This window comes from Vicugna pacos, chromosome X (genome assembly GCF_048564905.1).
Source record: "Vicugna pacos chromosome X, VicPac4, whole genome shotgun sequence".
NCBI lineage: Eukaryota > Metazoa > Chordata > Mammalia > Artiodactyla > Camelidae > Vicugna > Vicugna pacos.
The window spans coordinates 36,718,127-36,790,215 of NC_133023.1; the positions used below are offsets into that span (position 1 = coordinate 36,718,127).

Below are 72,089 nucleotides of genomic sequence, written 5' to 3' on the forward strand. Positions count from 1 at the left end.
TTTTTTTAAATGGCAAAGGATTTCAATACACATTCCTCCAAAGAAAACGTAAAGTGGCCAATAAGCACATGAAGATACACAACATCATTAGCCATTAGAGAAATACAAATCAAACCCAAAGTGAGATAACATGTCACACCCACTAGGTTGGCTCTAACAAAAAAGACAGATAATAATGAGTGTTAGTGAGGATGCGGAGCAATTGGAACCCTCATTTATTGTTAGTATGAATGTAAAATGGGGCAGCTGCTATGGAAAAGTCTGGCAATTCCTCTAAAGGCTAAACAGAGTTACCACAAGATCCAGTAATTCCACTCCTAGGAATATATCCAAGAGAAATGAAAACATATGTCCACAGAAAACTTGTACATACATGTTCATAGCATCATTATTCATAATAGCCCCAAAGTGGAAATAATCCATATGCCTATCAACTGATGAAGAGATAAGTAAAATGTGGTATAATCATACAATAGAATAACATTTGGCAATAAAAATGAAAGAAATACTGATACATGCTACAGTATGGATCAACTCTGAAAACATTATGCTAAGTGAAAGAAGCCAGTCACAAAAGACTACATATTGTATGATTCTATTTATACGAAATGTCCAGAATAGGCAAATATATAGAGGCATAAAATAGATTAGTGACTTCCTAAGTCTAGATGGGGGTGGGGGAGATGCCTGCTAAGGGGTTTTGCTGAGGGAAGATGAAAGTGTTCTAAAATTGATCGTGGTAGTGTTCACACAATTCTGTAAATATACTATAAACTATTATATTGTACACTTTAAATAGTGATTTATATGGTATAGCAATTATATTTCAATAAAATTTTCATTTAAAAAAGCATCTTACCCCAGGAAGTTATGTGGAAGGAGGATCAAGAAAAAAATGGTGAAGGTTCCCATGATTTCTTAGGAAAGTTCATGGACAGATCCATTTAATCTTCACAACCCTATGAGAGTAAAACTATTATTATCCCCACTTACAAATGAAAATCTGAAGAATTTATTTTTAAAATTTTATTTAAGCAACTTTCTCACCCACAGGCAAGTAGGTTTAGTAAAATAACCAAAAAAGTACATCCTATATATTTGGAAATTAAGAACGCAATATAAATAACTAATCAGTAAAGAAAAAAATCATAAGAAAAATGATAAAGTTCTTAATCTGAGTAACATGAAAATGTTACATATTAACAATTACTGAATGGAGACTTCTAGTCCTGAACAAAAGAGTAGACATACTTCCTCTTATTTCTCTCACAAATTATAGCTAAAAACCTTGGATACTATACATAAAACAAACATAAAACTTTGAAAGGGGGAGAAGAGAAGGCAGACCAGTTAGGAACCTCGGAACCCAAGGAGTGAGTTCCTTGGATATTCTTTCTGCCGTATACGTCTCAGACTGGGTGCTAGAAAAGCTGCCAACCCAGAAATGCCAGCAGGTATGAAAAAAAAAGCCCCTAAAAAAGCTTGCTGTTTCTACCCAAAGGATCAAGAAAGGGGCAACCTAGCAAGGCAGAGAACTTTTGGACAATAACCACTGTATTCCAGCCAAACATCATGGAAATAACTGTGGCACACATCAGCAAATGCCAAAGGGAGAAAGCAGACTTCCACCTTTACCAGGCTATAACAAGGCACCCCAAGCCCCCGGCCAGGGTGATGTAATGGAAGATCAACTGGGGAGGTAAGACTTTCAACTCAGTCAGATAATAATGAAATGTCCCTCCATGCAGCTGGCGGAAATCACATGGGGAAACAGGACTTCCATTCCCATCTGATGGTAAAAGGGAACCCTTCCTTCTCCCTGCTGGCATGGTGTCAGAGGTCTTGTGGAGAGTCATGACTTTCACCACCATCTAGTGGTAACAAAGTGCCACTTTCAACCCCCGGGTGTTAACAGAGGCTGGACTTCCACCCCTAACCTGGCAGGAAAGAGGTTGTATCCATATTCCCCTGAAAGCATGGTGTCAGAGGAAGACCACTAGAACAGAAGAATTAAGTAAGACCCAGTGTATCATAACACAATACCAAAAATGTCCAGGATACAATCTAAAATCACTCATCATATCAAGAGCCAGGAAAATGTCAACTTAAATAAGAAAAGACAATCAGACATCAACAATGAGGTGTCAACAGATAGTGGAATCATCTAACAAGGATTTTAAAAACAGCCATCACAAAAATGCTTCAAGGAGCGATTACAACACAATAAAAACTAATGAAAAAATAGAAAGTGTCAGTAAAGAAACCGAAGATAAAAAGAAGAACCAAATGGAAACTGAAACTGAAAAATACAATAACCTAAGTAAAATATCTCACTTGATAGGCTAAACATCAGAATGAAGAAGACAGAAGAGCAAATGAGTGAACACGAAGATAGAACAATAGGAATTATTTAGTCTAAATAACAGAGAGAAAAAAACTGTAAAAAAATTAATAATAATAAACAAAGCCTCAGGGACCTGTACAAATAGAGCAAAAGATCTAACATTCATGTCTTTGGAGTCATGAGGAGAGAGAAGAAAGAGTGTGGGATTGAAAAAGTATTTGAAAAAATAATGGGTAAAATGTCCCCAAATTTGGCAAAAGCATAAGCCTACAGACTCAAGAAGCTGAGCAAACACAAAATAGAGGGTCAAAGAAATCCATGCCATAGTACATGATAATAAAACTTCTGAAAATGAATGACAAAGAAAAATCTTGAAATCAGTAAGAGAAAAATTACACCGTACCTATAGGGAAAACAATTCAAATGGAAGTGGAATTCTCATCAGAAACCACGCAGGCCATAAGAAAGTGACACAAAATTTTTCAAGTGTTAAAAGAATGGTCAACTTAGAATTCGATATCCAGTTAAAATGCTCTTTAGGAATGAAGAGGAAATTAAGACATTCTCAGATAAAGGAAACCTAAAAGAATCTGTCACCAGCAGACCTATCCTAGAAGGATTTCCTCCAGGAAATTCTTGAAAAAGAAAAGAAATGATAAAAGAAGGAAACTGAAAATATCAGCAAGAAATAAAAATAAGGGAAAGAGTAAAAATATACATAAAGAAAGGAGACTTTCCTTCTTTTGAGTTTTTTTAATTTTGACTTTTAAGAGGAGGGTAGCTAGATTACTTATATATTATTATTTTTTTGTTTGTCTAACAGAGGTACTAGGGATCCAACCCATGACCTCATGCATACTAAGCATGCGCTATACCACTGAGCTATACCATCCCCCCTAAATCTTGACTTTTGAAGCAAGAAAAGAGATAACATATGATATGGGTCTCAACATATGTAGAGGAAATATTTAAGATCATTATAAACAGGGGAGAGGAAAAGATTTAACAGGGAGATAAGATTTCTACAGTTCACTCAAACTGGTAAAATGTAGACAGTAGTAGACTGTGATTATTTATGTATGTACAATTAGTACTTAGGTCAACCACTAAAAATCCATACAAAGAGATATACTAATAAATACTATAGAATCTGAGGAGTAGGGTTGAAGATGCTACTGGTACCTAGTGGTAGAGGCCAGAGATACTGCTAAGCATCCTACAATACATGGTATGGTTCCCCACAACAAAAATTATGTCAGTAGTGCTAAGGTTGAGAAACCCTGGCCTACATGCTTACCAGTGTTGTATATTGTCATTCTTTTAAATAACATTAAAGAATGTTTATATTTATGTTCTCCCGATACCTTCTCTCTACGTAGCCAGTGATAACTGGTTTTCTACTATGACCACCACCTTGTCATTCTTCAAATCTTTCCAATCCGGTAGCTTGAAATACAATACTTTATTTTATTTTGTACCTCTTCAGAAGAATGGAATTTTATTTCTTGCTTTATAGATTATTTGAATTTGTTATAAAAAACACGTATTATTTTTATAATTTTTAAAGCTATTAAATTTTTTTTAAAAATACTACAAAGAAATCAAAATGAGATTGTAACCCACAGGAGTGCAGGTAAAAGAAACAGAAACAAACAAAAAACACAGAAAACAAAAGTTAAAATGGCAAATGTAAGCCTTAACATATCATTATTTACATTAATGTAAACAGTCTAATTATACCAATTAAATGACAGAGATAGATAGAGTAGACTAAAACACATAACCCAACTATGAAACTCACTTCAAATATGATATAGGTAGGTTGAAAGTAAAAGAATAGGAAAATATATACTATGCAAACATCAATCAGAAGAATGCAGGAGTGGCTGTGTTATTATCTGCTAAAATAGTCTTTAGAACAAATATATTACTTCGGGCAGAGCAGAATTTTAGATAATGATAAAAGGGTCAATCTACCAAAAAGACATAGCAATCTTAAGTGCGTATACATTAACCAACAGAGCTGCAGAATACATAAAGCAAAAATTAATTAATACAACTGAAAAGGAAAAATAGAAAATTCACAAATACATATGGTGACTTCAACACTCTTCTATAAACAACTGATAAAAACTTCTAGGCAGACAATCACCAAGAATATATGAGAACTCAACACCTCATCAGGCAACAGGATCTAATCAACATTTATAGAACATTCCACCCAATAACAGCAGAGTACACATTTTTTAAGTGTCTATGGCCCAAAGATGATGCTGAAAGTGAAGAAGGAAGCCTCTGCCCCTCCCAAAGCTGAAGCAAAAGCAAAGGCTTTGGGGGCCAAGAAAGCAGTGCTGAAAGGCATCCACAGCCATAAAGAAAAATAAAAAAGAAGATCCGCATATCACCCACCTTCCAGGGACCTCAGACACCACAGCTCTGAAGGCAGCCCAAATAGCCTCTGAAGAGCACCCCCAGGAGAAACAAACTTGACCACTAGCCATCATCAAGTTCCCCCTGGCCACTGAGTCAGCCATTAGAAAACAGAAGACAACAACACACTGTTTGTTGCGGATGTCAAGGCCAACAAGCACCAGGTCAAACAGGCTGTGAAGAAGCTCTATGACATTGGTGTGGCTAAGGTCAACATCCTGATCGGACCTGATGACGAGACGAAAGCATATGTTCGATGGTGACAGAGGTTAACTAGACTGACTGTGGTGATCACTTCACAATATATACAAATATCAAATCATTATTTTGTATGCCTGAAACTAATATAAGGTTGTATGTCAGTTATACCTCAATAAAAACAAAAACAAAAATCAAAAAGCAAGGCTACACACAGAAGATCTGGGTAGTGATGGAATAATTCCGTATTTTGAATGTGATGGTGATTATACAAATCAGGACATATGATAAAACAGCATAAAACTATACACATATGCTGTACCAATGGAATTTTCCTGATTTTGATGTTGTACTATGGTTCCCCAAGATGTAATAATTGGGAGAAACTGGGTAAAGGATACAGAGGATCTCTCTGTAGTATTTTTGCAAATTTCTGTGAATCTACAATTATTTCAAAATAGAAAGTTTTTTTAAATTGTGAAATAAGATGAAATGAAAAGTAATAGGCCAAGCACTGAACTTAAGAAGTTAGTCAAAGAAAAATAGGATGAACTCAAAGAAAATAGAAAAGAGGAAATAAAACATGTAAGTAATAAAATAGAAGACAAACAACAGAGAGGATCAATAAAGTCAAGAGTTGGTTTATTGAAAAGATAATACTATGAAAAAATTAATGCCAATAAACTTATAACTTATACAAAATGACAAAACTCCTAGAAAATATAACCAACCCAACCTGATTCAGGGAAAAATAGAAATTTGGGGTAGTCCTACAAGCACTGAGGAAATGAAATCAATATATTAAAACACCAGGCCCAGATGGTTTTGTGGTCAAGTTCTGCCAAGTATTCAAGGAAGATCCCTTTCCAATATTATGAATATTCTTCCAGGGAATAGAAATAGAAAGGAAACTCCCACTATATTCAATATCTTGTAGTAACCTATAATGAAAAAGAATATGAAAGGGAATATATGTATATATATGTATGACTGAAACATGATGCTGTACACCAGAAACTGACACAACATTGTAAACTGACTATACTTTGAAAAAAACCAATGAATAAATAAATAAATCTAATTAAGCCCCCTGAAAAAAAATAAAAACAACAACAAAAAACCCACAAGAGAATATCCAAAGATCTTAAGAATCTTAATACTTATCAACAAGAAGAGAGTTAAATAAATAAATAGTCATATACAAAAAATATTTGTGGACACTGTGGGGTACTTCCAAGTTATCCCTTTAAGGAAGGACTTATGGCTTCAACTGCTGGAAATGCTGTTGGCAGAATGTCTTCAGCTGTCAAACTTCAGGGACAGCGTTAGCTGTAGAGAACTGCCTCGTCCAAGGTCACCCCCCTCGCTGGGGTGACCACATCCAATGACTGATTGGTCCAACTCAGGACAACCATGAATGTTCTGAAGAGCCATTCTAGTTTCATTTTATTTGTTTATGATACCGTGAATCTGGAATCTGATTTGGGCTTAGCTGGCCAGTGCTGCTCCACAGAACATCGGCGGGCATTATTCACTCATCTGCTTTTGGTTTGGGACTAGATAGAACTAGAAAGTACCATAAGGCTTCATTCACATCTGGCATCTAGATGCTCCTCTGAATGGCCTCTGTCTCACCATATTGTTAGCTAGGACTTCCTCACAACATTGTGGTCTCACAACAATCAGATTTCTTACATGCAGGGAGTATTACAAGCAGCAAAGGCAGAAGCAATAGATGTCTTAATTCCTAGCCTTGGAGCCCAGCATCACTTCTGCTACATTCTATTACTGATTGGTTGGGAGGGTATAGCTCAGTGGTAGAGCACATGCTTAGCATGCACGAGGTCCTGGGTTCAATCCCCAGTACCTCCATTAAAAAAGTAACTAATAAACCTAATTACCTCCCCCTCAACCCACCACCCAAAAAAAGAAAAGAACTCAGAGGGCCAGCGCAGATCCAAGGGGAGGGGAAACAGATTTCTCTTCTTGATGGGGGCATGACGAGGTCACATTGCAAAAGAGCCGATGGGATGGGAGAGGTTTTAGTGGCCATCTTTGGAAATACAATCTACTGTAGTGGAATAGATTGTGCGACTTACAGGTGAATAATTTTTCCTAGATCTATTCAAACACATAGGAGAATGCTTCTAAAACTTTTAAGCAGTCTTTTTTTAGATATTCTTTTATACTGAAGTATAATTGATTTACAATGTTGTGTTAACAGTGTAAGGTGTACAGCAAAATGATTCTGATATATATAGAGATATATATATTTTTTCAGATTCTTTTCCATTATAGGTTATTACAAGAAATTGAATATAGTTTCCTGTGCTACACAGTAGGTCCTTGTTGTTTATCTATCTTATATCTAGTAGTGTATATCTATCTGTTAATCCCAGACTCCTGATTTATTCCTCCCCTCCTTTCTCCTTTGATAATCATAGTTTGTTTTCTATGTTTGTGAGTCTGTTTCTGGTTTGTAAGTAAATTTAAGCAGTCTTGAGTAAACAATGGTTGAAGTAGACAGTTATTGTGGCCTGCCTCCCAGTTTCCTTTCTTCTAGAAATAGCTTTCCACATTTAAAATAAACTACTCCTTGGGGGAGGGTATAGCTCAGTGATAGAGTGTGTGCTTAGCATGCATGAGGTCCTGGGTTCAATACCCAGTACCTTCATTAAAAAGAAAAATAACACAGAATTAACTCCCTACCCACCAAAAAAAAAAAAAGATCTCTGTAAAACATTTTTAAAAAATAAACTGTATCTACTCCTCCCAGGTGCTCTCACTGGGGCAACCAGCCATACTTGTGACCATGTGACACCTTATGACTTCACAGCCCTCATTTCCCCATTAAATTGGAGCAGTTCTTCTCAAAGAGCAAACCAGGTCCAAGCCCCTATCATTTTGCACCTGGATTATTGCAGTAGGCAAATGGTCTCCCTACTTCTGCCCTTGTCTCTCTACGGTTCATTCTCAACAGAGAAGCCAGAGCCAAAGGCATATCAGATAATGTTACCCTTCCTAGCAAAACCCTCTAGTGGTTTCCCATCTCATACTCTAAGAGTCTTTACTATGACCCACAAAGCCCCATGTAACCTGCCTTACTTCCCCAGCCTCATCTCCCACTACCATTCCCCTTGCTCACCCCAGTTCAGTCTCAGTGGCTTTGCTCATGTTCCTCACACACGCCAGGTACATGCCCACCTCACGTCCTCTGCACTTGCCATTCTCTCCAACTCCAGTGACCTGCATGACTCACCCCCTTTTCCCCACATCCTTGCTCAAATGTCATCTCCCTCATAAGTCCTTCCCTGACGGCTCTATTTAAATGGCCACATCCACCCCTTCCCCCAGCAGTCCCTATCCCTCTTCTATGCTTGAATTTTTCCTTCCATAGCACTGGTCACTTTCAAATATACTATAAAATGTTCCTCTTTACTTTTCTTTACTGTCTCAATTTCCTCCCCTAGAATATAAGAAATTCTTGTCTTTCTTCCACCTGCTAGTCCAGCATCAGAACAATGGCTGGCATGTAATAGGTGCCCCATGGATATTTCTTTTATGAATTGGAATGAAATCTGGGATGATGAAAGCTGGCAGCTGCTGGCATCCACGGTCCAGTCTTCTGGAAATATCTGTCTAAGAGTAGAAAGCTGACACTGGGAAATCAGCACTGTCCACCCTAGTCGGGGACTAGCCTCTATCACTGTACTCCCAGAAGACGGCTGCTTCTCTGCCTTTACCAGGGTTTTCTACAGGAGCCAACAGATCCTCCTTTTTGCCTAAGGTGGTTCCGGGTGAGTTTCTGTCATTTGCAACCACAAGAGTCCTAATATGTGAGCATTCTTGACACAGACATATATGGAGCAAATTTTCCCTCAGTTCATGCTCCACTTCAGTTTCCATCCTCAGCTCATCTTGACTTGGCAGTGGTACCTGATTCTGCATCAGGAAGCTTCTGTGGTAACATCATTTGCAATCATTCGAAACCTTATGGTCACCAACCTTGTGCAAAGCAGGATATAGAGACAAGGCAGGGTGTGCTGCCTCCTACCTCCTGCTCCATTCCATCCAGCACTTTGCTGATCTAGCTCTGTAATCACCCACACCCCAAACATCCGAGCCCTAGACGTTCACATATTTGCCCATCTTGTCCCACCTCCTCTGTCTACCACATTACCCCTCATCCCACCCGGCCAATCAGAAATTGGTATCAAAGAATGAGGAAACCAAGGGAATTGTGACACCTCAAGAACATCTTCGCCACCCATCAAAGTGTCCCAACCTGCTGGTTGGGAAACAGCAGCTCAGCAAAGCACCACTGGCGGTATTCATTTTGCAAAGCAGCCAGCCAGCCAAATGAAAAAAAGATTCAGAGGATTTCAGAGAATGTTTATCACAAGTGTAAAAGTCTGAATAAACAAACATGACGTTGTAACTGATCTACTTTGTAATTTCTTAGCCAACAGGACTACACACTCACATACCAGTGCTGTTAACAAGCCCCATCATTCTTCTACCCAATCATACATTTAATGAACATAAACAGGGGCTCCCTATCTGGAACGAGAGACAGAAACACAAGCAGACCCACAACAATAGCGTGGGAAAGAAGCCTGAGGTGCAAGATATTTTGCAAGCGCGATGGAAAAGCATCTTATCTGGTTCTGAGGAGTCCAGAAAAACATCTTAGAGGAAATGATGCCCAGAGGTTAATCCAGAAACTAACACGACATTGTAAATCAACTATCGTTCAATAAAAAATTTTAAAAAGAATGAGTGGAAGGTAGCTCAACAGAGGAGAGGAGGAACATTCTAAGAAAAGAGGCAGTATGAACAAAGGCATGGTGCCCTCAAGCACTTTAGTGCTGCTGGGGTGTAAAGGGACAAGGATGGCAGAAGGTGGGGGGACAGGGACAGGGATAGGGTATAACGAGCTGTGAACATGGAGCTACACCTCCAAGCCCCCCCACCCAAGGAAGGACTTGATACCCCAGCTGTGCCAGTGCAGGGAACAGACTCTAGCCCTCTCAGCCCCTCAGGGTCTGCTCAGCTACAGAGAACCACCTCACCCAAAATCACACCACTCTGGGAACAACCCACATACAGTGACTGATTGAGGCAGGGGTATAAATGCCTGATCATCTTAGCCCAACATGGGACAGCTTTGAAGGGCCACCTAGCTCTAGAGAACCCCCTAGGGTTGGCCAAATATGTCCCTGAACCTGTGTTGCAGCACGACATTTCCCTCTGCCCTGTCCTGCTTCTGTTGCCTCCTTTCCACAGGGGTTGATCTCAATAAACACCCTGCACGCTAATTGTAGTCTCCGCCCTCAGTCTGCTTCTGGAGGGAACTCAACCAGCGACACGGGCCATTAATGCCTATTAAGAAACTTGGACTTAAAGCTAGGCTGGGGTTTTTAATAAAGTTCACTTCCAACACTACAGCATTATCACCAGATGTGTCCACGGTCAGAAACAGTGCTGTCAGACACAAGAGTCTTTCATTTACCCCAGCGACCAGGGCTAAGAGTGGCTGCATCAGAGAGGAGTCCCACTCTGCCCTTCGGTTTTCCCTGAAGGGGACCTGAGGGCATCTGACAAGATCCCTTCTACAGAACTTCACCCATGGCCCAGCCACAGCCATCCATCTGTTAGGCAGTTAGAGAGGAATGAGCACCAGGCAAGGGGAGAGGAAGGGGGGAAGGAGCAACCCAGAAAATAACAGTATGCCTTCACTCAGGATAAGGGGCCCCAAAAACGTTTACTTTCTCTAAATGAAGGCCAGTGAAGAAGCTGGTTGGAATCGAATGCTGCAGCTGCATGGTAGAGAGAAGGACCCTGCTTAACTTGACCCAATGCTCATTATAATGTAATTAACATTACAGCTTGAGACACCCTCCCGTAGATTTCTCTGTGTGCATCATGGGTAGAAATATGCGTAAAAGAGATGGGCGTGCCTGAGCACAAGGAATGTGAGCTGTCAATCAGCCTGAGCACCCAAAGAACCTGAGCCTGAATCACTCAATCAATCACAAAAATGTCCCTAAGCCAGGATATAAGAACAGGGAAAACAAAGGATCTGCGCCATCTTTCCTCTCTTGGATTAGCCTGCCCCCAATTCTCAGGGGGGTACTGTATTTTACCACCTTTTTACTTCACTAACAAAATCTTCTGTTTATATCACCCTTTCTGTCTCCTGTTAGAAATTCATTTTTTCAGATGACAAAGAACCGAGTTAACTTTTATTGCCCTCTTCCTGGTAGCACATCTATTCATTTCTTCATTCAAGAAACATGTTCTGAACAGTTGCTAAGTGCTGTGTTAACTTGGTCACTTCTTGCCCTGGAGCTAATCTTAAAGATTATTTTGGAATTCTCAACTATGGTCATAAACTTTTTGATTAAAAGAAACTTTAGTCACAATGAGACAGGAGGGAAGGGGACAGGGCACAACCACTGAAGGAATGACACAACAACTGAGGACAGGACAAACTGGTTAGAAAAAAGATGGTGGAAGATTTGACTTCCAGTAGACCTTGAGCCTCATGGCACACCTACAGGCGCCATGACATTTCACAGGCTGACCATAAAAAGTCAAAAAGTGGGCAGGGCCCAATTTCTGGGAATCCCCGTCCCTCCCCAACATAGTTGGAACAATCGTCCTACTCCGTAGCATATGAAATTACCAAGCCCATAAAAACTAACTCCAGACCTTGTGGTCGCTCTCTCTCTTGCCTTCTGAGATGGCCCGCACTCTGTCTACGGAGTATGTATCTACTTTTTTTTCAAACTAAACACCCCCACACCTCTCGGTGCTCTCTCTCTCCTTTTCAGTTGGACTGCACTCTATGGAGTATGTATCTCTCGAAATAAACTTGCTTTTACTTTATCATGCCTCACTCTTGAATCTTTTCCTGCACAAGGCAAAAACCTATTCTCTGGCAATAACAGGACCACTGATGTGTATGGTTTGCCTTGAAATTCCTTAGCTCTTATCTGAGTCCAGACTCTCTAAGGGCATCTTTCCTTTTCAGTTGGTGCTTGCAGGGAGAGACAGGGCCAGCCAAAAGGCTGTTAGAACTCTCTGCAGCTACAGTTCCTCTGGAGAACCCATCAACAGACATTCTGGACTCCCTTATTTGTGTGATAAATTTATGGATTATGGGATATAACATGGAAATTCTTGGTTCTGAAAACAAACTGGAACTGTTTGCCCAGAAATGAGACAACAGCTATTAAGCTCTTTGCACTAAGTCCTGTGTGACTATAAAGATAGGCTAAGGCACATTCCAGCCCCTACCAAGCCCAGAGGCAGATGAGACAAGTACACAAAGCACCGGCATAATCAGTAAAGATACAAGATATGATAAAGGGAAGAAGAAAGGAGGGCATGAGAGGATCTCTTGCTTGGGCACTGAAACCAAGCAGGACCCTGTGGGGTCCTCCAGGGTACAAAGCTTTTCTGTGTCCCCCACTTCTTGCTTGTAGGAAATGGGATTCATTCTGCTTCCTAGACCTTCCCTGAGTTCCAAAGGGCAGATTTAAGTAGTTTCTAATCAGGGAAGGGAGGGAATGCAGAAATAAGGGAGGAACAGTCAAGAAACAATAGTGCAGCCTTGGGGCAGGGTCCTGGTTCCTCTCCAGTACTATACATAACAATATCATTGAGTTCTGCTCAGGAGCTATGGCTCCACCCAGGTGGAGGATGGTAACTTCAGGCTGAGCACAAGATTCCTGGAGCACCGCCCAGTAACCTCCCCACCAACCAATCAGAAGAAAGTCACACATCCCGCTGGCCTCACCCCAAATTTTGTCTATAAAACCTTTCCCCTGACGGGAAACTATCAGGGAGTTCAGGTTTTTCAAGCATGAGCCACCTGTCCTCCTTGCTCGGCCCTCCCATACACCTTTCTCTGCTCCAAACTCTGACATTTTGGTTTGTTTGGCCTCACTGTGCCTCAGGCACACTAACCTGTGTTCCGTAACAACACCTCCTCTGCCCCCAGGTACTTTATCTGTGTTATTGCATGTAATGCGAACAACAATTTTATGCGCTAGTCTTTTTCTGTTCTTATTTTATTGATGAGAAAAACGGAGGCGTCCGTGGTCACACGGCTAGTAAGGAGAGGAGTCCCAGCCTGCTTGAGTTCAAAGTCCAAGCTCTTTTCTTACAACTTGTCAGCTCCCACAGCACCGCAACAGAAGTATGAAAACAACATTGCTGCTGGGGCTTCCAAGGGAGAGCAAGGGCTTCTGGGTTAAAAAGTCAGGAAAAACTATATGGACTAGGTGGTGATCGGGGGAGGTCATAAAGTATGGGTGGAATTTTAACTAGGTGAGGATTATAGCTCCGGTGTTCTGGGTGGAGAGAACAGCATGATTGAAGGTTTCAAAGTACGGGAAAGGCCCAAGGACATACAAGGTATGATTGATGTCAGTTTCCCCAGGAAGCAGACTCTGGGATGGAGTTTAGCATTCAGAAAATGTATTAGCAAGTATCCTTGGGGTCAACCCTGTGAAGGACTCAAGGAAGTAGGATCAGGCAAAGGAAAGTGTTGGGCTGCAATATAGTCACACGCGAAAAAGGGCCTTCACCAATCTCATGAATGGTTCTGAAGCTGGAATGACTTTTCAGAGTGGCCTTGACTTGAGACAGGGGAAGGGGTCTTTATAGCACCCCCTCGCCCCCCGCCACTTTTGACCAGTCATTGGATGTAGGCTGTCCCTGGGAAGGGAATGTCAACCTGGGGTGAGGTGGATCTCTTCATTTGAGAGCAACCCCCAGAGAGGGATTCACATGGAAGCCATCACACACCAACACTCCCAGCAGCTGGGGGAGTGACTGCCTCATTCCTGCAGGGGAAATTCTGACCAGCTAATCACAAAATTCACTAGAGGATGTGTGCCCTGGGCAGTAAGCAGGCGGCTCTGGCAAAACATGAGAGTGCAGGACTAAGGAAAGAATGAAGTTGGAAAGTTGAGAGGTGATGGACATTGAAGGCCAGTCTTGGTGTTTTGTAAAGAAGGGAAAAGTGCAGGTTACTGAGTTTTGCATGAGGCAAGATCATGGCTAGAAACTGCACCTGTCCTAATACATGGGACATCTGAGCGTGGGGAGAACCTAGAGGAGAGCCAATGGGTTCTCCCATAGTCAAGGTCAAAGGTGAAGAGGGAAGAACCGACCAGGTGGCAGTAGTGATGGAGAGGTGGGGATGGAGGTACCAGAAGCATTGAGGATGCACAGATATTGCCTGCAAGGCACTTTCTACAAAAGGACTGTAAGACTGAAAAAGAGACCATACTTGACCATGGTTCAACAATTCCATGGAATATGAGCCAGCTTTTCATGTAAATTTCATGTAGGCAGGGATTTTTGTTGTTTTCCTAGCGTCTAGAGCAATGCCTGGCACATAGCAAGTATTTGTATCAGTCAGCTTTTGCTGTGATCGTGCTTAGTTACAGAAATTCCAAAAGCTCAACGGCTTACAGCAACAAATGTTTCTTTATGGCTCACGGTTCTATAGTCAACTATAGTAACTCTGTTCCCGGCCGTGGGTTGAGTTCAGGTCTGCTCCATGCATCTTCACGTGCCAGGGACCAGACTGAAGAACATGGGGGACATACTACTCTTCGAGTAGAGGGCAGGGGTTCAAGAAAGCTAGCAGAACTTGCAAAATGCCTCTAAAAGCTTCTGCTGGGATCTGGCACATGGTCACTTCCAACATCCACATTCCATCAACCTAAGCAAGTCACAGGCGGAAGCTCTATATCCGTAGGGCGGGGAAATGGACTCCTCCCCCGAGGAGCTGGGGAAAGGGGAGTGAGTATTTGCTGAACAACAATAAAACCCATAGCAGTGTTCCATAGACGTTTATTGAATGATGGTATGAATAAATCCATGTGTACTGATATGAAAAGACCCCTAACATAGTCCATTAAATGAAAAAGGCAAGTTGCTGGATGGACCTGAAGATTGTCATTTTAAGTGATGTGGGCTGGAAAGAGAAAGAAAAATGACGCATAACATCATTTATATGAAGAATCTAAAAAATTATAGCAATAATAATAAGAACACAAATGAACTACTTATTATTTATAACTAAGACGACTGATTTCTTGAATATGTGTAAGCACATTTGACTGTCCTTTATGATTGGGTTACTGCATTTTGTTGATTCTTATTGCGTGGTTGGCTTTATTCCTTTGATAACTAATTAAGTTTAAAAAGCTAAAGCTCTAATCTGTTCTTAGAAACAATGATCTATACACACACATTAACTAAAAAAAAATGTGCAGTATACTGTATGTATGTATTTACATACAATATAATGTGTATGTGCACTGTAATAATTCTACCTAATAAAACTGAGAAAGGAAAAAAACGAAAAACTAAAAAAAAAAGAAAAAGGCAAGTTGCAAAGCAATATGTACATTATAATACAATTTATAAACACAAACACCCAAAATAAAACCAGACACTGATATATGCCTGTATATTTTCATAAATGCATAGAGAGGGACTGGAAGTAGGTACGCTAAAGAGTTAACAGTGTAACTTCTGGACAGGAGAGTAAGATTGGGTAGGAATAAAAGGGGACATGGGCTTTTTTTATCATTTGGAAATTTTTTATGACAAGAAGGTATTTGTGCTTCATTTGCATGGTTTCTTTAAAAGATTGTGAAAATACTGTGGGGAAAAAAAGAAGAAGAAGAAATAAGGCAATGTCCATTGTGAAGCTCTTCACATTCTGGATTGGAAAAATGTCAAATGAGCAATTTGGAGGAAGGAAGTTAATGTCATAGTAAGAGTGACAAATTAATAACAAAATGTGCCCTCTTATAATTGTTCAGTTACCGCTCTGACATTTAAAAAACATTACAACCTTTATGGTAAGTGCCTTTATCTGGCTTATGAAATGATTATGAAATTACTTTGACAGTATCTTGCACTTAGGTTGTGTAAAAAGGAACATTTACTTAACCCATGCCATGTACATAGTACATATTCAGGATTTGTTATACTTAATAAGCAAAAATCCTAGCAAGTCTATTAATAGCTTAGTATTTCCAAATTACATAGGCATATCAAGTCTTCTTAATGAAGAGAAATATTCTCTAAATGACATTCTTTATCTTGAAGATGCTGCAGTAAGCTCTCCCATAAAATAAATTGGACGTCCAACATTCCACCTCTTTTTCTAAAACCTCACATATTATCAGGGCAGCCATGGATATAAACTTTCTGAAACACTGAATCACTGTATCAAGTAAGATCTTAGAACATCTTCCTAGGGATGTGATAGCTACCTTTCATAGCTAATATTTCAGCAACCACACAAAGGATCACAAAGTTTGGTGGCTGAGGTCTTGGGGGAGAAAAACAGGTAAATCAATCAGGCCCCAAATCCCCACTGACTACCCACACAGTGCATCCAAGATAAGTGAAAGACATTTCAGAGCACAAACACCAGCCCCATTCCTCCCTCAAAAGAAAATAATAAACTGGTAATTTTTAAATTTGGTGTTTTTAGGTAAACTTTAAGGTGGTTTTTTACTTGCCACTAGTCGTTTCTGTTTTGGATGTGATTTTCAAAGGTACAGGTTCCGAAATTCAAATGTAAGTCATCCAAGGTTGAGCTTACCAGTTGGACTGGCTTGTGACAATCAGATTCACAGGAGGTTCATTTACAAACCAGACCATGAGTTTATTTACTTCACTACCCTACCAAATACCTCCCAAAGCAGGGGTTTCACTGTATCTCCTCCCTCCCCAGAAAAGAAAGGCTAAATTAAGTCCAAATGATGGGCTGACAAACACTGGATTCAAGAAGAAGGAATTGTGTGGTTTCAATAAAGGTTATTGATTTGTGGTACCATGATAACCTCGTTGCTAATAAAAATACCTGCCTGGCTGATTTCACACCTGGGTCAGTCTATCAGAAGAAGCCTCTTCCTTAATGGTGTCAGAGGACCTTGAAAAACTATTCTCATCAACTCCTCATTAAGAGTTTAGTTCCGATGTTGGCCTGTAGCTACTGGGGGTGTCCCCAGTCACCAATTGGTCTTGATTTCCAATTATGCTAGTGAAGATGGACTCTTTCAATCGAAAGTATTAGAAAGTTAAAACTCAAACTAGATTAGGCCAAAACAATGTAAGTTTTTTGCTCATCCCTGAACCAAATATAGTGGCCAAAGGGATAACATGTGCAGATTGTCTGGTTCTGGGTTTCTCCATCACCCCTAGGATGAATCCTACTGCCAACAAATCACTGGACTGGGAGGGAGAATGGGGTTTCTCCAAAGGAAAACAAGATTGGACATTGGGCAGGCAAATAATAACAATAATAACAATAAATGTCCACTACACCAGCTTTGTGGTTGAGATTCTTGGCCAACCTCCTCTCCCCAGCTCAGAGTCACTTTCAGCGAGTAGGGGAACATCAACACCAAGCACAAGTACAATGATGATTCCCTCTGGGAGGGAAAGAGAAAACACAAAAAGGGGACATGGGAATAGGCTAAAGGCTTAACTTCATTTCAATAATTTTAAGGTTGAGCTTTCTATTTGCCTTTTAGTCTATTGCATCTTTCACTTAGTTCCTATTATCCTAAAAGCTCCATATCCAGAAGATACCATGACAACTCAATTTAACAAATAATAATTATGCAAGTCCTGAGTGCCGTGACTTAAGGATTACAATTTCAGATTTAAAATGGCGATGGGTTCAATGGAATGTATGCCTGGGAAAGATATTAGGAGTTAGGAAGAGCAGGCAGAGTTATGAGCATCAATGAGTCTGGGTCATGATATGGGGGATGACTCACAGCTAAGATAATGAACTGGTTCCCTCACTATTTGGGGCTAGAATTTTGGCCTAGAAAAGAAGGAGCTCTGGGACTACAGTTACAAATTTGGTTCAAATCCAGGCTTTGTCACTTATGAGTAACTTACTAGCCTGTGGCCAAGTTACTTTAAAAAAAATTAAAATCAATATTTCTTGAGCTCTGACTCTGTTCCAAGCACTTACATACATAATCTTCAGGTTTTTATAAGAATCTTGGAGGGTATGCAATACTAAATCCCTTAATTATCAAATGCTATCAATGGTAAGACACCATCAATTTAATAACAGCTTCCTGGGGTGAAAAATACAAGACATAGCAGCTATAAGATACACTTCACTTTTGAACATTAAAATAAGAAGTGAAAATAAAGGGCTCCTTAGAACACAAGAAAATGAAGTGTTATCCCATTTTACACATGAGAACACTGAGACTCAGGGAGGTTATGTCACTTATCTGTCCACAGTCACACAGCTTATTTCTGAACCTGGAGCCAGAATCGAATCCAAGTCCATGTGACTCCCACTTACCACACTGTACTTCCAATGTCACTGTTCCTTGGTTTCCTTGTGTATAAACTACGGATGGCATCGGTATCTCACAAGATTATCATGAAAATCAAATGATACCTATGAAAACATAAGTGCCGAGGTAATTGGTGCTTATTATTCTTTTTAACAACAAAACAATTGGAAAAATGTACCAAGTGAATAGAAAAGAAGAAATTAAGGGGGCTAGGAATGAACTAAATAGGAACCAGGTAGATTTTAAATTAAGGTGATTACTGCCTTGGGCAGGACTTCTTTTAAATATTCTTCTGGCCAACAGATCAGTCTCAGAACAAGGCAAATCCATGTTATAAATCTGGGTTTCAACTGGTCGAGCTGTAGGTGCCAGGTACATTAAGGTTGCTCAAACAGCCAAGGACTTCGTTTGCTTGGACTCACCCAAATTAAACAGTGAATTTTTTTTCCAACTTTACTTGATAAGAATCAATTTCTTTATTAATATGTTTAAACATAACTGTAATGTCAAAAAAAAAAAGACAACATCTGAGCCAAAGGTGGTACAAATTCTGAATCAATTGGGTGGGTTTTTTTTCCTCTATCCCTTAACTGTTTGCATTCCTAATCTCTTTCTTCTTTTATTCCCCTCTTCTACTTTAAAGAGGAAATGCTCACCTACTTAATTCTATGCCAAAAGTCTTTCATTAATACAAGATAAGGCCATTCAACTGATTCAATCTTTTTATTTGCTATGATTACTTTTCTTCTCAACCTTCTCCTAACTTGTCCTTATTATAGTTTTTAATGCTGTTTTCTTTTCGTTCATTTAAAGTGACTATTCTCCTTTAAAAAGGCAGAACATAAACTTTTTCATTAGAAAAGCCATGCATTGTAAATTGCCAACCACACACCCTTGTCTTCCAACACTCTGCTCACTCTCTGGCATGATGAAATTTGTAGGGCTTTCCTTATGGTGAGCATCTCGGTCAGTTTCCTAGGGTGCAGTAACAAATTTACCACAAACTAGGTGGCTTACAGCAGCTGAAAGGTATTCCCTCACATTTCCGGTAGCCAGAAGTCTAAAATCAAGCTGTCAGTAGAGCCATGCTCCATCTGAAGCTTCTAAGGAAGACTCCTTGCCTCTTGCAGCTTCTGGTAGCTGCTGGCATTCGCTGGCTTGTAGACACATCACTCCAATCTCTGGATTCCCTGACATTTTTCCACTGTGTTTCTCCTCTTCTAATAAAGACACTTATCTTTGGATTTAGGACCCACCTAGTTAATCCAAAATGATCTCATTTCAAGAGCCTTTACTTAACTATATCTGCAAAGACCCCTTTTCCAAATAAGGTCACATTCACAGGAATCCGGGGCTTCGACTCAGACATATCCTTTGAGGGGCCACCATTCAACCCACTGTATCATCCAACTCAGAGAGGTATCACGTTTCGTCTAATAACCACTTAAATCCTATAACTGTTTCTGCCCTCCATTTTTTTAACTTTTCCATATTTTTGTCATGAGTATATATTTCTTTTATGATGAAATAAAGGAAGATATTTCAAATATATAAATTCTTTAATGTCCCCTCATTTCCAATAGTTGAGCATCGCTCAGAAGTTTACAAAGTTTCTTTCCACTTATATCTCCTCAGATGCTCACAGTGACTCTGTGTGATGGGTCTAATACATACTTTCGCTTTAGAAATATGGAAACTGTGGCTCAAAGACTGGTCCAAAATCTCCTATCACTACAAGTCAGGGCTTCCTGAATCTTCATATTTACATTACACATCAGATAAAAAAGGTGATTTTTTTTCATTTTAAATACATACAGAACATTCTCATCTTGAGAATTTTTTTTTTTCATGGTTGGGGATTGAACGCAGGACCTGGTGCATGCTAGGCATGTGCTCTACCACCGAGCTGTACCCTCCCCTCCTTGAGTATTAACCTTGATAGAAGTGAGAAACCACACAAGCATTTAATCTTTAGGATTTAATTAGTTCACTCAATGCAGTGGCACCTAACACAGATTTGGAAACAATTTATTTATGGTCATCCGGTCAAAATACAACCTCTGACCTCCAGTAGCTCATTCTTACATAGTTATCTGTCCTATACAAGAATGGTGATCGTCTTAGTGGTTTTTATGAATGTCTTCTCTCCTTCTGAAATAGAGGATGTCAGTCCATTCAGGCTGCTTTAACGAAACACAGTTAGAACCCTGGCGGTAAATAGGCTTAGCCCAGTAGGGAGACTTTCCAAAGAGGGTCACTTTGCAAAATGCACAAAAGATGTACTTCTCCCTTTTAGAAGCACAATGGGTGCTGGAAAGCTGGTATGAAGGAAGAAAATAACCACTATCTTCCCATGAACTTTAGAGAAAACAATATACAATTGTCATGAGTAGTGTAACCTTTGGACTGCTCAGGAATGCAATATCCTTTCCAAGTGGGAAAACCCTTGATGGTGTTGATTTGGTTTTGTGTTCGCTTCTAATAATAAAAGGGAAGTGGGAGATATCTGGTGGCGTGCAGCCAAACCATTCATCTAAAGATTTGGTATGTGTGTATGTGTTTACCTTGAATTATGTAAGTTATTCCCATTTAATCATTTATATTGACTTTAAAAAGGCAAACAGGATCTATGTGAAAAGTTAAGTTTATCATGCGCTACATTCAGAGATTACTTCAGAAGTTTCCCTTTTCAAAGAAAACAGTGATTTGTCTAATCCCAATCAAATCCAGTGTGCATAAAACAGAAGATCACAGAGCCAGAGATGAAATAAAGAGGCCCTGCTGGGTCCTTTGACAGGTACATAAATGATGGGGGGGGGCAGTTCTTCAGTAAATGTGATGTAATGTACATCTCCATGTGCTATCTGTTCCATGGGCCTCTCTTGCTTTCCTGTCCTCTCTCCCTCCCTCTCTCTCTCTCTCTCTGTAGGCTGAGAGGCTCTACTGACTGGCTGCTGGCCTCCATTTCAGCAGTCTACACATACACAATGCCATACCCTAAGATCCTTTAAGAAGAAAAGATGGCATAAAAAGAGAATGAAATAATGTCATTTGCAGCAACATGGATGGACCTAAAGATTATCATACTAAGTGAGATAAGTCAGACAGAGAAAGACAAATGTCATATGATATCACTTATATATGGAATCTAAAAAAAAACATACAAATGAACTTATTTACGAAACAGAAATAGACTCATGGACATAGAAAACAAACTACAGTTACCAAAGGGGAAAGGGAAGGAGGGATAAATTAGGAGTTTGGGATTAGTAGACACACACTACTATATATAAAATAAATAAACAAGGACCTACTGGCTAGCACAGGGGAACTTCATTTAATTTCTTGTAATAAGCTATAATGGAAAAGAATCTGAAAATATATCTATATATATGTATGTACATGTAAGACTGAATCACTTTGCTGTACACCTGAAACTAACACAACATTGTAAATCAACTATATTTCAATAAAAAAACAGAAGAAAAGATGACTTCCCAAACACTAGTAATTATCACAACGTGCCACCTAAAGGAATTTTATGTAATGAACATAAGCATGCTGAGCAGAAGTTCAATTGCACTGGTTCCCTGGCTTGGGAAAGGTATTGAGCAGACTGATTGAAACTCTGACCCTTGCAATCGACACCAGTGGTACCTCAGCCAAATCCTCTTTTACAGGCCAGTACACTAATCCCCAAGCTGCCAGGAATGGTGGTTACTGAGAGCTCACAGCTGCCCCCTTCTCCAGAGGATTGCTCTTGGCCAAGTGGAGCCATCTGGCAAGGAAGATTACTTCTTACCCCATCACCCCCAGGCAGCCCAAAGCTATGACTGATGGACTGACTGACTGATGGAGAAGGACAAAAGGCAGGCTCCCTCACCTCAAGGTGTGACACATTGTGTGGTGCAATCAACCTGCAGAGCTTCCGGTGGGAACCAGCTGAAGCTGGTCATCATATGAGACCACCTCCTTTCTTAATGTCTTCCTCTGCTCCATCCTTCTCCTGCACCCTCTTTCTCCTGAGAACACTCAATAAATCACTCACCCAAGAGCTTATGTCTCAGGTTCTGTTTCTGGAACCTTGCTGAAGACACCTCCCTTATATGGAGAGCAAGAGCAATCCTAGACAGCAGAAATTCTGCCTCTTTTGAGCACCCCAACCAGAAGGACTTGAGCTCTGACTTCTGACCTCTGAACCAAGTCAGATTCGCACTCTCCTTCACCCTTGTAGCCAATGAGCCACCAAATAAAACTTCTATCTCCTTGAAAAGGGATTCCTCCTACACTGTTGATGGGAATGTAAATTGGTGCAGCCATTATGGAAAACAGCATGGAGATTCCATAAAAAAACTAAAAATAGACTTACCATGTGATCCAGCAATCCCACTCCTGGGCATATATCTGGAAGGAACTATAATTGGAAAAGATACATGTACCACAATGTTCATAGCAGCACTATTTACAATAGCCATTGAAACAACCTAAATGTCCACTGACAGATGACTGGATAAAGAAGCTGTGGTATATTTATACAATGGAATACTGCTCAGCTATAAAAAAGAATAAAATAATGCCACTTGCAGCAACATAGATGGACCTGGAGATCATACTATGTGAACTAATTCAGAGAAAGAAAAATACCATATGATGTCATTTACATGAGGAATCTAAAAAAAATGATTCCATGTGTATTATTTACAATACAGAGATAGACACACAATGTAGAAAACAAACTTATGGTTATGGGGGGGTAAAGGGGGTGAAGAGAAATAAATTGTGAGTTTGAGATTTGCAGATACTAACTACTATATATAAAATAGATAATCAACAAGTTTCTACTGTATAGCACAGGGAACTATACTCAATATCTTGTAGTAACCTACAATAAAAAAATATGAAAATGCATATATGTATGTATATTTATGACTGAAACATTATGCTGTACACCAGAAATTGACACAACATTGTAAACTGACTATACTTCAATAAAAAATAAAATAAAATTTAAAAAGATCACACCAAAAAAAAAAAAAACCATCACTATCTCCTCAACATCTTGTTATTCTAAGCCCTCTCCAGTCACCACCCCAGCTCAGGCTCTCATGGCTTCTTAACCAGTGTAATATAATCTCTTCCTAACTGGTCTTCCTGACTTCAGGCTTATTAGCTGCCTTCTGGAATCTTTTGAATAACAAATATGGTCATGTTACTTTATCCTCAAACACTCTCATAGGCTACCTTATGACTCTCAGAGTGATTTATATTCATTTTCTTATCCTGTAAAGTAAAACTGTAGCAAAGGTATAATTATTTTCTCCCATAGATAAGAACATTGAGCCCCTGGAAGGGGAAGGAATTCACCCAAGGTCACACAGTTAGTAAAGGGTTGATCTGGAAAGTATTCTAGCTGACTCCAAAGCCATGCTCTTAATCTCATCACTAGGTTGCCTCTCAATAAATCCAGACTCAGCATTCTGGCTTTTAAAGCCCTCTGTGAACAGGACCCAAAATATTTTTCAAATTTATCTCCCCCAAATCATCATACTCCTCATCCTAGCAACACCAGACAACTTGTCCTTCCTTTAACACCCCTGTTCCCCACTCCTGTTGTCTTATCTGACTAGAAGTCCCTTTGCCCACACCTCCACCTGTCACACCTTTGTGGCAGATTGTTCATTCTCTTTGACAGTGTGACCTTGATCCTCCTCCCTTCAAGAGGTGGAGCCTATAACCCCTTCCCTTGAATCTGGGCTGGCCATGGTGACTCTCATATTACCAGTAGAATGTGGCAAAAGTGATGCTGTGTGACTTCCAAGGCTAGGTAAGAAAAGTCCACACAACATCTGCCTAAGACCACTATGCTACAGAGGCCCTGGCAGCCCAGATGAGCTCCCAGCTGGGTTCCCACTGACAGCCAGCATCAAAGCCAATGAGTGCGCCATCTTGGATGTCCAGACACCAGAGCCTTCAGACGACTGCAGCCCCAGTCACATCTGATCATAATCACTTAAGAGATGCCAAGCAAGAATTGCTCAGCTGAGATGTTCCTGAATTCCTGAACATAAGATTTTTAACAGAGTAAAATGATTGTTTAATGCCACAAAGTTTGGGGGTAAATTATTACACAACCATAGTAACCATGATAGCCTTACAATCTTCCAGTGCCCTAATTAAATGCCAATTTTTGTAGGAATCTTCCCTCGTCTGATTTAATTGCTACCTTTCTGAAACTCTCGCAGCAATTAGCTTCTCAAATATGTCACTTATTACAGTTGGCTTTTTATTATCTTGTGTGCTTACCTTTTCCCTCTCATCCACATATCTTCAGGGTAGGAAAAATACAGTATTAACATTCATTAATCTTTATATTCCATAACCACTAGCCTCATGCCTGGTATCAAGTAAACTAATAAACGTTTGCTGCCCTGAACTAAACTGAAGAGATAAGGAATATCTTATTCTCCACCAACAGGAGAGAGTTGGAACTCTCTTGGCCTAATGGAAGTACAGCTTTTTGCTACATTTCACAGTATAACTTGCCAATGAAAGAGCCCTCATGAAATAGGAGAGATGGTACAGTGTTGTGCGGTTGAAGAGAATGGGTTCTGCCAACCTATGGGTAGGACTGTCACCTCTACCATTTACTAGACATAATCTTGTAAGCTACTTCCCATCTCAAGACGTCGGTTATCCCCTCTATAAAACGGGCTGATAGTGCCCACCAACCAGAGTTGTCCTGAGGAGAAACTGAGATCATTTCTGAAGCTTAATTTGAAGCTTCAATGATAAGCCTCCTATAAATGGTAGCTATTCATATTATAGACAACAAGTGTACATTAAAATTCTGGAGATGACATCAATTTAACAATTTCATTATTTCCTGCACAATGATTTGTCACATAAATCACTAAAAGCTATTTGTGAGATTCCTTTTCAGTATATTCACAGACCATAAATAATCCTTTGCCAGACTATTTGTCCTGATTTTGGTTTGAAAAAAATATGGTCGCCATACACATAGACCACAAGACCAAAATCTCCTGCCTCTGATGGATCACCCCCTGTGCTGTGAGTACCATGAGGCACCAAGCCTTAGTCATTCTTCCACACCCTAGCAGTGCTCAAAGGAAGGAGAGTATCTTAAGCTGGATTTGACTGCCAACTTCTGCTCTGACAACACTGACCTCAAGTTGTTGCCATGGTAGTGTGGACTGTTGATAATGCTTCTTAGAGACACTAGATGAGGCAAGACCCCAAAAGTGGCATTGAGAAGCAAAACCTGGGCATTACTAAGTGATGCACAACTCCAAGGTGCACCATTTACACTGCTGAATTCCAGGGGGCGCCATTTACATAGGATACACTGTACTAGTGTCTTGGAGTTGTGCAACATGGCAGCCTAGATCATGGAGCATGTGCCCTTACCCAATCTGCCTTCCCTACTGCAAAAGAAAAAAAAGCAAATATCACACTCCACCCCAAACTGCATCTGTAAGTTCTCTCAGGTGTGGGTACCAAGAAGTACTTTATTCTGGAAAAGAGGGTAAATAATTTATGCAATGATTATTTTACAAGATGTGAAGACATACTCTGAAACTAGTACCTAACATGAAAGGCTCCAAACAGATCTGGCTGCCTTATTTTTCCAAAGCAAGGAAAACTCTTTCAGCATAAACATTTCTTAAATGTTCCAATTTTCCTTTCTGAGAACAGCATCCCTTCCTCCACCAAAATAAATAAGCAAATAAAGTTGTTCACAACCCTACTCATTATACAAATCAACATTCATGAGCAGGACAACAGTGGGGAATATAATGAAAGAGCCTAATTTGAGACTTTCCCCCAGAATGACTTTAAATATAATGAAGGATTTAAAAAAAAATCCTTGGCTTTGTTCTTAATGTGTGCATTTTGTATCATGTGTGGGAACATTGGGTGGCTTAGTTAATACAAAGCCAATGCTGAACCATAAAGCTGGACTATACTCAAATAAATCTAGAGGCAATGTGCTCACAGTATGGAATCTTCTAGCACTGAGGGTCTTGGAAGAACTTGCTTAAGTCCATCCTAACCCCTTCTACTCCAGCTTCTCCATTTCCTTTTATGTTGCCCTCAGTGGAAATGGGAAAACTTCCCACCATTAGAACCCTTTGCCAGGGGATGGGTATAGCTCAGTGAGGGGATGGGTATAGCTCAGTGGGGGGATGGGTATAGTTCAATAAGGGGGGTGGGGGTATAGTTCAGTGGTAGAGCACATGCTTAGCATGCATGAGGTCCTGAGTTCAATCCCCAGTACCTCCATTAAAAATAAAAAAATAAAATATGAAAAAAAAAAGAATCCTTTGGCATATAGGCAGTTAGTCCTTCCTCTTGAGTACAGGTCCTTGGGTTCCCAAACATTTACCAGCAGAGAAGACCCTGCCAGCCACCTGCTCTGGCTTTTTATTGGTGGTCTCTGCCAGCCCCTGGATGAACTGAGAGATGGAGACAGCGAGAGGGGAGTACGGGCCTTTGTTAACGTAAAAGAACTGGAACAGAACAATATAAAGAAGTGGCGAGAAGTGGGGGCTGTTGGCATTTGAAGACCAGGAGCCCTTCTCCTGGGCCCTCTTCTGTACTAGACATCTAGTGTTGAAACCTTTCATCATAACTGAGGAGCGCTCTCTGATAATAATAACCACAATTCCTCCTACCTTTCCACTACTCTTTACTGAGCCCCAACCTGGGACCAAACACATTGAATATCCTTGATAACTTTGCAGGATAGGCATTATTATTACTGTTTTACTGAAAACAAAACCAAGACTCAGAAAGATAATGGCGTAGAGTTAGAAGGCAGCGGAGCTGGGAATGAATCTGAAAGCCCACAGCCGACTGCCTCTGGCTCATGTAAATCACGTGCTGCCTAAAAGCACTGGTCAACTTTGGACTCAGAATCTCCCTATGAGTCCAAAATATTTTCCTCCCATCTGAGTATTCCATACTTTGTCAGGATTTTAAAAATTATGACACCAGCCCTTATATCTTGCTATATCCTAAAATATACTAATCCTTCCTAACACTTCCCTCTGCCCATGGCCCTCCCCATAATCTACTTTTCAGCATTCCCTGGCACCCACAGCAAGTAGAAGGGCCCTGGGGTCAGTGGTCACATGGCTATTGAGATGGAAACATAACTTTTTAAGCAGACACCTATCCCAGGTCCTCTAGAAACACAGAAATTTTTTAAAAGTAGGGGGACACCACTTCAAAGGTACTACACCAAAATAAGATGCAGCATGCCTTCACTTTTACTAATATTAGATGAGCAATTAAGATGATACGATTTTCCCTAACACTTTCTTACATTGCTAGAATGAATCTACATTGGTACAACCTCTGTGGAAGCAATTGAGCAATATCTATGAATCTATAAAAATTACATGTGCACAAGCCACTATGGAAAACAGAATGGAGTTTCCTTTAAAAAATAAAAATAAAGTTACCATATGATCCAGCAATCCCACCCCTGGGCATATATCCAGAGGAAACTCTAATTTGAAAAGATACATGAACCCCTATGTTCACAGCAGCACTATTTACAATAGCCAAGAAATGGAAGCAACCTAAATATCCATAGACAGATGAATGGATAAAGAAGACGTGGTACACACACACACACACACACACACACACACACAATGGAATATTACTCAGCCATAAAAAAGATGAAATAATGTCATCTGCAGCAACATGGATGGACCCAGAGATTATCATAGGAAGTGAAGTCAGAGAAAGACAAATATCACATGATATCACTTATATGTGGAATCTAAAAAAATGACATACATGAACTTATTTACAAAACAGAGACAGACTCACAGACATAGAAAACAAGCTTATGGTTACCAAAGGGGAAAGGTGGGGGAAGGATAAATTAGGAGTTTGGGATTAGCAGATACAAACTACTATATACAAAATAGATAAACAACAAGGTATCGCACAGGGAACTATATTCAAGAACTTGTAATAACCTATAATAAAAAGAATATATATATATATATGTGTGTGAATCACTTTGCTATATACCAGAAACTAACACATTATAAATTAACTATACTTCAACTTAAAAAATTACATGTACACATACCATTTGTCTTAGGCCAGGCTCCCTAGAAACTGAGGCTGAGGCAGGGATTCTTGTGCATATAACTTATTGAAGGAATGTTCTCAGGCAAAAACCTGCAGGGGAGTAAGGGAAGCAGGGTGGCAGGGGAAGGCACTAGGGCAAGATGTGGCTTAAGATCTGTCTAGCCTCAGGCCTATCCTGCAAGGAGCTCTTGAGTGAAAATTGCACAACAGAGGTTGTTCTGCCCAAAGACAAGTCAGCTGGACCATTATACCCACACATCTGTCAGTCACTGGCCAAGGGCTGTCCCAGAAGGGTGTGTGACTTTCAAGACATCTGTGGGCCAGGCAGCAGCTGTCAGTTAACAGCAGTTCCCCAGAAAAGAAAGCAGGTGTGAGCTTGTTGCAACCAACATCTGCAGCAGCTCGGGAATGGGTACACCAGTCCTCAGGAAGAGGTCTGGGCCAGGCACCAACAAAACCTGCCACTATTTGACCCAGCAATATCATGTCTAGTAATTTATCCTCAGATACGTTTGCACACATGCAAAGTGATGCTTGTCCAAATTTATTCATTGCAACATTGTTTATAATAGGAAAAGGCCCCCCAGTAAGTGGCTGGTTAATTACATTATGATACATCCATACAATGGAAGGGTGGATACGAGAAAAATAGGAATAAGGAAAATTTCCACGTATGGATATGCGATGACTCTGAATATATATTTTTACCTGAAAAATAACAAGGTGCAGAATAAAATATGTATAGTATATTACTTTTCTCTAAGAACATGTATATGTATTTGCTTATATAAGCTTAAGTTAACCCTGCAGGGTAGGCAAAAAACTGGAAACACTGGTTGAAAGACAGAGAGGGAGGAAGAGTTTTCGGTGTATAACCCTCTATATCTTGTGAATTTTATACTACATGAATATATTGCCTATTCAAATGAAATGAATGAAGATGGATGGATGGATAGGGAGGGAGGGAGGGAGGTGGACAGATAAATTGATTTGCTCTGAGACCCAGCCAGGAGTTTCTGCCACTCCTTTGACAACCGAAAGAAGCAGAACCAAGGGACATTGTTTTCCCAGCCATAAGTATCTTCCTTTCTGATGATTGCTGATGAATTCCCTGCATTGTGCATAATTTCCGGTTTAACCAATAGCCTCTTACTTCCTGATACATTTCAGATCCTCCACTCATCCATATTATTCATACCTCCCCATGGAAGTTTGATTTCTTTATCAAGATGAAGTCAATTAACCATTGCAACTACAGCAAGCTCTCTTCCTGAATTTTGAGCCAAGTTATGGTCCCAAGCTATCACTTAAAAATTTTATAATTGAAAACTATATTAATCAGAGTGTTAATTTTATCAATCAGATCCTAACAGTGTCACAAGACAAAACGGCTCCCTGGATAAATAAATTTAAGCTGAATAGATTTCCATACTGCAGGACTTACCAGAGCCTTTAATATTACAATGTACATTTTCAGTCTCCTAAGATGCAGGATTCTCTCTAAAACTATTTGACTGCAGAATTGGAGAAGGGCTCACCTGGGCTGTTCTTGCTTGGACTCTCAATGACTGGAGTCATCTGAAAGTTCAACTGAGCTGCACGTTCAAAATGGCTCACTTATACGGGTAACAGTTTGGTTGTTGGCTGGAAGTTCAGTTGGCTGTCAAACTGGAGCATCTCCACTCAACAGCATTAGGGTCTCAGGGTGGTCGGGTTTCTTACATGGCACCTGGCTTCCCCCACAGCAAATATCCCAAGAAAACCAAGCAGAAGCTACGTGGCCTTCTATGAACTTGCTTCAAAAGTTATGGAGGTCACTCTACTGATTCTATTGATTACAAGTGAGTTTCTCAGATCAGCACAGATTAAGGTGGAGAGGTCATAGAACCACCTGGGAAGAATGCCAAAGAATCTGTGGATGCATTTTAAGACTGCCACAATTCATAATTGCTTTGATTGTACAGATGGGACAAAAATTTCTTTGACTGAAAATAATCGACCCATGCTGCTGAAAAGACAAAGTGGTAGGACACACATTTCAGCCTCAAATACAGGGTTTCCGTAAGTACTTGGAGGAAGCTGTATAAACATACACTATCATTTAATCAAAGGCAAAGCTGGATTCTGCATGGACCTGCTCTGGACCATGAATCATGTCTATTTGTCATAGAGTCATGCCATGTGTTAACTGTGTGTTTCACTGACTCATTTTTTAAAATTGACAAATAAGACTGGTTTCAAGATTAATTACAGTCAATAAGCAAGAAAGAGCTGCCAAGTGTTCTATTTCAGTCTGTATGATAATCATACCATTTACAGCAACTATGGAGAAATAATAGCATTTCTGATCAATAAATTTCACCATGTTTATGAGTACTGAACCGAGCATCCTTTTTGAAGCTAAAATTTGAGGGGATGAAATATTGCTCTATGGTTTAAAAAATAAATAAACTTCATTTTAATAAAAAAATGAAAACACATTCATCTTCAGTTACAGGAATTTTGAGTTCTCTGTTTAGACCATCATTATTATTTCAATCTTTCAATGATATCTGTCTACAAAAGTGAAGTTGAACATCTAGATAAAAGATAATGCTGTCTTCCTTTACCATCTAAGGGAAGAAAATACCAGAAGGATTTTATTTCATCAGGACAATGAATCAAAATTGAGGACCCTCACTTAAGCATATTATGGTGGTGAAATTCCCTGTCAGCAAGTCTGAGGATTATGTAACCACTACAAATACCTCCTCCCCAGTCCAATAAAATGACAGGAGCAGCAAGAGCTCAGAGTATGTGAGTAACGCATAATTAACACGTTTTGAAAATCACGTGACTCAGGCAAGTAAATCTTTCACAACCTCTTAATGTACAGGAACGATTTTACATATTCAGTGAGGAGAGGTGAGCAAACGGGCTGACTGAAGAAGAGGTTTGGAAAAGGTGGGATAATTTTTTAAGCGGGAGGAAGGTATGGGTCTTTGTCCCAGGTCCTCGCACGTTTGGTTAAGCAAATTGGTCAAGGAGACAGAGGGGGCGAAAGTGTTTCTGTCAGCTCCAATCATGCTGGGAATAATGATACCATTCATGGACCAGCACTGAGCAGTCAGCTGGGGCAGGAGAGCGTATCTTCCAAGGCAAGTGACTGTACAGAAATCAGGGGGCAGAACCAAGGGAGATAGCTAAGGATTGGTGGGGGGGGGATGGTTTGTTTAGGAAAGTCACAGTAATGGGAAAAACAAATGGTGCTGAAACACTGGGCTTTGCCTACCCAATCACAGGCCGGTGTGCAAGGGGCTCTTGTCACATTACTGACTCATCCAGCTACCCAATCTTTCACATTTTCCTTGCTATTGGCCAGTCTACCAAAGATACTATCTGGACCATGTTAAACAGTCAGCATATCTTAAAACTGGAAAGGACCTTCAAGATCATTTTGTTCAGCCATTTTCGCTTGAGAATTGTGATAATTCCCTGGAGAACTTCTGAGAACCAGTCCGGTGCTTCATGCTGGAGGCACTGGTGACTGTTTCTCCAACCCTCCCAGCTGCAGCCTGCAGACCCTCACTCCCCCAGCTTCCCCACATCGTGTAGGCTCTCAAGCCCTTGGCTTCCCACAATACAGAGAATGACTGTTTTCCTGACCAAATCCCATCTTCCTGACAAAGTTTGCTTGTATCAAGAGATGTCCAAACTCGCCAACTGTATAGTGAGAGCCAAGATGGCTACTTCAAAGCAGGAGTTCTGGGAGCATGGAGTCCCAGAATGTGAGTGCAGTGGTGCTTGGCACAGGAGTCATAAACACACTGGACCAAAGATGCCCAAAACACATGCATACATACTACCTCTTGATTGCAAGTATCAGAAACCCACTGCAGTGAGCTTAAGCAAAAATATATATATATATATATATATATATATATGTATAATAAATACAAATAAAAAATATATATAAGAGGTGGATTATAAGGATACTAAGGTGTGCCCCAGAATTGAGAGAAGAGTTAGCCAATCAAACTTCAGGAAAGGCAGAGAACAGGCTTGAGGATAATGGGGAACTCATGAATCCTCTCTCTTCATCTTTTTAAGTTTTGCTTTTCTCTGAATGCCTGCTTTGTTCTTCCCTTTCACTTCAGAAAGTTTTTCTCTGTCCCCCAAACAAATGGAAACAAAGATTCTAGATTGGTTTATACAGAAGAAGCTGGTGGAGATAGAAAGAGGGCCATGCCCCTGCATCAAACCTCTACTGGGGTCAAGTTCACAAAAATTTGATTGCAGTCTGTGCACACAGAGGGTAGAGCCTCAGCCTAGAAAGAGGGCCTGGCTGGGGACCCGGTAAGAGAGAAGTCTGAGTTGGTGCAGAATCATATTCTAAGAGATGCCGCAGGTTCAGCATGGAAGTGGTGGTTTCATTTTCCACAGACAGTTGTTCTTTAATAGTATATGGAGTGAGAAAGCCAGGAAACAGAGGGGGTGTGTGCCAATTGTATTTAATTTCCTGCTGCTAAAGGGATGTTGAGCTGAGGCAATGGCCAAACCACTCAACAGACAAAGTCAGAAATGCAAATGAAAATAAAACAATGGAAAAGGAAAACAAAAAGAAAGGAAAAGATACTCCAAACGAATGTGCAAACAAAAATTCTAGAACGTGTGAAGAAATCTCACACTGTGGAAGACATCTAACAAAATATTCTGATCTGAACTCAACACAGGTGAAGTCAATGTTAGGGAACAGAATAAGACTTAAAAATAATTATGTTTGGGATGTTCTGGAAAATCATTGAAGGCATAACACCCATTCAAAGAGGGCAGGCCTCCTTTCCCCATCCCTAGGCTTCTGACCACAAGCACCTGGCCACTCAGCACTGCCCCACCCCCAGAGACCCCATATCCCTCTCCCTTAAGGCCATCAGTCCCATGCAGCGCACTCAGGGCTGTTCCTTTGCCCCTGGGGGCTCTGCTTGAGTGCGGCCCCAGGAAGTCTGGCCACCTCGTTCCCCCCAGGGTCTGGTCTTGTGACTGCTCTCCACAGCACTCCGATGCCACTCTCATGTGTTAGATTCCTTCTTGTGTAAGGTCTGTTCTGTTCTCCCACAGTTCTCAGTGTTTTGTTTTGTTTTTTAATTAACAGACTATTTTTAGAACAGTTTAGGTTTACAGAAAAAGTGATCAGAAAGTACAGAGCTCCCAAATGTGTCTTCTCCCCCAACAACCCAGTTTCCCTTATTATTTACATCATGTATTAGTTTGGTACATTTGTTACAATTGATGAATGAATATTGATACATTATTATTAACTGAAGTCCATAGTTCACATTACAGTTGTTCATTCTTGGTGGTTGCATATTCTATGGATTATGACAAATGTATAATAACATGTATCTACCATTACTGTATCTTACCAGATAGTTTCACTGCCCCCAGATCCTCTGTGTTCCACCCATTCATCCCTCCCTCTTCTTCCCCAACCCTTAGCAGCCACCAATCTTTTCAGTCTCCCTACTTTTACCTTTTCTAGAAGATCATATAGTTGAAATCACACAGTATGTAGCCTTTTCAGATTGGCTCCTTTCACTTGGCAACGTGCATTTAAGATTCCTCCACGTTTCATCATGGTTTGATAGGTCATTTCTTTTTTAGCACTGAGTAATATTCTATTCACCCACTGAAGGACATTCTGCTTGCTTCCAAGTTTCAACAATTATGAACAAAGCTGCAATAAACATCCAGGGTTTCGTGTGAAGGTAAGTTTTCAACTCCTTTGGGTAAATACCAAGGAGCACGATTGCTGGATTGTATGGTAAAAGTATGTTTAGCTTCATAAGAAACTGTCAAACTGTCTTCCAACTGTCTGTACCATTTTGCATTCCCATGAGCAATGAAGGAGCGTTCCTGTTGCTGCACCTCTTCTCTAGCATTTGATGCTGTCAGTGTTCTGAATTTTGGCCATTCTAATAGGGGGATCTTGTTGTTTTCCTTTGCAATTCCTTAATGACATATAATGTGAAGCATCTTTTCACATGCTTACTTGCCATCTGTATAACTTCTTTGGTGAAGTGTCTGTTCAGACATTTTTCAGGTATTTTTTCATTTCCTAATTAGGTTGTTTGCTCTATAAATTTTTTTTTAATTTTGTATGCAATTTTTAGAGATTACACTGCATTTACAGTTTTTACAAATTATTGGCCATACTCCTCATGTTGTACAATATATTCCTATAGCCTATCTTACACACAATAGTTTGTACCACCCACTACCCTACCCCTATATTGTGCCCCTCTACAAGTAGTAACCACTAGCTTCTTCTCTATATCTGTGTCTGCTTCTTTTTTGTTATACTCACTAGTTTGTTGTATTTTTCAGATTTCACATATAAGTGATATCATACAATGTTTGTCTTTCTCTGTCTGACTTACTCCACTTAGCATAATGTCTTCCAAGCCCAACTATGTTGCTGCAAATGACAAATTTTTGTCCTTTTTATGGCTGGGTAGTATTCCATTGTATATCTATACCACATCTTCTTTATCCATTCATCTGTTGATGGACACTTAGGTTGCTTCCATAGCTTGGCAACTGCAAATAATGCTGCTATGAACATTGGGGTACATGTATCTTTTTGAATTAGTGTTTTTGGTTTTTTCGGGTGTATACCCAAGAGTGGAATTGCTGGGTCATATGGAAGTTCTGTTTTTAGTTTTTTGAAAAACCTCCATGCTGTTTTCCCCAAAGGCTGTACCGATTTAGAGTCTCACCAACAGTGTACAAGGGTTCTCTTCTCCACTTCCTCACCAACATTTGTTATTTGTGGTCTTTTTGATGATAGCCATTCTGACGGGTGTGAAGTGATATCTCATTGTGGCTTTGATTTGCATTTCCCTAATGATTAGTGACATTATGCATCTTTTCGTGTGCCTGTTGGCCATCTGCATTTTCTCTTTGGAAAAATGTCTATTAAAGTCTTCTGCCCATTTTTTAATTGGGTTGTTTGTTTTTTTGATGTTGAATTGTATGTGCTGTTTATATATGTTGGATATTAATCCCTTATTTGTCATATAATTTGCAAATATTATCTCCCATTCAGTAGGTTGTCTTTTCATTTTGTTGATGGTTTTTCTTTTGCTGTGTAAAAGCTTTTAAGTTTAATTAGGTCCCATTTGTTTATTTTTGCTTTAATATTCTTTACTTTAGGAGACGAATCCAAAAAAAATTGCTGCGATTTTTGTCAAAGAGTGTACTGCCTATGTTTGCCTCTAGGAGTTTTACAGTATCCATTACATTTAGGTCTTTAGTCCATTTTGAGTTTATTTTTGTATATGGTATCTAAGAATCTTCTAATTTCACTCTTTTACATGTAACTGTCCAGTTTTCCCAGCATCACTTGCTGAAGAGTCTTTTCTCCATTGTATATTCTTACCTCCTTTGTCATGGATTAATTGACCGTAAGTGTGTGGGTTTATTTCTGGGCTCTCGATCCTGTTCCACTGGGTTTTTTTTTTTTATTGTTGAGTTTTAAGTGAGTGCTCTTTTTTAATGACTTGTTTTCAAAAACCATCTCTCTGTCTCCTGAGATGCTCTACAGATCTTGAGTTGGGACTTTCCCTCTCTGTTCCAACTCTTATGAGAGCCTTTTGATCTGTGGACATGGATGGTGGAACTTCATGAGCCACCACTGGTAGACTTGCTTCAGGACCCAGTTGCTAACTAGGGCTAGTGCATTTCATCCTACTGCCAGCCAGAGAATATTTGCAGCCCCCAGTGCTATGGTACTTGTGACAGAGAAGCCAATGGTAACAACGATCAAGACTTGTTTGTAGTCATGTCACACAGGATCCAGTTCCCCTCTCTCCCAGGCCCTCCAAATCCCATGTTTTTAAAGAAATCCAGGCAAGAGGAGATTGAGAGAATAGAACAGCATTGAGATACTAAGCTGGTTGCAGCAACTGTTCTGTTGACCCAGAAAGGGAGCGCTGCCCAGAGTTCTATCCAGAGCTGATGAAGAGTTCACAGGACAAAGTAGGAGGTCTTCAGCCTGGAAACAAGGGTGGAAAGAATCATAGAAAAGACCGAATCTGAGGCTTGATTGAGATGGGAGATGTGTATGAAGAATCTGATTCTTCCATCAACAGATCTGGACTTGTTGAAGTATATGATGAGTTTCTTCCTGCTTCTCTGACCACAAAGCACAGAGGATGTGACATTAACCTGAGAACCCTACAGTTACAATAAACATCAGAATCTGACAAGATAAACAACGAGGTCCTACTGTATAGCACAGGGAACTATATTCAATGCCTTGTAATAGCCTATAATGAAAAAGAATATGAAAAGGAATATATACATATATATGTATAACTAAATCACTATACTGTACACCAGAAATTAACACATTTGTAAATCAACTATACTTCAGTTTAAAAAGAAAACAGAATCTGACAATGACTCCACTAAAGAAAAGAGGAAAAATCACCAAAGTAGAAGAAGTTGAAAGAAGGTAGTGAGAAGAGAAAAAAGAAAAATGATGACACTTGCAACAGGGAGAAGAAATCAACAAAGCCCAGATTGTCCCAAATGGGCTTCACAGCTCTCCAGGCTGGTAATGAGAAAAAGAATAAGAAATGCGCTTGAGGCTCTAAATGATAAAGGGATGTTAAAGAAATTTCAGGATGAGAAACCGACCCAAGAAAAACAGGCACAAGGATCATAAGCCTGTGGGAATGGGGGAGCACCCTTCGCTCTCAATCTTCTGCTCTGCTCCTGACAGTGTGCTCCAGGAGGTCACTGTTATGGTCTCCCTGACTGATTTGGACTGGAAGAAGCTGCTCAGTGCATCTCCAGAAGGAAGCCCCTTCTGTGATATGGATGATGAAAGATTCCCATGGGGTGGGATTGGACAAGGAGTTCACATGGTTTTTATCCCTCCCCAAAGGCTCACCAGTGCCCTTGAAGAAGTGCCTTAAGGAGCTCGTTCAGACTTCCAGAACTGCTGAAGGACAGTGTAAATGGAAGTTCTCCACCGAGGATATCTCTGGGATCCTACTGAGCATGGAGGTGCAAATCTGGAAGCCAAACAGCCAGATCTGCTCTGAGGTGCACAGCCATCTGACTTCATCCCTGCCCTGCAGCAGAGACATCCTGGCCCCACTTGCCCCCAGAACTTCATCTCTGGGAACTGGGGGGAGGGGTGCATCTGGAGGAGCCTCTATAGAAACTTAAGGAAGCTATTGGCAGGGCAACACCAGAGCAGATGGCCCAGTACCAGGATGATTGCCAGGTACACACACAAGCAAAGACTGCAGAGATGCTGGAAGGGGTAAAAGACAAGCAGCCGAGAGAACAGATTTGTTCTGGTAAGGAAGAAGAAAAGGGGAATGGAGCCCAGAAGAAATTCCAATGGAATGCTGAAATTAGGAAGGTGTGCTGTAGGTGGTGAAGACAGAACCAGAGGGCTATGATCTGGAAAGGACCAAGAGCCAGTCCAGGGAGGACTTCATGAAAGCTCTTCTGGATGCTGAAGTCCAAACTCTCTGGCCCCAGGGCTGGGTGCAGGCCAGGTCTCTGTGTAAGGAGAGTGAACCACACCATGGGTCCCTGACATCGATCGTGCCCGAGATGAAAGTAATGGCTCCTTCAAGGTCAAGGTGAAGGAAACACAGAATAAGTCTCCTGAAAAGGTTCTCATCCTATCAGCCCAAATTGGCAGTCCTGTGGCTTTGCATCAAGGTCACAGGTCTTTATATACAAAAGGAAAAAAGGAATTTTCCAAAGCCCAACTCTCTGGACCATCACTCTCCAGCACTCTGTAATCATCCCCTCAATTTTCTGGCTGAATGGGCAGTGGTACTGGAGCAGCCTGAGGAGAAAAATCCCAAGAGTTCTGGCTACAAAGAGCTCTCTTGCCAGGCTCCCCTCAGCAAAGCTTTCCAGAAGAACAGCAGTCTAAATTGCAGACCCAAGTCAATTTTGTACATGTTCATTGAATAGCACAAAGCTTTGCTCCCACACCCCACCTAATTCCATCTGGCAACAACCTTGCCAAGTCTTCTTCCTTCAGCATCCATGCCTCCACAGTAGCCTCTTCAGGAGGCACTTCCTTCTCCAGCAGCGATTCGTAAGAATCCAGCTCCATCCCACACTTGAGCCACAAGGCAAAATGACATTCGGCCAACTCTCCAGGGCTGTCTTACAAATCTCCCCTCGCTGGTTCCAGCTCCCAACATGGGCTTTCTTCTAGCAGCTCTCCTCTGGAAGAACAACCATCTAGAGCTTCAATTCCTTCCAAAAACTTGCCCCCATGGTAGAGCCTCCCTGCACGGGACAGCCTCCATGGACAGGTCCGAAGCCCACAGTGAACAAACCTCTGTTCCTCAGAAGCTGGCCTTGGTGGTCCAAGTGGAGATTCTAGTGATGGGAGGCAGGGAGGAACAAAGGTACTGACCTTGTCCCTGAAACTCACGGTGGTTAGCAGCCCGTGCTCCTCAAAAGGAACTCCCAAGTTGCTCCTGGGCTTCAGAGTTATGTGCCGGACAGTTAATGGAGAGACAGATCTTGGGATGGAGAGCGTTCTGGGTTTGGAATATGGGGGGTATATGTGTTTCTGAGTTCCAGCACTGTGGCAGACTAGTGTATACAACCACATTTTAAATCTGCCAAACACCTTGGCATTTGGTCAGAGTCCCTCATGGAGTCCCATAGGCCAGGGGCTTCTTCTGGCTACAAGAGGACCTATGGGATGGTCGTGGTAGCCATCCCATGCTCAGATGGTCTGTTCAGCAGGACAAAAACCTGGACTAAAGCCACCACTGAGAGAAGTAGCTTTGTCTCTGAAAATATATTCAGAGCACTTAATACATACTCATTGCAGGGGGCCAATTTCTCCTCTGAACATGACAATGAAGCTCTTTTAAAGACTTGTAGATCCATCAATCTCGAGATAATTGTAATAGACTTTTTAAAGGCACTTATGTTGGGCTCAGCTTTTATCATTACCTTTAAAACAGATTGGATAGAATAGGACTGTTCCTGGCATGTCACATTATAGGAAGACATAATTCCAGGGCCTTGAGAGTAGAGCAGAATTCACTCACTCACAGCCTCCATTTCAGCCCTCTGAGCACTTCTCAAAAGACCTTTGTAAAAAGACACATCTCTTTTTCAGACAGAGCCACTTTTATTTAGTTGAGCTTTTTCCAGTTGAATTCTGTCAATCTGTGCCATCCTGACTTTAAGATCAGCTGGGCCCAGAAAACTCGATTCCCAATCCAGTTTTGTTTTGTTTTGTTTTTCCCCAGAGTTTATCCAGGTGGACCTCAGGGCTCCAAAACCCTTGTTGGTCAAATCTTCATCTCTTTATGGGCAGAGGTCATGAAGGGTTCCAAGTCACAGATAAAGATGCTAGTTTGTTTTATTCTTAGAAGTCCTCTGAGGCAGGGCTATAGGAACAGACCTCTATGAAGTATCTGTCATACAGAAACAGGCCTTGAAGGGGGAGCGTATAGCTCAGTGGTAACACATGTACTTAGCATGCATGAGGTCGTGAGTTCAATCTCCAGTACCTCCATTAAAATAAATGAATAAATAAATAAATAAATAAATAAACCTGATTACCTCTCCCTCCCCAAACATTTTTTTAAAAATAAATTTTTAAAAATTTAGAAACAAACATAAAAAAAAAGAAAAAGAAAAAGACATAGCCTTGAAGTCCTAGAGTTTTCCAAGCACTGGAGTATATATATGTGGGGAACATGCAGTTAAGCTTGGAGAATGAATCAAGGACAGATATTTCAGAGTTCCCAAGCCACCAAGCTATTCACTAAGGTAGTGACTGTTCCACAAAGGTCTTTAGAATGCTTACTTGTGCCAGTGAAATCTGTACCATAAAGTGTCTTTGAACTGTCTGCTCTAGCTAAGTGAATTCAAATATGTCAAGCGTAAACAGTACCTGGGTGAATTTTATGATGATGTAATTTATGTAAAATCCACAATGTGGTACCCTCTGAAGACCACATGACTCATTCTCTTCCACAAATAAATTAAAGGGAGGGTGGAAAAAGAGGGAAGGGGAACCTCTAAGGTAAAAGAAATTTAAGATACATGTTAACTGATTACATTGTGTGAAGCTTGTTAGGACACTGATTTGTAGAAATCAACTCTTTTTTTAATGAGACAGTGGGAAAATCATAACATTTATTGGATATTTGATGAAAAGAGGAATAGTCTTAATTTTTGGGGTGTGATAATGGCATTATGGTTAGAAAGACAGGAAGGGAGGAAGGCAGGGAGGGAGGGAGGAAGGATTTAGCTGGCTTTTGTAACCAGTTCCTGGGAAGGAACCTCTAAACCCTTGAAATTTCCTAAGTGACAGGAGTGTCTTCATTATTCATGGTGGTCCTTTAGACCCAGCCTGATAGTATATGTCAATGAGGTGACTCAGGGTAGGGGCTGGCCATGCCAGAAAGACCAACCATGTGATTAGAGGGTTGAGGCTGTGAGCCTCATGGTATCAGCCTGACCTCTGGAAGCAGAAGGGGGCGGGATAGTTAGTTCAACCACACAGGTGATGATTCAATCAATCATGCCTACATAATGAAATCCCAATTAAAAGTCTGGACACCAAAGCTTGGGTGAGCTTCCTGGGTTGGCAATACACCAGGCACGTATTGCCACATAGCAATGCCAGGAAGGTAACGTACCCCTGGGAACATGGAAGCTTTACATTTGGAACCCTCCCAGTCCAAGATTCTGCCCTATGTGTATCTTCTAATTTGCATCCTTTGCCTGTAATAAAAGTGAATGTGAATATAACAGGTTTCTGTGAGTTCTGTGCGTCTTTCTAACAAATTCTCAAACCTGAGAGTGGTTTTTCAGTTGGAGTCAGAAGTCTTGGGCAGATTTGGCAGTCTGGAGGATGGTGCCTTTACCCTCAAGTTTGGCTAGTTCAAATTAGAAAGAAAAGAAGTCTTTGTCCTTAAAGATACATATGGAAAGACTGACAGATGAACTAGTATGTCATGGATTTCTTGAAAAATAATCTGGGGTGGGGGGTTGTGGGGAGAAGGGAGTCAAGAGATAGGTGGAACAAGTTTAGCCAAGTGGAATCACAGATGCTGGGTACTGGAAACATCAGGGTTCATGGAATTATTTTCCCTTCTTTTGTATATGTTTAAAATTTTCCAAAATGAATATAAAGCAGTGATCCATATGTAAAAATATATGGCCTTACTTTATATCATGTGGTGGACAGAATTTTAAGATAGCCCCCAAGATTACAGGCCCATGGTACACAGACACCTTTTCCTCATTATTTAATCAAACACTAACCAAGGCAGTGCTGTTTAGGAGTTTTATAGATGTAATTAAGATCCCAAATCAGTTGACCTTAAGATAGGGAGATTGTCCTGGGTGGGCCTGACCTAATCAGTTGAGACCTTCATTAAAAGGGGTAGGACTCTTCTTGAAGAAAAAATTCTCAGTCAGAGAGATGTGAAGCATGAGAGGGATTCCATCCAAGGGAGATTCTTTGAAGATGGCTTTTGAGAGTAGCCGAGAGCAGCCTCTGTCTAACAGCCAGCAAGGAAATGGAGACCTCAGTCCTACAGCTGCAAGTTACAACATTCTGCCACAACCATGTTAGCTTTCAAGAGGACCCCAAGTTCCAGATGAGCACACAGACAGTCAGCAACGAGATTTCAACCTTATAAGATCCTTAGCAGAGAATGCAGCTATTTTGTACCAGACTTTTGACCTAGAGAACTCTGAGCTGATAAATCTGTGCTATTTGAAGCTGCTAGGCTGGCAGTAACTTGTTACACAGCAGTAGAGAACTCAAACACACAATCAATCCAAAAAATATTCCAGTTGTGAAAAATAAAACTTTACAAATTTTTGAACTGAATTTAGAAAAATATATTTGTGGCCATGGTATAGGGAAGGATTTCTTAACATACAAAAGGCAAGATTAATAAATTCAACTATATTAAAATTACATACTTCGGAACTATAAAATGTACCAAGTGATAAAGTGCAAAGAAAATCTACGGACTAGGAGATACTATTTTCAAGACATAAAATTACAAAGCAAATTTTTAAAGAAGCTCCTACAAATCAACAGGGAAAAACAACAAACAAGCCAACAGAATATGAATTGGTAACTCACAGAAGGGGAAGCTGAAAAGATAACAAATACGTGAAAAGATGTCCAATATGACTATTCATCAGAGAACTACAAATGGTAATGAAATGCAACTTTATCTCCAATGGACCAAAAAAAATTAAAACTTCAGATAATACTGACTTAGGATGTAGAGTAACAAAACTCTCATGTCCTGCTGATGGGAGTATAAAGTGGTACGGGCATTTTGGAGAGCAATGTGATAATATCTAGTAAAACTGAAGATGTACCGCATTCTGCTGATTCTTATTTTGTAGTTGGCTTTATTCCTTTGATAACTATGTAAGTTTAAAAAGCTAAAGATCTAATCTATTCTTAGAAACAATAAAAAACGAATATATGTATGTATAGGCATGACTGGGACATTGTGCTGTTCACCAGAAATAGACACATTGTAATTGACTGTACTTCAATAAAAAAATAAGATAGAAATAGAAAAAAAATTGAAGATGTATATATATACTTTGACCCAGCAATTTTACTTATGGGAATATATTCTAGAGAACATTTTATACATAGGCCCAAGGAAACATCCACGGCTGTTGTTGCAACATTATTTATAATAATTGAAAAACTGCAGACAACCTAAATGTCCATGGACAGGAAAATGAAGTTAATTAAGTTTCCATTTTTTTCAATCCTTGATATTCTCCCTGAATCTTGACTGCCAACCCATCCGCTAATCTGCCAGAGAACAAGCCCAGTTGAGAATGAACTGCTTAGTTTACCGATTCTAAGAGTTACCCATAATTCTCTCAATTGTTGTCAAAAATAGAAAAATGTTTTCACTGACTGTGATCTTCAAAGAAGCCCTCTGAGCCAACAGGGATCAAAAGCGCCCAATAGATCTGGAAATACACTTCCACCCAAGGATGAAATGACTTTTTAAAGGGAGCTGGAAACTGCTGACTGAAAAAGAATATGGATAATCCAAGTGAGACAAATGAATGCTTCTATGCTACTGAAAAGGGAATATACTTTTCAAAGGTCCCCACATCACATGAGAATTAATTTCATTTAATGAGATTGAGCATAAGCAAAGCTTCGTGTCTAAAAGTCAATCTGTGGATTCCTCCAAACATACTAGCACTAGGTACCATGTTTTGTTATTTAGAACACATCCAGCTATTTAAATCATCTCCAAACTCTCCATCTTAATTTTGTTTTTTTGTATACCTCCCTATCTTAGATGGGAAAAGTCTGAATAAGACACTGGCTTGTAAAAGCATCAGATACCGTTTTGTTATTTTAAGAAAAATAACAAAAACAGAGAAAGGACTTTTTGTCTTTTATCTGTCCGTGACAAACTTTTACTTTTAAAGCACTTTTTATATCCATTCTAGATCCAATTTATATTTCTTTATTTACATTGGATGTTTATCCATTGGAAGCAGATATACATTGTATTATTTATAGTTGTATTTCTTGGATACCATCTAACATTTTCCATTGCAATAATTGGCTAAACAGAACTAGCCAAGATACATTTTTCCGTTTTGCTGATAAATAGTTACAATGGAGTGATATTTTAAAATTCAGATAATATATTCTCCTAAAATATTCCAGTTGCAGAGTTATGTATGAGATGCTATAAAATATATCTGAGTTTGATTAACAGTTTTATGAATAATCATATCACATAATTACCCAGATTTATCACTTTAAATTAAATGAAAATTCTTTGTGGCAGACATTTGTATGAATAGCAAAGTGTTGATTTTTGTTCTCATTTGCTCAGTTTGAACCATGCCACACTGTGACTTGCAAAGCCATTTTCTCTTTGTGCTAATTATCCAAAAGTGAGTTCAAAGTGCTTTTCCATTTACCTAAGTGTGCAAAATCAAACCCTTAATTGCAAAGTCAAAGTGTTAAGCAAAGGCTCTAGATTTCTTCAGTCCCAATCCTAATGACTCTGAACATGATGACTATTTTATCAGGCCAAGGAAGGCTCTACTGCTTGAAGCAATTACTGAGCTCTAGGCAGTAGAGTGTCTCATTAGAATAAACTGATGAGAGACTGTAATAATAAATAAGACCCTATTTTAGTCTGTTCGGACTGCTATAACAAAATACCACAGACTGGGTAGCTGATAAACAACAGACATTTATTTCTCACAGTTCTGGAGGCTGGAAGTCCAATATCGAGGGGCCAGCAGATTCAGTGTCTGGTGAGAACCGGCTTCCTGATTCATAGACAACGATATTCTCACTGTGTCCTCAACATGGGTGAAGGATCCAGAAAGCTCTCTGGGGTCTCCTGTATAGGGCACTAAACTCATTCATGAGGGCTCCACTCTCATGACCTAATCACCCCTAAAGGCCCCACCTCCTAATACCATCACCTTAGGGGTTAGGTTTCAACATAGGACTTCGGAGACGACACAAACATTTCATCTATAGCAGACCCTTTGCATGCTATTCAGGGAAAATGGGCAATATCATACCCTAACAAGTCAGTACGAGAACAGGAGGGGCTACCCATGGCAGCCAGCCTTTCTGGGCCAGAGCCCTGCTCAAATGAGCCTGAGCTCTCCTTTCCCCATTAGGTCACCAAGATGTTGGCTGTCGCCTCCCTTCTGGCAGCCTCCACAAGGGGTCCACACCAATTTCAGTTCTCCTGAGATAATTCAGTTGGGCCAAAGCATTCAGAAGCAACTTGGATTTTCTGAGGTAGATGTAGGAAGGGATTACATCACGCCCAGCAGAGCAAATTCAATCTGTCTTGCTATGTTTCTCTTCCCCACTAGCTCATCTCACCACAAGATCACCTCTTTCTGATCACCCCCAGCAAGGCTCTGCCACCTCTTTTCCTCTGCTTCTCCCACCTTCTGCTCCAGGTTCTTGCCCTGTCCTTCATATCTCAGCTGATTCTTTTTATTTTTTTTCCTTCCAAGCTTATCGAGATAAATCGACATAAAGCACTATATGAGTTGAAGGGCTACAGCATAATGATTTGGCTTACACACATCAGGAAATGATTATCACAGTAAGTTTAGTGAATGGGCATCATCTTGTGTAAACACAAAATGAAAGAAGTAGAAAAATGCTTTTAGCTGATTCCTATCGAAAGCAGTTTATCCCTCTCATGAGTCCCAACTTGTCCGCCATCACCTCTTCAACAAACGGTCCTCCACATATGGAATCCCTACACCCCTTCTCCCACCTTAAGGCCCAGTGAGGAGTTACAATGAACAACAACTACAAAAAGATTTTGTGTTCTCTCACATCTATCTACCTGCCCCGGCTGCCTCACAGGATTCAGAGATAATACATGTGAAAAAAAATAATGTTTAAGCATAACATGTTATAGACTTTTTCTCAGTGACTATTTCAACCTTAATATTTTACAGATGATACAACTGAAGCCCAGGAAGATTCAATGACTTGCCCAAATGCTTAATGGTAAAGATTGACTTTAACCTAGGTCTCTAGCCCACTTCCCTATCGTTCCTGCCATTGATCTGAACTGCCTCAGGTAATTTGTGGATTTCTGGAGCTTCGCTTTTCCATACTCCATTAAGTAGGGATTAAATGTGACCTTTCTCCTGGGGCTCTCCACCACACTCATGCACGCAACATGTGATAATTCACATAGGTCCCGTGGTTGAGGAGATAGAAGGGAAGGCTAGTCATTCTTTTAGTAACTCATTTGTTCAACAGATATTTATCGAGCACCTACTAGGCTCCAGGTGCTGTTCTAAACTCTGAGGATATAGTAGTAAACAAAACAGACAGAAAACTCACACCCTTATGGACTTTACATTCTAGTGGGAAGAAGATATGATAAACAAATACATCAAACAGTTGGCATGGAAGATGGTGGAAGATGCTATGAAGAAAAATAAACCAAGGAAGGGGGATAGAAAGTGTCACAGGGGAGGGGGAGGAGGTTGAAATTTTAAATAGGATGGTCAGAAGAGTCTTCTCTGAGGAGGTGACATTTGAGCAAAGACCTGAAAGAGATGAAGTATCAAACCATGGAGCTATTGAGAGAAGAGCATTCCCTACAGAAGAAACAGCCAGTGCAAAGGCCCTGCATCAGAAGCAGGCTTGGCACAGTCAGGGAGCAGTTGGCTAGGAGACCATCTGGGGAGAACAGAATGAACAAGCGGAAGACCAGCAGAGAGGTGACAGGGATATCACTGTGTAGTCCCTTATGGGCCATAGGAAGGACTCTGGCTTTTAATCTGAATGGTAGAGCAGCCTAGGCAGGGGTTTGAGCTGAGAAATGGCTTCCATGTTCATATCACTCCTGCTGTCTCCTCCCTCCAACGTCACCCACTCAAAGTTTCAGGTTAAGAGTGTCAAGTCATTATAGGTATAACTGAATCACTTTGCTGTACACCTGAAACTAATATTGTAAATCAACTACACTTCAATAAAAAAAGTTTTTTTTTTTAAAAGATTGTCAAGTCATCTAGGCCCAGGTGGGAAGTTCAGGCACCACTTCTTTCACTGGGATATCTGCTCTTTAAAACTGGCTTTCTTGCCAAAATAAATAAATAAATAAAGCACTTAGAGAATTTTCGAGAATCTGGGGAGATGTTTTCCAAGATCTCTGTAGGTTGCCTAAAGTCTCTTTGCAGAATAGAAAGTTAAAAAACTAGGAGCTAGGTTAGGAGAGGCAGCTGACAAAGAAAGCATTGAGGAGGTTAAGAAATGAGGGGGTTATCACACAGGTAGAGGGTCGAAGTGGGGCTAGAACACAAGTAGAGATCTTATCCAGCAACTTTCAGTGCTACTGTTTACTGTTTAAATAGCAGTAAACAAAATAGACAGAAAACTCAAAAATAAGTAAGTGGGACTACATCAAACTTAAAAGCTTCTGCACAGCAAAAAAAAAAAGCATCAACAAAATGAAAAGCAACTTACAGAGAGAAAATATTTGCAAATCATATAGCTGATAAGAGGTTAATATCCAAAATATATATTGTTTTAAAAACCCATAGTTTAAACAAGAACAAAAAAAGATATGATTAAAAAATGGGCAGAGGAAGTGAACAGATATTTTTTCAAAGAAGATACACAAATGGCCAACAGGTACATGAAAAGGTGGTCACCATCACTAACCATTAAAGAAATGCACATCAAAACTACAATGAGACTGTTACTTAATACCTGTTAGAATGGGTGTCATCAAAAAGATAAGAATTATTAGCAAGGATATGGAGAAAAGACAACCTTGGTCCACTGTTGGTGGGAATGTAAACTGGTATAGTTATTATGAAAAATAGATAGTATGGATGCTCCTCAAGAAGTTTAAAAACTACCATATGATCCAGAAATTCCACTTGTGGGTATATATCTGAAGAAAATAAAATTGGAGAAATATTTACACCCCCAAATTCACTGCAGCATTATTTACAATAGCCAAGACATGGAAACAACCTAAGTGTCAATCAACGGGTAAAGAAAATATAGCATTTATCCACAGTGGAATATTATTCGGCCATGAAAAAGAAGAAAATTCTGCCATTTGTGACATGGATGGACCTTGAGGACATTATGTTAAGTGAAATAAGTTAGACAGAGAAAGACAAATAGAATATGTAACCTTTACCCTCTACCTAATATCATACAAATGTAAGATGTGGGCTTTTTCACATGTTAACACCTATAGAAACAGGTATTCTTCAGTAAATAAAAAAAATAATTTATCATGAAATACTGTGATTTGATTTCGCTGAGCTAAGTCAACTGTAAATCACTGGATTCATAAATCTCTGCAATTACCACCATTCTCTGTGATAAAAAGGGTCACTCAAATGATGCCTCACATTGTTGCCAAGGACTTTAAACACTGATTTCTTTACTTGACTTGTTGGGTTAACCAAGTATAAAATAGCAGATCAAAGAGTTAGCTATTTCTTATCAGGCAGATAAGACTGGCTTTCTGTACCTTAGCTAGGTGGGGGAGGGGTGAGGAAAGGAGAAATTTTCCTACTGATGGAGCCATTAAACTGAATCATATCAAGTCCGAGTTAAAATATTGATTGAACCAGAAAGGAAAAATCTGCTGGTGGCTTGGCCCCAGTTGAAACCCAGCTTTGGAAGTGCTCTCACATTTTGAGGTGGAGGGCAGCCTTCAGCCTCTGTCAGGGCTGTAGTCTCCTATCAAGAGCAAAAGAATAGCGCCCTTTCTTTCCCTCATACTTCTCCAAGATGGCGTCCAGGCTTCCAGGTGGGCTTCCAAGAAGGCACTTGTCCCTCCAAGAGAGTTCTGGAAATTCCCCACATACCAGGAACAGGCAAGGATGGATAATCTGAGTCATGGCTTTTGCCATTCTCCTCACTTCTGGATAAGATTCCTCTCTCAGAGAGGGCAAGGCAGGAGGAGGGGCAGAAAAAGGCAGGAAAAGTTAACTCAACCAGGAACTTGTTAGACTATCTTGATAAAGTGTATTTGTAACCAATGGAAAATACTTTAAGAAGTGCATGATGTAAGAGTTTTGCTGTTCTGTTCTCATATCCTTAACCACATAGTCTCACAAAATTTGATCTTTACTTCTTGTAAGAGTTTCCTAGGGCTGCCATCACAAAGTACTACAAACCAGGTGGCTTAAAGCAACAGAAATGTGTTGTCTCAGGTTCTGGAGGTTAGTAGTCAGAAATTTAGGTGTTGGTAGGGCCATGCTCTCTCCAGAAGCTTTAGGTAAATCCTTCCCTGCTTCTTCCCAGCTTCTGGTGGTTTGCCAGCAGTCTTTGGTGTTCCTTGGTTTGTAGATGCATCACTCCAATCTCTGCTTTTGTCATCACACAGCATTCTCCCTGTGTCTCCTTGTCTTCACCAGGCCAGCCTCTTATAAGGACACCATTCATATTGGATTAGGGCCCCATCCCTTTTGATAATGACCTCATCTTCCTCATATTAACTAATTACATCTGCAACAACCTTGTTTCCAAATAAGATCACATTGTAAAGTACTGGGGGTTATAACTTCCAAGATACCTGGGGGGTTTGGGTAGACGAAGGGGGATACAATTCAATCCATAACAGTATCAGAAAACATCAATTCATACCGGAAATTACACATAGGATCCAAAATACATTTTCCTATCTAGAAGGAAAAACCAAAACTCAAAAAATCATAAACTGTTGGAAAATGACAAATTTTGAAAAATTATGGTAGAAAGAAATTAAGAGTTAGGAATTCTTTTGTAGGAAGGCTTCAAAGGCAACTTGAATATTCCATTCAGGTTGATGGCCAGGAGCATATTAGAAGGCAGATTAAAAAGCTGATGAAGTTGGGGGAAGGTATAGCACAGTGGTAGAGTGCATGCTCCCCATGCACAAGGTTCTGGGTTCAATCCCCAGTACCTCCATTAAAATAAATAAATGAACCTAATTATCACTTCTCCAAAAAAAGCAAACAAAAAAATTAATTTAATTTTCAAAAATTGTCCTCCTCAAAAAAGCTGACAAAGTGACATCAGAAATTAAAGGTAGTATATTACAGTAAAATAGGAAATGAAGCAATACGTAGTATAGTCCAGTGTTAAAGCATCCTCTGGTTTAAAGCAGTTTACCATGTCAGCAAGGCCATAATCTGAACCATTTACTTCATTTATGGTGAGAACAGCATCTGAGCACTTCCCTCCTAAAGCCGATCACAGAATCCTAACATTGTTATATGTCCACATAATCAGGTTCAATATCAAATGGTTCCAATTCGTTTCGCTTATTTAGTCAGCACGACACTTAGCTGCCATAACTAGAAAAGAACAGGTGCTGTGAGAGGAGATCTATTTATTTAGGCTCTTCACTAACGTGGAAATTTAATCTTCGACCTATAAAATGCCCCCTGATTAAATTCTTCGTGGACCATGCAAGTGAATAAAACCAAACTGGATCTCATCTCAAACACTACATGTGACTGAATTTTGTCATCCTAATCATAATATAAACCAAAGGTTGGCAAGCTTTATTTGTGAAGGGTCGGATAGCAAATGTTTTAGGCTTTGTGGGCCATGTGGTCTCTATGGCAACCCTTCAACTCTGCTGTTGCTATACAAAAGCAGTCACAGATAATATGTAAAGGAATGGGCAGCATGGCTGTGTTCCAATAAAACTTTATTTACAAACACAGACAGCAGGACAGAGGACAGACCATGTGAAGACACAGGTGGAAGACAGCCATCTACAGACCAAGGAGAGAGGACTTTATCTTGATGTCACCACCTCCAAATTATGTAACTTCAGAGAAAAGGTGATATCTGGGAAACCAGATGACCCTAAACTTTTTTTTTTTAATTAGAGCATCACAATCATGCTACCTCCAGAGAGATATTCCCAAAGAAAAAGAGATTAAGAAGTTCCCAATATGTGTTCATACTGCTTCATTGCTAAAAGAGACTCTCAAACTCTGGGTAGGAAAATAAAATTTCTACTGGTTATCATTGAAACACAATTCTCTCTGCTCTAGTCCTGAAGTCTTTCTCTTTCCAATTCTCTACCCCTTAAGCCTACTACCCTCTCCTCTGATCACAGCTACGAAGTGCAGGCACCTAATATTTACTATTTGCAATTCTCCCAATTGCCTTGACAGGGAAGCATCATTGCTTACACAGATGAAGAAACTGGGTCTCATAATGGTTGCATAACGTGTCCATAATTATAAAGCCATTAGGTGGTGGGACCAAAATTAGAATGATGCTTTTCAAAGCATTCTGCTCTCTCCAAATTGCCAGCATTTTCCAGACTACCTTGAATCCAGAATAAATAGTGGGATTTCAGTCCTACTTTGTAATCTCAAAAAAAAAGAGTAAGAATGTATTTACAATAGGTGTTAGACACCCAAGAATTCACTTGTGACTGACTTGGCAAAGGAGCAAAGGCATATATAGAAACTTGTGACTTTAAAATAACATACTTAAAAATTCACTGCCACTTCAAAGCTTCAGAAGAGGAAGTCTCTTTTAGATTGAATGTTCATTGCTTCTCTAGATACCATGGTACCATTGGGGACCTGATAACATTCTTGACCTTGATTGGTTTCACAGGTGTATACTTATATAAAAATTCATTTAAAAAATGTAAAAAGAGTTGTGCCCTTTACTGTGTGTCTGCTGTACAGAAAGCTTGCATTTGCATAAGAAGGAGCAGAGAGAGTCTGTAAGTCCATGCGTGGATAGGTGGTATATCATGTGTCTGGAATGATGCAGAAAGATCTGGCAACAATGGTGGTGTCGGGAACTGAGGGAGGACATAGGGTGGAGGGAGACTCATTCACATTGTATATCCTCCTGTATCTGCTGAATTTTTATGATATGAGTTATTTGTCCATTTTAAAAATTAGTAAATGAATAATTTCAAGGAAAAAGAAACACACAAAACCACAAAGTTCCTATGAATGTATCAAAATCAGTCCAGAAAGTCGGTCTGCATTTGTCATGCTCCAGGGAGTGCAATAATAAAGTGGAGATTTTCAAATACAGTATTCTAATTTTTTCAGTGTCAGGAGAAATTATGAGGATTTGCACTCCCTCTCTCCACGGGAGTTGTTATGACACTCGGCTAATGACGGGGGATGAGGGTGAGGCTGGTGGGTACGTGGAAAAGAACATCTAACTTATTCAGAGGCAAACATGCATTGATAATTACCACGAATGAATAATTGTTGCTGAGTGTTTTACATTTTTGCTTTTGTCTTTCAACTCTTTGCTTTCTTTCTATTTTTATTCTTCTCAAGTATGTGCACATTGTAGAAAGTAGAGATGAGAAATTCAGAGCAAACTCTGTTCAGATGAGATGCCAATGGGGTGAAGGAAACAATGATATACATGAAAACCAGAAAAACAGATCCATCCACATGTCTCATTTAGACCCCTATTCCTACACGACCTGTCCCTTTCCTTCCTAACTCCCAAGACGGTTTGTTCATTCATTAGGAGGTATTTGTGTATGGCAGTTGTCATCTTGAAAACGTTGAGCTATTTGGCCCTTGTTATCTGCAGATTTCAGACTACTTTGCAAGAAAATGCATGATTATTTTAGATCTAAATGCAAAAAATGAGTGGAAGAAATGAAATGATGAGCACAAGATACCTCAGGAAAATAATTTCACAAGCAGAACAAGGATGGTTTTAAAAAAAAAAAAAGACAACATTTCTTTAAGCCTTTGTTTCTTCTTAGTTTTACTGAGCTCTCCTACAGTGTGTCAAAAGAACTTTATACTCCAATTTGTTTCTCGGTATCCCTGGAGATAAGTTTACCATTTCTGAAAACAGGTTTCTCAGCCTTAGTACTACTGACATTTTGGGCTGTATCATTCTTTGTTGTGGGGGGACCATCCTGTGCATCCTGGGATGTTTAACAGCATGCCTGGCCTCAATCTACGAGATGCCAGTAACACGCCTAAGGCATGACCACCAAAAATGTCTCCAGACATTGCCAAATGGCCCCTGAGGGGCAAAACTGCCCCTGGTTGAGAGCTACTGTCCTAAATACTAATACCTAGAGATCTTTATTCTGGGAAACACACCAGCATCTCTTATTTCCAGAAAACAGGTCCATGCATGCAGCAATACTTATGTATAACCACAGACTCCATCCTTAAAAAAGAATTTATAGCTTTTAAGAGGAAGTGTACTGGTGTCTGTCATTTATTTTGAACACGTCAAAAAATATGATGGCTTGAGTGACAGATGGACAGATAAGTGATAAATACAGTAAAATGTTAATTGTAGAACCTAGGTGGTAGGTATATGACTGTTCATCATAACATTCCTTCAATTTTTCTGTATGTGTGAAGATTTTTTATAGTAAAATGTTGGGAGGAAATGTTTCATGAATATTTGACTATCACAGCCAGAAAATCAAGAGGTTCATTTTCCTTAATTATCTTAGAGGGAAAAAGGAAAATATCTCACTGTCAGTACTAACAGGGATATTCTTCCTCCAAACCATATTGTGAAATCTAGGTAATCTAATCATATGGAAAAACTACCTATTAGTCATGGGGCAGTTGAAATTGTGAGCACTGATTCAGCTGAAAGAAGACTCAGATTCACTAACTGTCCCATTTTGTAGATGAACAAACTAAGTCCAGGAGAGAGCATGCCCTGTATTTTGCAAGTGCTGCTTTACACAGGAGTCTTTTTCCAGTCTTCTAGTTTCAAGGATCCTGTCTTCTGAACATTTATTTTAAAATAATCTTAAATACTATTTCTCCCTAGGAGTCTCACGGCCCAATAAAATAAGATATATTGAAATATTCAAGTTAAATCAGATATATCACCTTCTGAAAATCCCTTCCTACCATTACTTACAGTAGTAATTACCATACTTATGGTGGCTGTTGCCTTTAAGCATTTCATTAGACCATAATTCAGCCAATGTTTATTCAAACTATCAGCTGCCAGGAACTGTGAGTATAGCACTGATTCTGAGAGCACTGTGAATTGTGGAGATTTAGATCAATGTGAAATAGCCGTGCTGCTGTCGTGTTGCCCTAAGGCTTTTGGAATCAGATGACTCTAAGGTACGAGCTAAGGTCTTGGAGTTTAGTATTTTGCAAATTTTTAAAAAGCAAGACACAGAATGAAAGATGCTCAAAATCGTAAGTCATCAGAAAAATGCAAACTGAAACCACAATAAACTACTATACATAACCCCCACCCACTGTCTAAAATTCAAACACCTGATAATTCAACGTGTTGGCAAGGATACAGTACAACCAGAACACTCGTACACAGCTGAGAGGAATGCGCGATGGTACGGCCACTTTGGAAAACACTGTGGTAATTTGTTATGGAGCTAAACATAACCTACATGCAACCCTGAAGTTCTGCTCCTAGGTATCTGCTCAAGAGAAATGAAACTATGTCTAAACAAAGAACTGCACGCAAATGTTAACAGCAGCCCTAACATGGCAGCCAAAAGCCAGAAATATTCCACATCTATCAACAGGCAAATGGACAAACCCTGGGTATATTCATACAATAGAACACAACTCAGCAACAAAGATGAACAAACTACTAATACAACATTGATTCATCTCAAAAACGTTTTGCTGGTGAAACTAACACAACATTGGAAATCAACTATACTTCAATTAAAAAAAAAACATGCTGAGAAGAGCATTCTCACATTTTGAGAACCACTGCTTTACTCCAATACTTACAAATTGTTTAGTCCCACAGAGCTGCTCATTTTCAGGATATAGCTTCTCACTGATGCATGAGACGTGACCCTCCATGTTACTACGAGCATATGGTCTAAGAAGTAACTTATACGCACTGCAACCACAGAATCAGTTTTAGATCTAGAAGGGAACTGAGAGGTCAGCTACTACAACTTCCCAACCCTTTGCAAAAATCTCCTCAAAGTGCACTGGTTCTGCTTTTCTCCCTTGTTAAACCCAGAATGCTGAAAAACAGAATTTTCATCAATTTAGGAGATAGTTCTCCCAGTTATTCATCCAAAAGACCACGTCTCATTTTACAACATGACCCATGTAGACAGCAGAAGATATGCAGATTTATCTAGTCTTTTGTTTTTGTTTTTGTTTCGATGGAGCTACTGGGGATTGAACCCAGGACCTCATGCATGCTAAGCACGTGCTCTACCACTGAGCTATACCCTCCCCCTTTACCTGGATGTCTGTGGTTTTCTTTTATTTCTATTCATGCAGCTTCCCGTCTCTAGCAGTTCTTTAGGACTTGGTCCTCCCCTTCTCCCTCTCCCCCACCTCCCCCATTGGGTCAGTTTGTTCTCGAATTAAAGCACTTTTTTAATTGATTTTTTTTTTTGCCACTTCTTTTCAGTCAATAAATGACCAATTCTGACAAGGTTTTTGGTTGGTTGGTTGTTTTTATGTTGTTTTGTTTTAATATACATCTCTAGCTAAAAAAAAAAAAAAAATTCCATTTCTACAATTTTACTTACCTTGAGTCTTCTAAATGTTTTCAGACTCTCCAGAAAACTTGCTACTCCTACCATTTTCCTGAATATTTATATAATACTCTCACATAAAGTATGTTCTCAAGCAACCTTGACTCAGGGTGAGAGATTATAAATTCAACTACTACCCCCAGGCAGCTAAACGCTGACTTTACCAGCCAGCTGATCCCATTCATTCATATTTGGTCACTTTCTCTTAAAAAAACAACAAAAAAGCATCTTTTACCAGAGAGAGTCCATAAGATAACGAAAGCGTATGAGGTAAGTGTAGTAAACTGGGAGAGACTTAGCAAGACCTGTTTGTTAGGATACTTCCCAGCTCCCCATGTCTTCAAAGATAAGGATGCTCCTTTCCTCCCGGTGTAGGGAGGGCACCTCTCACATGAGGGATTTAATAACCTGCTTCAAAGGGGAGGTGGGAGGGGGTGGCTCAGCGTGACCTTCCAGCTTCTGTTGTTTCTCAAATTCTCTCAGCTTAAAATATTTAACATGCCAAGGTGCCATATTTTGGGGTAGCATGTTCTGAACCCCATCACCAGTCTTTATTAAAAAATAAAGATATTCATTTAAGATGAAGTATCTCCAGCGTTGGCTGTGATAAAGTATTGCACTTCCTCAATCTGAACAGCAAGTGTGAGGCTCTGTTTCAGCTCTACAGTTTATGCTCATTTAACTTAAAAAAAAAAATAGGTTATACATTCACATGATTCAAAAATCAAAATAAAAGTGTGGATATTAAGTCTCACTCTCAATGCATTCTGAATGCATTTCCTAATGCATTCAAAGCAATATGAATATATTTCCTATATTCCTAAGTCTTTCAGAAAAGGTAGCATCCACTACTCTTTACCTTGCTTTTCTCATTCAATAATAAAACCTGTTGACTCTTGGGAGGGGAGGGCACAGCTCAGTGATAGAGCATGTGCTCAGCATGCATGAGGTCCTGGGTTCAATTCCCAGTACCTCCATTAAAAACAGATAAACCTAATTACCCCTTCCCCCAACAAGAACAACAAAAATTTAAAACAAACAAACAAAAAAAGGATTTAAAAAAAACTGTTGGTTTTTCATTTCAGTACATAAAGCATTTTTATAGCTGAATAGTACTCCACTGTGTTAATACATCATGATTTATTTAGTCTCTGACTAATGGACAGTTGAGTTGTCTTCAAACTTCTGCTATTATAAAAAACACTGTAATAAATAATCTTATACATATGTCAAGAAAATATAATAGTGATTATCTTATCTCTGGGAAATAATATCATGGATTTGTTTTCATTTTACTTTTCTCGATTTCTAAACTTACACTTAACATGCATTACTTTTATAAGGAAAAACAATAAATGTTACCATTTTTACAGGACATACCTTTGAAGTATCTAACTCTTTTTGCAAATAATAGTTTTTAGTTAGAATACTTGGAGATGCTGAAAGCCGGCAGCCTGTTCTGTATCTTGGCGTGTGGAGTAAATTTAAAACAGTGGATCCCGTCATTTAGAAGTAGCTCAAACTGCACATCGCTACGCCCATAACTGCTCCCCCAAAAAACAAAACTAAGTATCAACACTAAGCACGAGAGACCACTCTCTACAGTGAAGGACAAAGGGAACTCCAAAATGGTTTGCACTGATCTCGTGCTACCGCAGAGCGTGTGGTTCTTACTAATTCCCCCAGGACACAAAACCATCCTCAAACTAGTTAACAACCTAGCCCCGCCCCCTTCCCCAAACCCCCGGTATATTTAGGAAGAGAGCTAATGTCTCTTGTTTTTAGATGTTTTCTAATCAAACCAAAAGCAGTGCTTGGGGCAAATTAAACCAAGGCACACGGGTCATTCTATAATAGGCCTTGACATTCCTAAATCATTTTTTGTCCTGTTTTTAAATATTACTTTGTATTTGTAATTACCCTTTGTTTTATGATGTGAACGTTTTACTGGATTGTGACCAGTAATAGACTTCATTTTCCTACACGCAAGTTTCACGTAAAAGAAATGTATTAAGTTTCCTTGGGCTTAACAATCAAAAGAAACAGAAAGGACACGCTCTTTTATTTCTGAATTACCTGATGCATTTTCAATATTTGCAAATTCATAATTCAAGAAGGCTCTTTTTCTTTTCAAAAATATTTTATTTATTTATTTTTTAATGGAGGTACTGGGGATTGAACCCAGGACCTCACGCCTGCTAAGCATGTGCTCTACCACTGAGCTATACCTTCCCCACCTAAGAGGGCTCTTTTTCTTGGATGCTCCTTCATCCTTAACTTTTCACTTGTTTTGTGTCACAATACTTCTTTAGTTACACTGAAACACTGACCCACTCAGTATTTACTGAAAATCAACAATATGAGATGGCATTCTCAAAAAAGAGAGACGTTCAGATAAGGATTTGAGTGAAACTGGAACCACTATTCACCAAGTAAAAGAATAATAAATGCTTTTTATGATAAAAATAGATCAGAGAACACTATTCAGCCGTAAAAAAGAATGGACTTTTGATATATGCTACAATGTGGATGGATCTTGAAAACATTCTGCTTAATGAAATAAGCCAGAAACAGAAGGACAAATAATGTATGATTCCATTTATATGAAGTACCTAGAATAAGCAAATTCAAATTCATAGAGATGGAAAGCAGAATAGAGGTGACTAGGGGCTGGGGGAGGAGAAAGGGAAAGTTACTGTTTAACAGGTACAGAGTTTATGTTGGACATGATGAAAAGATTTGGGGTATAGATAGTGGTGATGGGTATACAACATTGTGAACATATTTAATACCTCTAAATTGTACACTTACAAATAGTTAAAATAATAAATATTATGTCATTTATTATATTTTACCACAATAAAAAAATCAACTTAAAAAAACAGCCAGGAAGATAAACAACAAGTTTATACTGTATAGCACAAGGAACTATATTCAATATCTTGTAGTAACTTATGGTGAAAAACAATATGAAAACCAAAATATGTATGATCATGTATGACTGAAATACTATGCTGTGCACCAGAAATTGACACAACATTGTAAACTGACTATACTTCAATAAAAATATATATAAACAAAAAAAATATTTTTAATTAAAAAAGGACAGGGAAAAAATTTATCAGGACTTCTGGTCCAATGGGAAAGACCGAACACACATGTAACACTCCATCCCATAATACCCAAGTTGCATCAATATGCAAGAAATTATACTTTTTTAAAAGAATAAAAGCAATGCTAGGCATAAACTTAACAAGAAAGGCTCAAAACTCATGTGAGGAAAATGACAAAACTCCTAAAAGATCCACAGTAGACTTGAAACAATGGAAACGACCATATTTAGGGAGGGGCAGACCTAACATCACAAAGGATGTCAACTAATTCTAAGTACAGTTGACTCTTAAACATCACAGGTTTGAATGCACGGGTCCACATATAAGCCGATTTTTTTCAATAAATATACAAAAACACAGAGTAGAACATCATATGCAAAACTTGTATTGAAATGGACAGCCGATTCTTACAGAGCCTTAAAGGTGAGTGATATTTAATACAAAATTAATGTTAGTTTTCTCGCTATTTTAGAACTTGGCTCTCAAAGAATTACATTATTGTACAGTATGCCTCTCCCTCTCATAATAGGAGAAACTTTGTGTCAGCCTATCATCACAAGTGGTTTTTTAAAAAGTGTAACAATTTTCCCGATACTGTGTTATGAATATGACTGTAATACTGTATGTCAAAAAATGTTATAATGATTCAGTCATTTGTGTGTAAGCTAGGCTACTGTGAAACACTTGGATGGATTATACTAGGCAACAGAGCAATCATATCACTGCTTCTTCTTTATCAATGCATGAATCCTTATACTTATAAATAAATATGAAATTCTTTTTCACATTACCTTTTCATTTTCTATGTCTGGTGTTAGCAGTACATATAACATCTCAGTGTTTTATATCATATAAGACAATATTGATGTAGATACTGACAGACAGTTCACCTTGCAAACAGATGACGTAAACTTAACAGTATCAATAAACACAGAAAAGTACTGTGAATGTATTTTCTCTTCCTTTTAATTTTCTAATTTAAAAAAATTTTTTTAGTTTTTTTTTCAGGGGAGGTAATTAGGTATGTATGTATGTATGTATGTATTTATTTATTTTATTTTAACGGAGGTACTGAGAATTGAACCCAGGACCTCGTGCATGCTAAGCATACACTCAACCACTGAGCTACACACTGCCACCCCCTTATTATTTTCTTAGCAATATTTTTCTTTTCTCTAACTTACTTTATTATAAGAATACAGTTTATAATACATATACATACAAAATGTGTGTTAATTGACTACGTTATTGGTAAGGCTCCCGGTCAACAGTGGGCTATTAGTAGTTAAGTTAGGAGGGAGTCAAAAGTTATACACAAAATTTTGACTGTGTGGGGGGTCAGCACCCATAACCCTTGCATTATTCAAGGATCAACTGTATCTATTTTTAGTACAATTGCAATAAAAATATCAGATTTTTGTTTCCTGGAGTTGATTATAAATTACTTGAGGGAGGACAAACAAGGAAGAATAGCCAAGAAACATCTGAATAAGACAGACAATGATGGGGACCTGCCCTATCAGATAGTAAAAAAATGTTACATAACCCAAAGCAGAGAATAAACATCCAAGAGCTCATACTGATATAAATAAGTGACTGAATAAATAAATAACTGGGGACAAGACAAATCTCTCGTGCATGATTCCATTTAGTTTATACAGATACTCTGACATCACGGAAGTAGAGCCTAATTCCTTACTCCTTAACTGTGGCCTGCACGTAGTGACTTCCTTCCAAAGAGGACAAAACAGAAAACAAGGGGAAAAGGGAGTAACTTTACAGTGAAGAAATTTGACAAACCCTACCTCAGCCAAGTGATCAAGGTCAGCCTCAACAGTGACAAATGTTGTTATGTGCCCTTGATATATTGTGACGAAAATGACACTTTACCTCTGGTTCTTCTGCCCAAAAGCTCATAATCTCCAACTAATCATGAGAAAAACATCAGACAAATAAATGCCCCAATAGAGAGGCATTTTACAATATACCTGATTAGTGATCCTCAAAACAGCTGAGCTCATCAAAATCAACGAAAGCCGAAAAAACTGTCACACCAAGAGGAACCTAAGGAGACATGATGACTAAATCCAATGTGATATCCTGGATGGGATCCTGGAATGGAAAAAAGACATTAGGTAAACTAAAGGGATCTGAAGGAAGTACACACTTTAGTTAATAATAACATATCAGGGAGAAGGGCCAAGATGGCAGAATAGAAGAATGCTCCTAGCTCACCTTCTCCCATAAATACACCAAGAGTGACATCCGCGTACCTAACCAGCCACTCAGAGCACCTGCTGAACTCTAACAGAACATCACCTTCTTCAAAAGACTAAATATGCCACAAATGTGGTAGGAGAAAAGGAAAAAGGAAAGAAGAAAAAGGAAAATAGTGCCGGACTGGTCCTGTGGGGAGAGAGCGGCAAAGGAGGAACAGGGCTCATTCGCTGGGAGAGGCCAGCGGGATGGAGGGGGAACCTCTGAGGCTCGGATCTGTACGGAGCAGCCCTTGACCGACAGAACTAAGTTAAAAGTGCACAGAGGGTCCCTGCGCCCCCCCAGCCTGAGACGCAGGCCGGCAGCTGGGGGCCGGGACAGGCTGCCCCAGGCGGGCGGAGGACTGGGGCGTCTGCACTGAGGCAGCCCTGGGGGACTGCAGGGTGCTGCACGCCGTGGCTGGGAGGGGATACAGAGCAGAACAGCCTGGGGCCCCCATAAAATATGGAAAAAAAAGCAAAGCAACACTGCTGGTGTGCCCTGGGGGAAGGGGCGCCACAGCCTTTTTCTCCTCAGACCTGCCGCGCCATTATTGGCGTGTTCTCGCGAGAAGAGGGGCGGGGCGCAGCCACAGCTACCATATTCTCGCGGAGGCGGGGTCGAAACCTGAATCCTTCCTTAAGGGCTCCGCAACCTCATAGGCGGGACTGGGGTTTACCTACAGCCCTAGGCAGAGGGGACCCTTCTTTTCCGGTGTCTCCATGGACTCATGCGTCAGACAGACAAGCAAGAAGCGGAGTTTTGGCCCAGAGCAGAGCGAGGGCTGGTGCTGCCTTTGCGTCTACAGAGTTCGGGATCCCACGCGGTGCAGGGAGCTGCGCTGAACGGGACAGCGACCCGCCCACCTACCTGCAGAAGTGCAGCGCCGAATCGTGGCACTGGGAGGGGAAGCCAACTGCCCGCCCGCCTCCCGGCACTGGGACAGGCACAGACTCAGGGAGTACCCAGAGGGCCTCTGGGACCAGCGAGCCGAGTTCATGCAGCAGGGCGAGGGCAGGAGCAGTGACAACCACAGAACAATGAGGAGGCCCTGCTCAGTAGCCAGGGCACCCTCTGGCCACCGCAACACTCGCCACAACCCCAACCAAAGGCAAAGGCATGGAAGGAAGACTTGGCAACTAGCCATACTTAAGAAGGACCTCTAGACAGAATTATTAACAGTGCAGTCTCCACGGGAACATATCCACTTTTTTTTTTCTTCCTTTTTTCTTTTTCTTTTTTTAATTTTTAATTTTTTTAATTTTTAAAATTTTAATTTTTTAATCCCTTTTACAATTTTCTTTAACATTTTTAATAATTTTTAGCAACACTAAACCCATGCTAAAAGAAATATTGACAGGTCTAGTCTAAATAGAAAAGAAGCAGGATGCTACAGAAAGGAGAAAACCGTAATTGGAAAGGTAATAACTACAATGAATTACAACAGAATAAACATGAAATTGTAAAAGAGGACTTCTAAATCATTAAGGGTGGGAAAGGGGAGCAAGAAAATGTGGTTTTTTTCTTTTTTCTTTTTGGTTTGTTCTCGGTAGGATGGGTTTGAGCTTGTATTACTATCAGTTTAAAACAAACAGATATAATAATGGGTTAATATACATACAAAACAGGGTAACCACAAGCCAAAAGCTTACAAAAGAGTCACAGAAACTAAAAAGAAACCAAGCTAATACAAAGGAAAATTATCAACCCCCCACCAAAAAAAGAACAAAAAGGAAAATACCAAATCAACTGCAAAAATAAGTTCAAAATGGCAATAAATACACATCTATCAATAATTACCATTAATGTCAATGGACTAAATGTTCTAATCAAAAGACACAGAGTGACAGATTGGATAATAAAACAAGAACCTACAATAAGCTGAATATAAGAGACCCACTTTAGGGAGAAGGACACACATAGATTGAGAATGAGAGGATGGAAAAAGATATTCCATGCAAAAGGAAATGACAAGAAAGCAGGAGATGCAATACTGATTTCAGACAAAATAGACTTTAAAACAAAGGCCATAAAGAAAGATAAAGAAGGACATTATATAATGATTAAAGGTGCAATACAAGATGAGAATATTGCACTCATTAACATATATGCATCCAATATAGGAGCACCTAAATACATAAAACAAATACTAACAGACATAAAGGGAGAAATTGATGGGAACACGATCATAGTAGGAGACTTTAAACAACCCATTTACATCACTGGACAGATCTTCCAGACAGAAAATTAATAAGGCAATAGAGAAACTAAATGATACAATAGAACAATTAAACTTGGTTGATATTTTCAGAACATTACATTCCCCCCAAAATAGAATATACATTCTGTTCGTGCAGCCATTGTGGAAAATAGTATAGAGATTCCTCAAAAGATTAGGAATAGACTTACCATATGACCCAGCAGTCCCACTCCTGGGCATATATCCAGAAGGAACCCTAATTCAAAAAGACACCTGCACCCCAATGTTCATAGCAGCACTATTTACAATAGCCAAGATATGGAAACAACCTAAATGTCCATCAACAGATGATTGGATAAAGAAGTTGTGGTATATTTATACAATGGAATACTACTCAGCCATAAAAATGACAATATAATGCCATCTGCAACAACATGGATTTCCCTGGAGAATGTCATTCTAAGTGAAGTAAGCCAGAAAGAAAGAGAAAAATACCATATGAGATCGCTCATATGTGGAATCTTAAAAAAAAAAAGAAGAAGACAAATGAACTTAAATATAAAACAGAAACATACTCACAGACATACAATACAAACTTGTGGTTACCTGGGGGAGGGGGGTGGGAAGGAATAAAATGAGAGTTCGAGATTTGCAGATACTGATTGATATATATAAAACAGATAAACAAGTTTATACTGTATAGCACAGGGAAATATATTCAATACCTTGTAGTAGCTTATGGTGAAAAAGAATACGAAAATGAATATATGTATATCCATGTATGACTGAAGCATTGTGCTGTATGCCAGAAATTGACACAACATTGTAAACTGACTATACCTCAGTAAAAATAAAAATGAAAAAAAATAACATCAGTAATGGTTCATTAACTGTAACAAAGGTACCATAATAGTGGTAAGATGTTAATAATAAGGGAAACTGGATGTGGGGTAAATGAGAACTCTCTATACAATCTTCTCAATTTTTTAATAAATCTACAACTGTCCTAAAAAAAAGGTGTCTATTTTTTTTAAATGCTGCACAAAACAGTTTTGTAGACATCACTTTGTGGCCATAGGTTAACTGGAGAATACACCTAGAAGCGAAATTCCTGGGTCATATAATTCAGCTTTGCTAGATATTGTTAAATTTATCTTTAAAAGCTTCTACCAATTTTCATCTCCACCATCAGTGTATAAGAAATCCAATTCTACATTTTCTGACATAAATCTTAACAATGTTCTCCTAGGGCAATCTACCCAGGCAATAGAAATAAAAGCAAAAGTAAAGAAAGGGGACCTAATTAAAGTTATAAGCTTTTGCACAGCAAAGGAAACCATAAACAAAACAAAAAGACAACCTATGGAATGGGAGAAAATATTTGCAAATGATGCAACTGACAAGGGCTTTGTTTCCAGAATATACAAATAGCTCATACAACTCAATAACAAAAAAAACCAACCCAATCCAAAAATGGGCAGAAGACCTAAACAACCAAATCTCCAGTGAAGACATACAAATGGCCAATAGGCACATGAAAAAAATGCTCAATATTGCTAATTATCAGAGAAATGCAAATCAAAACTACAATGAGGTATCACCTCACACCAGTCAGAATGGCCATCATTCAAAAGTCCACAAACAATAAATGCTGGAGAGGCTGTGGAGAAAAGGGAACCCTCCTACACTGTTGGTGGGAATGTAGTTTGGTGCAGGCATTATGGAAAACAGTACAGAGATTCTTCAAAAGACTATAAGTAGACTTACCATATGACTCAGCAATCCCACTCCTGGGCATATATCCAGAGGGAACCTTAATTCAAAAAGATACAAGCACTGCAATGTTCATAGCAGCACTATTTACAATAGCCAAGACATGGAAACAGCCTAAATGTCCATCAACAGATGACTGGATAAAGAAGAAGTGGCATATGTATACCATGGAATACTACTCAGCCATAAAAAAGAATAAAATAATGCCATTTGCAGCAACATGGATGAACCTGGAGAATGTTATTCTAAGTGAAGTAAGCCAGGAAGAGAAAGCGAAACACCATATAATATCACTTATATGTGGAATCTAAAAAAAAAAGACAAATTTATTTACATAACAGAAACAGACTCACAGACATAGACTTACCAGGGCGGGGAAGGGGGTGGGAAGGGGTAAATTGGGAGTTCAGGATTTGCAGATACTAACTACTATATATAAAATAGATAAACAACAAGGTCCTACTGTATAGCACAGGGAACTATATTCAATATCTTGTAGTAACCTATAATGAAAAAGAATATGAAAATGAATATATGTATGTTCATGTATGACTGAAGCATTGTGCTGTACACCAGAAATTGACACATTGTAAACTGACTATATTTCAATTAAAAAAATAAAACAAAATAATAAAATTTTTTTAAAAAGGAAATCTAATTCCATCTCCTCCTTCCCCAATAACACTTACGTCCTTTTTGATTTTTATATTTTCAGACTTAATTTTTTGCAAATTGGCTGAGTGGAAAAGTGACATGAATAGTTGTATTAACTTGTGTTTCTGTGATTGCCAGTGAGGTCGATTATCTTTTCCTGTTTCCTAACCTTTGGGCCTTTCTGTTCTGTGTATTCATGTTTGTTAACTCTGACCAGGTTCCTATTTAATGACTTGCCTGTTGTCCTTTACATTGTGATTTGTAGTTCTTTATGTAGCTTAGAACACTGGTATACTACACATGTGTCAAATGTTCTTAAACCTTTTTAATGATGACAGCAAATTTTTAAATGCTGATGGGGTTAAATTTACCATTTTTATGGTATATACATTCTGCTGTTCCTTTGAAAAATCTATCCTATTGAGATAACAAAGCATTCTCCTATATTCCCAACTGAAAAAAAATAAAGCATATAAAAAAGCATATTATAAAGCCTTAATAATTTAAAGTGGCACTTGACCAGAGTATCCAGAAATGGATCCACAAGAATATGGAAACTTGGCATAACAAGGTGGCATAATAAGGTACACTGGAGAAAAGATGGACCTTTAATAAATGGTACTGGGATAACTTGTTAGCTATATAGAAAAAATAAAATGGGATCTGATCAATTCCAAATAGAACAGAGATTTTAAAAAGTAAACCACACATGTCTAGAAGAGCTCATATGTGAATTTTTCTATAACTCAGGAATGTAAAAAGCCTTCCTAACTAGGACTCAAAATCCAGACACAAGAAGAGAAAAATATTGCTAAATTTGACCACACAAAATTGAAAAAAGAAAACTGCATGCCAAAAATTACCACAAACCAAGGAAAAAGACAAATGGCAAATAAGGAAAAAATATTTTCAGCTTGTATCACAGATAAAGGTTTAATTTCCTTTAAGTGTTTGTTTAAAAATAGAGAACTAAAAGGCCATCTGCCCCATAGAAAAATGGGAAAGAGAAAAGAACACACATTTTCAAAAAAAGGAAATGCAAATAAGTGGTCTTTAAACATGAAAAGTTACACAGCCTGGCTGGCAATAAAAGAGATGCAAATTAAGTTACACAAAGACACCATTTCTCACCTATCAGATGGGCAAAATCCAAAAGTTTGATGGCATACTGGCTGGAGCCCCAGTACAAAGTTGAGTAAGAAATATTGATAATACAGTTTTCCCCCCTTTATTCTGTTAATGAGGTGAAATATATTGATTCCAAAATGTTAAACTGATCTTGCATTCCTGAAATGAATCCCACTTATTCATGATATATTGTCCTTTTTTACATGCTGGATTTTATTTGTAATATTTTTTTCTAGGATTTTGGAGTAAATGTTCATGAGAGATATTAAACTTTAACTTTCCTCTTGTAATTTCCCTGTTAGGTTTTGGTCTTAAAGTTATGATGGCCTCATAAAACAAGGTTAAGAGTGTTTCTGCTGTTTCTAGTCTTTGGAAATATTTGAATAAGAACAGTGTTATTTCTTCTTTAAATTTTGGAAGAATTCACCATTGAAGTGATCTGGGCTGGGAGTTTTCATTCTGAGAGGCTTTAAATTGTGGATTCAATTTCTTTAATAGATATAAGAATCTTCAGGTTTTATTCAGATTCTCTGCATCTTCTTGAGTAAATTTTGGTAAATTGTGTTTTTTGAAAACTTTATCCATTTCATGTAAATTTTCATATCCTGACTTTCCTAAACTAACTAAATTGAAAAATAACCAAATAGTTGATGGGTTCGTTTTTCTAAATGAATTCAAGATTATAAATTATTTGTTCAAGAACAAATAATTAACTTAGAACATCACTATTTTGTAACCCCAAATGAAGTCATGGATCTAGGCACCCATTATTAATAGCTGCTCAAAACATTCGGTGATAAGTAGATGGGAAGTTTTATAATGGTCAATTTAGGCTGATTTACTTGAACTTGAACCCACTGATCAATTTTAACGCCCCTCAAAGAGAAATAACCAGACAATATGTGTCGCCTCTTACAATACAACACAGAGTATACACCTCTACCTATGAAATGTCCTTGCCAAAAAAATAAAATCAAACCTGAATCTAATTGTAGCTTGATTTAACTATCAGTTGACAGGGAACATAGGAGCCAAAAGAACATGTTCAATGACACCATAAGGAGGCAATGAGCAACATTCAAAATATAGTAAGTTCTGTAGGAAAATGACCTGGTTTCTTCAGTGAATAAATTACAAGAAAAAAGAAAAGAGGAGGTGGGTCCGATAAATTGAAAGAAAATAAACTTAACAGCAACCATACGCAACGTGTGGATCCTGTTTAGACACTAATTTGAAAAATCCAACTGTAACAAAAAGAAAAAAGCTTGAGATAATTGGGGAAATTTGAATACTGAGAGGATACTTCATACTATTAAGGGATTATTGTTAATTTCTTTGGTGTGATAATAGTAATACAGCTTTCTTTAAAGAGTCCTTATCTTTTAGAGATGCATACAGAAGTATTTACTGGTGAAATTATACATCTGAGATATATTTCAAAATAATTGGTGAGGGAGTGGTTAAAGATAGTGGGCGGCTTTAGCTGAAATAAGATTGGCCATGTGTTGATAATTAAACTGAGGGATGGGTACGGGGGGTTTTGTTATATTATTCCTTCTAGTTTTGTATATATTTAGAAATTTCCATAATAAAGAGTTTTAAAAAAAAACCATAACAGTGCTGGAAAACAAGGGTGCTATTCACCTGCCAAAAATTCTATGAAATTCAAGACATTTGAAAGCAGATGAGATCAGAAGTCAGAAGACAGGAAATCACAGATCAGGTCATCCCAAGGGCTCCTGCCACAGCAGCCCTGAGAAAAGTGGGTAAGGAAGTATGCTTCCCCAGAGTTAGGCATTTTCAAGATGTATTGGCATGAACGGTGACAATTAGGGAACTTTCTCTCCATCTGGCCCTTTTCTTCCTCACCCGAACAGAACTGCTGGCAGGAAAAGTCCAAGAATGTTCTTTAAAGAGACTGGCCCTAGTGAGTGCATAAAATCTCGAAAATAACAATGGCATTATCCTAGGGTCAGGGAATAGAAAACAGAAAATGCTTCAGTCCCTCTAGCTCCCTAGGAAGTCCTCCATCCAATTGCACATGCCTATTGCTCCCTGACCCCACCTAGCTATTAAGGAAGGCCTCCTGCTGTGACAGCCTGTCCTCACCCTGAACCTGTACCCAGCCCTCCTCCTCAAAGGAGCCGCCTGTTAGGAGAGCAGACCTGCAGGGTTGCCAGGAAAACCCACTCCAGCTGTCTCTATTAACCAAAACAATCCACTTATTCATAAATATAAACTGAAAGCCAAGATTCGCCAGATCTTGGAGAAAAACCAATCCCACAACAGAAAAGCAAAATGCAAAAAGTAAAACACATTGCAATGGAAAAAAAATACCCACCTGAGATACAAAAAGGGTTCTTGGCCTTTGAATGAAAGAATGTAATTATTGATCTAAGTATTTTGACTAATAGGCTGGATGATAAAAGCAGCCTAAGAGACCAGATTCATGGGCTGGAAATGAAAGTAAGGAACTATCCCAGGATATAGAGAAAAAAATAAACAGATGAAAAATATTAAAAAGTTATGAAGGGGAAATCGAGGAGCTCCAACATCTAACTAATCAATGTTCCAGAAATAGAGGATAGACACTGTGTCAGGGAAGAAATAATCGAAAGTATTTAAAATACAATTTGCTAAACACATTGATTAGGGGTATGTCAAAAGGACACAGGAGCCAACAGAAAGAGCTTCCAATAGACAAAGCTGGAACAATAAAAGCAAAAAAATAAAGTCCTATTGGAGTATAGCCCAAAGTCCAAAATAAATCTCCATGAATCCTTATCAATATAAACAACTGAATAAATTAATAAATAAGGGAGAAAACACATATTTCCTGTGCTGAATTTTAAATAATTTATGCAGACACTCCACACTAAAGAAGGGCTGGAATAATTCCTCCCCGCTTAAGTGTCAGCTGCATCTGACTTCCTTCCAAAGAGTGCAGTAACAGAAAGTGGAGAGAAATTATTAACTACAAAAAGGAGAAACCTGGCTAACAGGAGCCCAGCCAGGGCATCAAGGGTCCACATGAACAATGAGAAGTCATGCTGACAGTATGTACCTTGATGTGACATGATGAAAATGGCACTTCACATCTGTGATCTTCTTCCTCCAAGCCCGTAACTCCAGTCTAATCATGAAAACACATCAAAAAAGTTTCAATAGAGGAGCATTCTACAATATACCTGACCAGTACTCCTCAAAACTGTCCAAGTCATCAAAACCCAGCAAATCTGAGAGGGTGTCACACCAAGAGGAGCCTAAGGAGACAGGACAACTAAATGTCACGTGATATCCTGGATACGATCCTGGATGAAAGAAGGAATATTAGGTAAAAATTAAATCTGAATAAAGTATAAACTTTAATTAATAAAGTATTTGGACTGGTTCATTCATTTTAACAAATTGTACCACACTAATAAAAGATGTTAGTTATCGGGGAAACTGCGTGTGGTTCCAAGGGAGATATATGGGAACTCTCTGTACTATCTGCTCAGTTTCTCTGTAAACTTAAAACTGTTCCAAGAAATAAAAGTCTATTTTAAAAGTATAATTTGCTTGAGGCAAAGATGTGAATCTTCAGAATAAGAGGACCTAAAGAATGCTGCATATAATGAAAGAAAACTATTGCGTTTCATTTCCATGATTCTGAATCCCTCTCTCTCTTATTTACTGATCACTTATTTGAGGCTCTCAATCTCACAATCTGGAGAGTGAGTTTAGACTCTCCCACTGGCTTAGATTTTTATTACGATTTTTTATTTTTGGTGGGGGGAGGTAATTAGGTTATTTCTTTTAATGGAGGTACTGGGGATTGAACCCAGGACTTTGTGAATGCTAAGCACACGCTCTACCACTGAACTATATCCTCCCCCAGTTTTGGTTTTTAAATGTTAGCTGTGTGTATCTTCTGTGTAATGACAAGAACACACAGCAAAAGGACACTAACATGCATTTTTAAAGTTCCCTAATTCAGTTTTTAAAAACCCACATTTAGAAACAGATTTATGAAATTTCAAACTCCACAGTAAAAGAAAAAAAAATCTGCAAGGTTTCAAAGGAATAAAAAATACAAAAGAAAAGGTTACCTGGAAAGGTTCAAAATCAGACTGACATCATGCAGCATCAGCTGGTAGAATACAATGGAGCAATGTCTTCAAAATTCTAAAGGCAAAGTATTGTCAATCTTGAATTGTATGAGAACAAAAGATATTTTAAGCATACAAGAACTCGGAAAGTTACCTCCCACACCTGTAAGAATTACTCAAGAAAATACTTCAACCAAAAACATAAGTAATCCAAGGAAGAGCACATGAGATAAAAGAAACAGTAGGGGCTGGGTTTGTGAGGGTTTGTCCCAGATTGAGGGTGAGGACGGGAGGATTAGAAAGAAAGTTAAAGAGGCTTTATCACGTCTTGAAGTTTGGAGAACTCTCCACTGAACAGTGACGTCTTATAAACATTTCCTTTTCTGTGGCTCTAATCCCACTACTTGAGTCTACATAGAATGATGTTTACATAGATTCACATTGTCGATTCTGTTCATTTTTCCTTTTGAAGTGATTTCTGATATATTTGGATTTTTTTTTTTTTACCAGTTTTTATGCATCCTATTTACTCTGCTTTCTCTATGGCTTCTTTCTTCTTCCTTTCCTGCCTTCATTTAGACTGAACTGGTATTTATATGTTTGAAATATATTTGTTCACCACTTATAGTAATTCATTTAGGGATTGCTCTGAAAATTTTAATATGCATGTATACTCAAAGTGTGAGAGGTTAATCCCTATGCTTCGGAACAAGGACTTTACATTAAGAATCAAAATATTTCAGTTCTGCATTTGTTTTATGGCCCTTCCACCCCTCCCTCAACTCCAGCAGACAGACCTATTTATTGTTTTACAGGTGCAAGGCTGGCTTAGATTTACCCACTGTGGTGGAAACTGTTGGTGTCCCACCCACATCCCTTTTATTGGGCCAATATACCCACTGCCCAGCTGCATATTAACTGCTGATGGCTGACAGTCACACCATTCTTGTGAGAACTGCTCTCAGCAGGACAGTGCCTCCCTAGCCTGGAGCTTACCCACCTCAACCCTTAAGGGCAGACTGCAGCCAGTGCTGGATTGATATGGGAATACAAAAAGCTATCTCTCTTGCCACAAGGAGGCACAGCTCAGTGGCACTAGTATTAGTTTCCTATTGCTGCTGTAACAAATGATCACAAACTTAGTGGCTTAAAACAACACAAATTTATTATCTTACAGATGTGGAGGTAAGAAGTCCAACATGGGTCTCACGGCCAAAATCAAGGTGATGGCAGGGCTGTATTCCTCTCTAGAAACAACAGGGTGGTCTGTTTTCTTGCCTTTTCCAGCTTTGAGAGGCCACCAGCTTTCCTTGGCTCATGCCCCTCTTTCCTCTCT

General features: G+C 39.3%; 1 pseudogene; it reads left to right on the top strand.

Moving 5' to 3' along the window:
- Positions 1-1,601: 1,601 nt before the first annotated feature.
- Positions 1,602-38,282, top strand: LOC102544008 (ubinuclein-1 pseudogene; annotated as a pseudogene).
- Positions 38,283-72,089: the final 33,807 nt, after the last annotated feature.